Below are 72,089 nucleotides of genomic sequence, written 5' to 3' on the forward strand. Positions count from 1 at the left end.
CTTTCGCCACTATTCATGCTCCAGGTTATAGATCATGCATCTTCCCTTCTGCTGACTGGGGTAGTACTGTCTTCACTTGATTCTGTATTTGGGACAGAAGTGTAGAGAGTTTCATGCAGTAACACAACATCTCATCCTCACAGTGGCCAGTTATTTGGCTTCCCTTACATCTCGGGACAATTCCTGTGTTTGGGGCCTACCAAACAAAATCTCAAACGGTCTAAGATTAATTCTCCCTCTCCTCCTAGATCTCATACACATTAGCACAATTGGAAGTGCCTTTGTCCATGCCATCCCTAGTTCCTCACAGCATTTTGTCAATTTATTTTTTAAGGTAGAATTTTCTCTTTCCGCTGCCCTACCGCTCGTTTGGTGATAGGCACAGTGTTATCTCATGTTTATTCCCAAATACTCACTAATCTGCTGTCGGGCATTATGGGCAAATGGTGTCCCACTGTCACTACTAAGCATAGAGTGTAGGTTTGCTCGCTGAGTTGTACGTTTGATATCCAGACGTTTCATTACCTGGCATATGGAGGTTAGTGGGCTAGTGTAGGTTAGGTGGGCTTGGATCGGCGCAACATCGAGTGCCAAAGGGCTTGTACTGCGCTGTATTTTTCTATGTTCTATGTCCTAGGTTACATCATCAGTGATGAACTCCAAGTGAAGAGAAGCTGTTGTCTCCTGCTTTCTAGTTATATGTTTGTCCAGGATGGGGTTCCTGGGGTTTGTGGTGATGCCATTTCCTGGTCGTTTTCTGAGGGGTTGATAGATGCTATATATATATATATATATATATATATATATATATGTCTTTTTATGGCGTTGTGGTTGGAGTGCTAGGCCTCAAGGAATTCTCTGGCATGTCTTTCCTAACCTGTTCCAGGATAGATGTGTTGTCCCAGTCAAAATGGTGTTTAAATTTCATCCGTGTGAAGGGATACGAGGGAGAGAGGGTCGTATCGTTTTTGTGGCTAGCTGGTGTTCTGTATCCTGGTGGCTAACTTTCTTCCTGTTTGTCCTACGTAGTGTTTGCGTCAGTTCTTGCATGCCATTTTGTATAAGACGTTGGTTTTGTCCATGAGTTGTATTGGGTCTTTTAAATTTGTTAGTTTTGTTTGAGACTGTTGGTGGGATTCCGAGGGGTCTTAGTAGTCTGGCTGCCACTTCTGAGACTTCATTGATGTATGGAAAGGTCGATAGGGTTTCTGGCTGTGTTAGGTCTACTTGTCGTGGTTTGTTCCTGAGGAATCTGTGGACTGTATGTTTTAAGTATCCATTCTTCTTGAATGCGTTTTATAGGTGGTTCTCCTCTGTTTTACGAAGTTCGTCTGTGCTGAAATGTGTGGTGGTTCGTTGGAATAGTGTTCTGACACAGCTTCCTTTTTGCGTTTTGGGATGGCTGCTGGTGTAGTTAAGTGTTTGGTCAGTGTTCGTCGGTTTGCTGTATATGCAGACACACCAGAGAATTCCGAGAGGCCTCGCACTCCAATCACAACGCCATAAACAATCACATAGATCGATTTACCATCTGTCAACCCCTCAGAAAATGAATCGGAAATGACATCACCACAAACCCCAGGAACCCCATCCATGACAAACATACAAATAGAAAGCAGGAGTCAATATCTTCGCTTCTCTTGGAGGTCGCCACTGATGATGTTACCTAGCCAGGTAATGAAACGTGTGGATAACAAACGTACAGCTCAGCGAGCAAACTTACACCCTAAACCTCAACCGGAGCTATAAACGTTCACAAACCTTGGGACTACTAAGCCTCTCAGGGATGCTCCATCTCGGAATTATCTCAGTTAGGAAAGCTTTGGTTATGGCACTGGCATTCTGTTTTGCCGTGGGGAACGCTTGCACCCATTTGGAAAACATATCAACTATTACCAGACAATACCTTTTTCCTTTGCAGGGTGTTAGTTCGGTAAAATGCAGTTGTAAATGTTCAAATTGCTTTTGGGGTTTCGGAAGTGCTACATGACTCATCTGTATTCCCCTCCCCACATTATTGTGGCACAGATAACACATCGTTCACAATATTTCTGGAAGTAATGAGTAAATCCCTCAGTGTACCACTGTGCTGAAATTCTGTCATATCTCCCCTCTGTGGACACATGTTCCTTACCGTGTGTCAGTTTGGCATAGAATGGAAATAATGGTCGTGGTAGAAAAGGTTTAACATTGGGGCCACACCGTACCCCTTACCTCAAACTGCACTCTGCTTTTTCCCACTCAAATGTGTCTTCAAGCCTGGACTTCGACTGTGTCTCCCGTACGTCTGCTGTTGGGGGAAGGATTTTTGTCATTCCCATGTCAAACGTCTGCTGGGCTGCTGTCCTTGCCGCTGACTCTGCCCTTGCATTTCCTTGAGAAACGGAATCGTTATTTTTCGTGTGGGCATCATATTTACACAAAGCGATTGATTTAGGCAATAGGAACGCTTCCAAGATGTCAGAAATCTGATCATGGTGTGTGATGGGCTTTCCGGTGAATGTCAAGAAGTCCCTGTATTTCCACAGGGTTCCAACATCATGTGCATCTCCGAATGCGTATCTGCTATCGGTTAAATATTTGTTGTGTTTCCCTTAGCCAATTTACATGCCTCAGTCAAGGCTATCAGCTTCGCTGCTTGCGCTGGCAGTTAAGAAGTGAGTGATCCCGCTTTGAATACCTCACGGGTAGTTACTACCGCATGCCCAATAAAATTCTGGCCTATCTCCTTGCTCCTGAATGCTGACCCATCCACAAAAAAAACGCCATATTTAGATTCTGAAGTGGTGAATTCTGCAAGTCTTGTCTAGGCAGCACATTTCGTTAATTACAGCGATACAATCATGTGGGTCTCCGTCTCCTTCTCTAGTGAGAGGATTAGCAGCATTAAGGTCGTCACATCGTTTTATTGCAATATTAGGCTTCTCCAATAACATAGTATTGTATCTGAGTCAACGCGCTGCCGACGTATGTGCTGTCTTTTGCTCGGAAAGCAGTAAGGATACTGCATGTGCGATCAGTTTGGTTAAGTCGCCATAGCCGATTATATCCCTGGACACTGCAACAGCCTTTTCAGCTGCAACCACAGCTCGCAGACATTTACGCAATCCTGCCGCTACGAGGTCTAGCTTAGCCGAAAAATAAGCTGCAAGCCTGAATTTTCCTCCATGATCCTGCAACAACACAGATGTCATGCAGCCATGTTTCTCATCTACCGTTTGACAGAAGGCTTGTTTGGATTCGGAATCCCCAGTGTAGGTGTACTTTGAAACGTCTTTTTCAATTCAATTCGGCCGCTGGGATCCATTGCAACGGACCTTCGTTCTGCTACCCTTTTCCATTGGCCATTTCACTTCAGGGCGCCTCAAGATTTGTGTAATTTGGGATAAACGTTCTTCAGTAGGAGCGTATGTCCCAAAAGGATAGCAATTGTCTCTTCATGTGAGGCCTTGGAATTTGCTGAATTACTTGCACTAAAGAATGTATTTGCGAAATCCACGGCAGGGAACCATTTACTGTCCGGTCTAAATTGAACTAATACAGTATAGGGTTCGGGAACATTTGATGCGCGCGGGACAACACTGTTGTTGACTGCTTGTAGGTCTTGAACAAACCTGCTTTCCTCCGGTTCACTTGGAAGTTTTGCCTTTTTGATCAGAAAAACGTGAGTTCTCACCGGTGAGTTTACATAGGGGATTATCTCTCTAGCCTTTGGGAAGGATTGAAAGACTGGAGTAACTATGTCCATGGCCTCGGGTTTTAACGGATATTGTGCCCTGCAAGGACGATACTCCGACTTCGTGGTTACTCGTATTGGTTCACCGCCTCGTATAAGCCCCAAATCATGTTTGCCTTTTACGAATAATTCAGTAGGGACAGTTATTAATCTTGGGTCTGAGAATTTATCTTAGGGAAACGCCAGGCCAGCCTTCTAGGCTCTTCAGGGCTCGCGGGGGTTACCTCGACTGTTCCATTGCCTGAGTTGGACAAATTAATTTCTTCCTATATGTCCGCACATCTGCATTGAACCACATACCCACATCGTCCCAAAACACCCAACATTTCGTTCTTTATGCCTTCAGTACCCGTGGCCCCAAATCCTGCCAACAGTCACAGTACACCTTCGCCAGTGACAAGCGAGGAGCGTAGCCTTCCACATCAAAAATATAGAGTTTACTTGCCGTCACAGGTACTTGACATAAGTTCACACTGACTGCACATCTGCCATCCCTTCAATAAAATTCGCACAATAACAATTGACCTGGTTTAACCAATCTCCTGAACCAATACTTCTCTTATGGTTCCTCAGGGCCATCGTGGTGTATGTGTGCTGTGCGGTGCAGCATATTCCCGCAAAGAAAATCGGTGTTAATAGGATTAACATGGTTACCTGCTTCCAGGGCGAGTGAATTGCTCAATGAACTCATTGCTCTCTGGCTCAATCGCCACTCATAGACATACACCAGGGCTCGTGGGTTGTATTTTGCAGTTTACACTTGTGAATCTTCCCTTTGAATTATCTGCAAGCCCGTCGGAGTACTGAGCAAATACAACCCCAGTCTCACTATGAGATCCCGAGCCATCAAATGTAAAGGACAGAATTCCGCTAACAAGATTGAGAATTAGAATGTATACACATTACTGATTTCACACAATATGGGTGCGGTAAAACTCTTTCATATCACGACGCCTGATGCCTCCATTGAGTTCAGGAACATTCCACTCATCTTTATTGGCGTCACTTCTCTGAACTGTCTTGATTTGAGGAGTGAATGTGCTGGCCAGGTATCTACCAAAAAGGTAACTGGTGTACCTTCCACATATAACATAGAGGTAGGCATCGACATATACATATCATTTTTATATTGAACATATTGTCCACACTTCGCAATCTCATGTTCAATATAGAGTTGGGACACATCTCAGTGCCCGTTAGGTTAGTAGAAGAGATTAGCATAAGGGATTCTTCGTTGCCAAGTACAAAGGAAAGAGGGTTACCTGTACCTTGCGGCCTGCCCACCTCGACCTCAGTCGTCCCCTGTCAGTCACCATGCTGTCCAGCCTCCAGGACCGATTGAGGCTGTCTGTGCGGGCACTGTCTCGACCAGTGGTCATTGCTCCGCAAACAAAGCACCAGCCAGATCTATCTCTGCAAGCGCACTTCCGCGATCCCTTCCTCTTTTGCGAACTCCACCTGTGCCTCTCTCTTTTCCCGCAGTTCCTCACTCCAACGGCTGAACGATCATTTGAATCATAATGAGCTTAGGTTTATTTGATTGCTGTTCCATCTTTAATTTCCGGTTATGGTTCTCTTGAGCCAGCAATTTTTCAGCATGCATCACGTATTGTTCTATCTAATTCAGCTTTCCCGTGTCCCGGGTAATACACGGATATTGTTACCTATTTTGTTGTTTCGTACTTCATTCCATTGATGAAGCTGCTCCTCAGGTGTGCCTCATACGGTGTGATCTCTGCCGTCGTTATGTCCTTGGGTGGTATCAGTCCACAGTAAACGTTATCGACTTTCGTGAGGTGCTTAAGGTACTGGGACATTGTCTCGACTTCTTTAGGGATTCTTGCTTCAATTGATTGTGGGTACGATATGCTATTGGTGATTCAGCAGACCCTGAGGCGGCGACCATTGACTTGGAATCTTCGCGAAGTGGATCTCATAGAGGGGCTGTAGCTCTTCGAGGGCACCCATTAAGGTCAGGATCTGAGCCAGTCTTAAGACACTGTACAGCTTCATTAAGTTGTTTTCCGTGTGTGTGTGTGCATGTGCGCTGGTGTTTGTACCTGTACTTGATGTATCTTTTATTCGAGATTTTCTTTCCCTGAAATCAGGCTCAGCCTTCATCATTTTATAAGCACTCCAATTCACAGGTTCTATTTTACCCTTCCGTTTCTCCTTCTCTCTCTCCTCCAACGGTGACCTCAACATTTGCAACTGCATGTTACTAAAATTTCCTTCCTCCAGAAAAACATATTCCTTGATTTACATTTTTAACTGCTTTACAGAAACTGGGCCATAATTATTTACCATATATTGTATTTTTTCTTGACCATTCCGAGTTGTCTGTCGACCCTCTTTTTGTTCGCTCTTGCTGGAGCCGATTTTCATGGATATTGGAAAAGTGTTCATCTCTCTCTGTCTATCTCTCTGTCTGTATATCTGTCTATCTCTCTCTCTCTCACACGATACCATAATCTTCTCTTTGCCAATATAACTTGCTTTTACCTCCGGAGGTCCCCTCTCATTGGGCGCTACCGCCTCATTGCCTTGGTTTTCACAAACCAAGAACCCACGTAACCGGTACAGCTTTGGCGACTCCAACGCTGCCCATGGTGGCTCCAAGTCTCAAACCACCGTTAATCTTGCTGTCCCTTAAACTCTCTAGAGACGGCAATCCTTTCCCTTGAATTTTACTCGAATACCGCGCGAGAGTTCACTGGCGCCTCTTCCTGGTTCATTTATTCTCTTCAAACGAGTCTCTATGTCGGATTACTTTAGCCACAACTCTTACCCCGACCCGATTCGATTCAGAACGCGACTCTGGGGCGATCCACTTATCCCCAGTCCTCTCACGCAAAGGGGCCAATTCAGCACTCGAGATGAAGTGAAAGACCTTCAAGGCAGTGGCGCGTACACCTTCTGGGAATCTTCAAAATCTTACCCAGTCGCAGGGTCCCAGGCTAGCCCCCTAGTTTACTGCCGTGGAATTTCAATCGACTCGACGCAAATGCTCCCAAGAGCAAAGAAAAAATTTATTTTTGAAATTTGCAGAGTGGACCCGACACATTTGCAAGACGCCTCATACAAAGGACGCCTGACGGTTTTCACATATTCCCTTTATACTATATATCGCCTTGCTTTATCACACCTCAAGCCAGGAACCTGGATCAGTCGAGTTCCTTTCCACACATGGAGTTGCTTTTTCTAATTAATTGACTGCTGATATAATAGATTATTGGCCTTGAGAGTCAGCTGTAAATTAGTTTGAACTTTACATTTTCTCTGTCTTTTTGCAAAGTTAGGACTATAGTTCTTTGTTTCAACCATGGTTTCACAGATTTCCCAATAAATGATAATTTTCCATTCCAGGGGTTCAGGCTGACAGTGACTCAATAAGTGTGATGGAGTGAGGATGATAGTGACACAATGAGGGTGAGGTGTCAGCGTGATAGTGACGCAGACTGTGTGAGTGGATCAGGCCGATAGTTGCGCAGTGAGGGGGGTCAGAGTGATAGTGATGCAGTAAGTCTGAGGGATCAGACCGATAGTGACGCAGTAAGTGTGAGGTGGTCAGGCGATAGTGAAGCACTTCGTGTGAGGGGTCAGTGTGACAGTGACGCAGTAAGAGTGAGTGGTCAGGCTGATAGTGACGCAGTAATTGGAAGGAGATCAGGCTGATAGTGATGCAGTAAGCGTTACTGTGTCAGGCTGATCCTGACGCATAAAGTGGGAGGGGACAGGGTGATAGTGATGCAGTAAGTGAGATGGGGTCAGGCAGAGACTGACGCAGTGAGGGTGAGACAGTCAGGGTGATAGTGAGGGAGTAAGTGTGTGCGTTCAGGCTGGTAGTGACACAGTAAGTTGAGAGCGTCAGGCTAATAGTGGCCAATAAAAGTGAGGTGTTAGTGGAATAGTGACATAGTAAGTGTGAGGTGTCAGTCTGATAGTGAAGCAGAAAGTGTGTGGGGGTCAGGCTAATAGAGATGCAGCAAGTGTGATGGGGTCAGGCAGATAGTGTCACAGTATGTGTGAGGCGTCAGGCTGATAGTGATGCAGTAAGTGTCCGTGAGTCAGAGTGATCCTAATGCAGGAAGTGAGAGGGGACAGGATGATAGTGACGCAGTGAGTGTGAGGGGGTCAGCGTAATGGTAACGGAATAAGTGTGAGTGTTCAGGCTGATAATGATGCAGTAGGTTGAGGACGTCAGGCTAATACTGGCCAGTAAATGTTAAGTGACAGGGTGATAGTGATGAAGGAAATGTGAGGAGTCAGACTGATGGACACGGTGAAATTGTGAGGGGTCAGGCTGATAGTGATGCTGGACGTGTGCGAGTGTCAGGCTGATAGTGACGCAGTAAGTGTGTTGGGAGCAGAGTGACAGGAACGCAATAAGTGTGAGCGGCTCTGGATGATAGTGACATGTCAGTATGAGGGGGAGGATGGTAGTGATGCAGTGAGTGTGAGATGTCAGGATGGCAGTGAAGCAGACTGTGTGAATGTGTCATTTGTGATGGTGACAGGGTGACAGTGACGCAGATGCTTTCAGGGGGTCAGGTTGTAGTGATGAAGTAATTGTGAGGGGTCAGGGTGATAGTGACGCAGTGAGTGTGAAATGTCAGTGTGATAGTGACGCAGAACATTTGAGGGGCCAGGCTTATAGTGACGCAGTATGGGCAAGGGGTCAGGGTAACAATGATGTAGATGCTCTCACAGGGCCAGGTTGTAGTAAAGCTGTAAGTGTGAGTGTCTCAGGCTGATAGTGATGAAGTAAATGCGTTGTGGTAAGGTGGATAGGGATGCAGTAAGAGTGCAGGGGTAGTGCTAAAGTGACGCAGTAAATGTGAAGCTGATAGTGACGCATTAGTTTGAGGGGATCAGGCTGATCTTGACGCAGTAAGTGTGACGTTGTCAGCATGATAGTTACGCTGTAAGTGTATGGGGGCACAATGATCTTGACGCAGTAAGATTGGGGAGTCAGGGTGATAGTGACGCAGTAAGCATGAGTGGGTAAGTCTGATTGTGACGCAGTATATGTGAGGGAGTCAGCCTTGTAGTGGCGCAGTATGTGTGAGATGGTCAGGCTGATATTGATGCAGTTAGTGTGTTGGGGTCAAAGTGTTAGTGACGCAATAGGTGTAAGTGGCTCAGGATAATAGTGACACAGTGGGTGTGAGATACCAGTGTGATAGTGACGCAGTAAGTGTAAGGGATCAGGATGACAGTGACACTAAGTGTAAGGCCCTCAGTGTGATAGTGCCGCAGCAAGTGTGGGGTGTCAGGGTGTAAATGACGTCGTAAGTGAGAGAGGGGCATTGCGATAGTGAAGCAGTAAGTGTGAGGTTGTCAGGCTGATAGTGACACAGTCAATGTGACGGAGCAGTGTTTTAGCGACAAGATAAGAGTGAGGCGTCAGTCTGATAATGACACAATAAATGTGATGGAGTCCGGCTGATAGTGACACAGAACGTGTGAGGGGTCAGACTGATAGTGACACAATAAGTGTAAGGATTCAGGGTGATAGTAACATGGGAAGTGTGAGGGCGTGATTGAAAGTGACGCAATAAGTGTGTGGCGGTTAGGCTCATGGTGACGCAGTAAAACTAAGGCCGGCAAGGTGAAAATGGCAAAGATTGTGTGAGTTGGTCAGGGTGATAGTGACGCAGTAAACGTGAGGATGTCAGGGTGAGAGTGACGCATGAAATGAGAGAGGATTAGAGTGAGAGCGACGCAGTAAGTATAAAGGGGTCAGGCTGATAGTGACACAGTCAGTGTGAGGGGGAGAGTTTTAGTTAAACAATCAGTGCGAGGCGTCAGACTGAAACTGATACAAAAAGTATGAGTGGGTCAGGGTGATAGTGACACAGTACGTCTGAGGGGTCAGGCTGATAGTGACACAGTCAGTGTGATGGGGCAGAGTTTTAGTAACATGGTAAGTGTGAGGCTTCAGTCTGATACTGACACAAAAAGTGTGATGGAGGCAGGCTGATAGTGACGCAGTAGGTTTTAGGAGTGAAGGTGATATTAACATAGGAAGTGCGAGGGCGTCACTGATAGTGACGCAATATTTGTGTGGCTGTCAGGTTGATAGTGACGCAGTAAAAATGAGGATGTCACGGTGAAACTGGTGGAGTAAGTGTGAGGATGGCAGATGGACAGTGATGCAATAAGTGCGAGGGGTTCACGCTGATATTGAGGCATGCAAGTGTGAGGGGCCAGGTTGATAGTGACGCTGTGTGCCGGCGGGTCTGGCTGATAACGACGCAGAAAATGTGAGTGTCTCAGTGTGACAGTGACGCATTACGTGTGAGGGGGTCAGGGTGATAATGGCAGAGAAAGTGTGAGGTGGTCAGGTTGATAGTGATGCTGTAATTGTGAGCTTGGTCAGCGTGATAATGAGGGGCTCAGGCTGATAGCGACACAGCAATTGTGAGGGGATCAGGGTAGTAGTGACGCAAAACGTGTGTGCGGGTCAGGCTAATAGTGATGCTGTACGTGTGAGGTGTCAGGCCGATAGTGACGCAGTAAAGGTGAGAGCATTGGTGTGCTAGTGACGCAGTAAGTGTGAGCCGCTCAGGATGATAGTGACGCCATAAGTGTGAGGTTTCAGGTAGACACCAATGCGGTAAGTGTGACGTGTTCAAGGTGACAGTGACACAGACACTTTGAAGGTGTCAGATTGAGAGTGACATAGGAAATGTGAGGGGACAGTTTGATAGTGACACAGTAAGTGTAAGGGGTCAGGCTGATAATGATATACTAATTGTGATGGAGTCAGGATAATAGTGGTGCAGTGAGTATGAGTTGTCAGGGTGATAGTGATATACACGGTGTGAGTGGGAGAGAGTTATAGTGATGCATCAAGTATGAGGACGTCAGAGTGATAGTGTGCAGGGTGTGGTTGAAGGTGACGCATGAAGAGTGAAAGGTTCAGGGTGATCCGGACGCACTAAGTTTTGGGGGGTCAAGGTGATGGTGATGCTGTAAGTATGAGTGGGTCAGTCTGATAGTGACATAGTACATTTGAAGGGATCAGGCTGGTAGTGATGCAGTAAGCGTGAGGGGGTCAGGCTGATATTGATGCACTAAGTGAGAGAGTGTCAAGGTGATGGTGACGCATCAAGTCTGAGCAGGTGAGAGAGAGAGTGACGCCGTTAGTGAGTGGGGTTTCGCTGATAGGGATGCAGTAGGTGCGCATGTGTCAGGGTGTGAGTGATGCAGGAAGTATGAGGGTGCCAGAGGGATAGTGACGCATTAAGTATGAGGCGGTCAGAGTGATTGTGACGCAGTAATTCTGAGGGAATCAGAGAGATACCAACGCAGAAAGCATGAGGGGGGTCAGGCTGTTAGTGACGCTGTCAGTGTGAGTGCCTCAGCCTAATAATGATGAAATAAATTTGAGAGAGTAATGCTGATTGTAAGGTGATAAGTGTGAGTGAGTCAGGCAGGTAGTGACGCTGTAAGTGTGAGTGTTGAAGCTCATAGTGAAGCAGTAGTTGTGAGGTGGTCAGTGTGATTGTGACGCAGTAAATGTGAGAGGGTCAAGGTGATAGTGAAATAGTAAGTTTGAGGAGGCAGTGTTGCAGTGACACGGTAAGTGTGAGCCGTCAGTCTGATACTTACATAATAAGTGTGATGGATTCAGGCTGATAGTGACACAGTAAGTGTAAGGAGTCAGGGTGATAGTAACATAGGAAGTGTAAGGGCATGACCGATAGTGACAAAGTAAGTGCTTGGCAGTCAGTCTGATAGTGACGCAGTCAAAATGAGCGTCTCGAAGTGAAAGTGGCGCAGTAAATGTGAGGGCGCCAGATGGATAGTGATGCAGTAAGTTTGAGGGGTTCACGCTGATATTAAGGTGGTAAGTGTGAGGGGTCAGGTCTATAGTGATGCAGTAAGTGTCGGCTGGTCAGGCCGATAGTGATGCATTCAAAGACCAAATATCCAAGGCTCACTGTAGTGCTGAATAGTGAGACTTCTCAAGGCTAAGACAAAAATCAATAGTTTTCATCCTGGTCATAAATCACAATGCTTCATTTTAATATTGTCCTCTCCTGATTCTAGATTCACCAATGAGGGAACAAAATTTAATTGCACCACCTTGTTTATCTCTTCAAATATTTTGCAACTCTCAATGAGATTACCTCTCTTGTTTTGAAACTGTTAAGAAAAGGCGGGATTTGCCCAAATTCAATTCAGAGGACTAACGTTCATCCATGATATCAAGGCTAATCACCATTCGTGGTATTCCTCATATGGCATTAGTATCTTTCCTAAATTGAGGATTATAATTCCTCATACTGTAGTCCAAGTGCGGTCGAACTGAGCCACCATACATTGGAAATAATGCTTCGTTCTCGTGCCCTGAAATCCTTCTGCAGCTCTCACAACAGACTTCTACAACTGCTACTAGACTTCAATGACTTATTAAAAACTTCTCCAAGATGCATTTCTAAAAATCTGTACATAAGACTTTCTACTTCATACCTTCGACAAATAATCTCCACACATTTCCTTCCTGACAAGTATGATAAAGTCAAATCATTGCTATTTATTAGATCATGAGGGACATGGATAGGTTGACTCGTCACGGTGTTTTCCGGCAGGTGAGGAAGTCAAAATTTAGAAAACATCGGTTTTAAATTAGTGGGTAAGGATTTAAAAGGGATGTCAGGGGCAACTTTTTCAGACGTGTCCAAAATGAGATGCCAGAGAAATTGGTGGAGTCTGATGCAACTGTAACATTGAATGGCATCTGGATGGATATATGAGTAACAAGTTTTAGAGGGATGTGAGCCAAATGTTGGCAAATGGGACCTATTAACTTAGGATATCTGTCACCATGGTCAAGTTGGAAAGAAGGGCCACTTTCCGTGTTGTATTGTTCAATGACTTGATGACTCGAGAACAACCGCAAAAACTTTGCAAATAATTCCGTCAAGACGATTTCAAGTTCCAAATCTTCGGTTAATCTTCCTCTCTTGTGCTCACAAGTTCATTACCTGATGTCAGAACTTACAGATAAGTTGCTGGATCCATTTCTGTAAATTGGTTCTGCATTCTTTCTAATTTCGATTTTTTTTTTACTAATGTAGCTAGTGTTTATGGACTTAGCATCAATTTTTCTAATACCATATTTCGATGAATATTAAAACACAATAGCATATCTAATTTGGCACCAGATGATGAGCAATTGAGTCAAAATCGATCGGACGCAGTGAGACAATGATCCTCTCTTCGTGGTGTACATCCGTGATTCTATAATTCGACGAAGAATCATTCCCACAACTTCAGCTGTGTCAGAATCTAGTTTGCGGTGAAAGCCTGTCAATCTGCTAAGGTAACGTTCGTCTGGGTCTCTGCAAAGGATTTGGCGAAATTTTGGGTCTTGACAATTTGTTCTTCCAACAAATGAATTCAGTTGTTTTACTGTGAAAATTGCCATCCTTGCTGCAGCTGTGATGGCCGAGAGGTTAAGGCGTTGGATTTGAAATCCAATGGGGTCTTCCTGCACAGCTACGAATCCTGTTCACAGCGTTGAATCTTTTAAAAGTCATTAATTCCTTTGCAGGATTTGGATTTCGTGGAGCTTGAGCTTTGCATTCAATCGAAAGTAAATTTTCAACTGTGAAGAATCCGAAGTAATTTCAAGACTGACCCAGTCATCTAATTGAATAAATTATATGTCGAGACACAAAAAGCCACCAACTTCCAACACGAATCAGTTTCAACACATTTGTCGAACTGTCGTGAAATTTGGATGTTCGGGGTGTGGAATTCAGCAAAACAAGAAGCAATGCAATACACTTAGCTGCAGGTGATGAATTTTTTTTTAGGATCAGTTGAAAGTCAAGCTGAGAAAGTTCAACCTAATTTACAGCTGACTCTCAAGGCCAATAATCTATTATATCAGCAGTCAACGAATTAGAAAAAAGCAACTCCATGTGTGGAAAGGAACTCGACTGATCCAGGTTCCTGGCCTGCGATGTGAAAAGGCAAGGCGATATCAGCGGAGTAGAATTTTCTGGAAATATTAGAAATGGAATGTTAACGGTCTTCTGCTGTCCACATTCGTAAGAAACTGTGCATTAAGAACTGAAATTGAAAATTAACGATGAAAATCAGACTTAGCCCTCTGCTTGTGGTGTAGCATTGTTCAGAACAATAGGTTGTTGTTGAGGCTAAAATTGACCAAAATAATCGATGGGGAACTTATCCACGGGCTTCGTTGGAGCAGTTGGTGTGGAGAGCTCAGCTTGAAGAACCAAATGCCAATTATTCATCCTGGCTGTCTGAATTGCTTAGTTAAACATACTCCCAGTTTAATGAAAAAACCTTTGCTGTCAGAGTTAGATGTTTCCATGTCAGCATGTTCCGATATGCGAAGACACTCCATGGAGTAGATGTGACTTAAATTTTGACTCTAACGTCAGAGATGTTGGCACATTGCTGCACCAAAACAGCACTACCATTGGTATCAAATCAAACTGAACAAAGGACTAGTCACTTAGACATTTCCTGTCTGCAGACTCTGCCAATGGACCGTTCAGGCCCGATGTAGGAATAGGGCGTGGTGACATCTGTTCGCAAGTGGATCACTTCATTCTTGCTCACGATCCATAAACCGTAATTCATTTTGAACTTCTTCGCCATCAGCATGATAAGTGTTACATAATACACAGGTTTGCTTCTCGAAAGAAAGAGCGAAATCTTATCCAATGCAGACGCAAATTCAAGTTGTCCCTGGTGGACCAGAAGACAGATGTCGCGAAACAAAGTGAATACAGAAAACAATCAATATTTTCTGGGAGTCAAAAAGATGTACTGGAAGAACAGAAACATATATTTGGAACTAAAGTCACATACCACTTCCACAGACTAAATGTTCTTGAACCGTTATCTTAAGTTGACCTTCATGTCCACCATTGCTGCAAAAATTATCTTAACAACTGAGAACTTTGTGTTCTTTGATATTCTCTCCTTCATGTTTCTCTTGATTTTGAAACTAAAACCGAGCAATTGTAATGCACCCTATTTCACTTGCAAAGATCAGAAGAAGATCAATTTATAAGAGAACAGAAATAAAGCTACGTCTGTCTTGCGAGAGAAAACACAGTTACCATTTCGACTCCAAAAAGTCTTCTTCAGAAGTCTGCGCAATGAACTCGAAATAGTAGACCGAAAATGAAAAAAAGAAGCCAAAATACCGCGAATACACCACCCGCAAGTGCATCAAGTCCTACTTGAATATGCCGGATTACTAGCATCAACATCAGTGGAGAATGGAACAAAACTCATTCTGCAGTTGTTTGACGTAGTTTGTAAAGTCAGAAATATGATTCGGTAAAAAGCGCGATGAAAGCGGGATATAGGAACTCTGAAAAAAGCAAGTGCGTGCTTTGCTTTGAAGAAAGTTGGCAGTGATGAAAATGGAAATTAACTACAGTAAGGGGGCTTAATTAATACTCAGCATCGTTGCAACACACAGGGTCGCAATTCTTTTTGTTAGGTTTCTGTTCTACCATTTTATAATCACGACTGCTGTCGGGTTTGGTATCCATTCCAAGCTTCGGTGACAGCCTGATGGAAGTTTGCACATTTGCCCAATTTCTTTGTGGTTGCTCTGGTTTTCTGCCACATTCTAAACATTTGCAGGTTATTTGGAATCGCCATTAAACGCACACGGTGACAGAGGCAGTGATGTCTCTGTAATAGGAGTGTCTGGATAGGACGTACTTCAGAGGATTTTTGTGAACTTAAATAGACAGTGTAGGGTTAATCTGCTGTTTCCTGGGTGAGCTACATGGCCAGAGATGGGTCAGCGTCTTCTTCCCTGAGGGAGATACGTTGACAGAGTTGGGTTAGTTGCTCTTACCTGTGTCAGTCACGCAGATACAGTAGGGTCAGTCTGCCCTTCCCTGGGCGAATTTCTTTCACAGAGTGGTAACAGTCTGCTCTTCCCTGCTGAGTGAAATAGAAAGAGCGGGGTCAGTATTCGCCTCCCTCGATAATTTATGTTGACAGTCTGGCTTCCGTCTGGTCCTCCCTGGCGAGTTACATTGGTAGAGTGGGTTTAGTGTTCGTTCATTGGGTGAGTGCCATAGACAGAATGGGATCAGTCTGCTCTTCCCTGAGGGAATTATATTTATAGAGTGGGGTCAGACTGCTCTTCAGAGAATGACTTATATTGACAGTGTGGGATCAGTCTGCTGAGTTACACTGAGAGTGTGGGGTCAGTCTGCCCTTCCCTGGATGAGTAACACTGACTGAGTGGCGTCAGTTTGCTCTTCCCTGGGTGAGTTACATTGACAAGGTGGCGTCAGGAGTGGCGTCTTTGAGGAGTTGACAAAAGTAACTCGTCCCCTACATCTTTGAGATAATTAGGGATGGGCAGTGAATCTTATCTCATTGTCCCAGAAGTGCATTTCTAATAATTGCATTTACTAATTCGACTGCAAGCGGTCGGGAATAATTTGAGGACAGGTGCAGGATAGAATAATTAAAGTCAAATGCACTGATGCCGAGGAGACATGACACAAGATGTGAGTGTGGAGCTGATGGTGCAAGGCTCAGTGTCAGTGCTATTTATTTCTCACTGTTCGCAATGACTCACACACCACTGCTGTCAATCACAACAATGAGCCTGTTCATCTTGGTTTGAAAATCCCTGCGTGTGTATTAACGTGGTTAATGAGACGCGAGAGGAGATGAACATATCCTCTTTATTCTGTCAGTTTAAACAGATGAAAATATCTGTTGGATGCCAATGCAAGAGGATACTGTCTTTTTCTGTGCCTTTTCAGTGGGGCATGCTCAGCATTGAAATGTCTGTTTTTGCACAAGCAGAGTTTGATTGCCATTCATACTGAGCAACGCTAATACAGAAAACGCGTTTTCGAATTCCTGTGGTCAAGTGGTTCAGACATTGCACATATGGACGAGAAATCTGGCTTTTAACGTGGCGCTGTGGCTTAGCTGGTGAAAGCATCTCCCATCACACTGGTGCCTGCTCATTGTATTGAAAGCTCGTTATTTCTCACAAGTATTGTGTTGCTGATCGAGAAACTCAGTGTCCTGTTTGAATTGATTTATATTCTGATTTCGAGTTCCGTCTTCATTCTCCAGATTTAAGTCCAGTAGTGTATGTTGCTCTTTTTACTACTATTTTAACTTGGAGATTCTTCCCGCAGTTCCACAAGCACTTCTGCTTCTCATCCTCTTATTCTCATTCCTTCATTCCCAGATTTGTGGAAATTAAGTGGTGAGGCAGGAGACACTGCAGCATTCCCGGGGAATGTTGTGGTAATGGCACTGACACCACGACATGATCACCCTCATTCTCTGCTGTCACCATTCATTGGTTGGACACTAACAGTAAATGCATCCTTCAGCTATCATGTAAATATTTTCTTTTTCTGTTGGATAAGGAATTCAACTTTAACTTCGAAAGAGTCTTTAGATTTTGAGGAAGAAATGTCTCCTTGCCTCAGGTCGAAGTGACAGACGCATTATCCAGAGAATGTGAGACTACTTCGACCGACTCCAACCAGGAGTCAGAAAGCCTCTCAGCAGTTCGAATCTCAAACTGTCTCTGAATGTCAGGCTTTTCAAGAGCAGAAATGGGAAATGAGGGATATGGACAGCCAGAGACTCGGAGAATGTGAACAAGACCCAGGAGGATACAGAGACAAATATAGAAAGAACAAAGACACATTTTGAGGCAGACACTAAAAGAAACAATTCTCCATTCGACGTGACTGCTAAATAACGAAAGCAAAAGGAAATGTTGCCATTAAAACATAGCCTTCCACCAGCTCAGGAAAATGAAAGTAGCATGACAGCTGATTAAGTCCTTTTAAATTGCAAATTCGACGTTTGTAAGCTCAAGAGTGATTTTGATAAATATCCTGATTCGACAGGTAAGATTATCATTTTCCCAACAGTATAATCTAGAAATCTATAACTAACCTGTTTCATGTCCATCTAAAAAAAACTCTGTTTCACTCCACAGACGTTGCCAGGTGTAGTGGGTTTCTCTATCAATTCTCGTTTTTAGTTCAGCTTTCCAAAACCTGCATTTTTTGATTTTTGATAACCTGGCACAAAACCAAGCATTACCAGATTCGGACCAGTGGTCAGATATACTGCTACCACGATATATTTGGAAATAAAACGTTCATTCCCTGTCCGAAAATAGAACTAATGCCATGGCAGTTCTAGTTCCAAATCCTACCTACGTCATTACACTGAATGAAGACAGACGCTCTTGCACTTATTCTCAATGGCTTTTCCCTTTCATTTCTGATCAGTTTCACTGCAGATTGTTTTCTACTCGTCTTCAAGTTTTGCAGAATGGGAAAGCCCATTTGGCCCATGGTGAAGTCTGGTTTAAAGACATTCGTCTATTCCATTCCCAGTTTCTAGCTTTGGTCCATAACCTTCTGTGCTCTGATGTTTCCAGTGCAAATGGCAGTGAGGTTCTCACTTTGATCTTAGATGACACAACAATGAGATTGAAGTTTGACATAGTCACACTGTGTTATTACTCACGTCGTGTCTCCCACAGAAAGAGACACACAGACACATTCCCCGAGAGTGGCAGAGTTCTCAGAATTTGACCAGCTCCTTGTGCTTCACTTCAGCTGTCCGCTCCAACATGCAAGCTCAACCGCCAAAAGGCAGCTTTTGGTTAAACCAAAGCCAGTTTTACAGACAATGAGAGACGTTGATCTGAGCTAGAATTTGAAGTGGGCTAAAGAAACTGTAAATTCGAAAACCCAAACCCTTCCGTTCCTAACAGACAACAGGAATGGACTAGCACGCTGCATCATCATGATTTTAAATGCGAACCGATAATCCCCTAACTCGATGTCAGGCGTGTTACCAATTCTGTCACTGACCCAAAGACCATGTTTGGCTGTGACAGTTTGTCTCTAGGTAATGTAAACGTCCACATCAGGGAAACAGCATTCACAAGGTGAAAAATCAGCAAACATAATCACCGTAACTGTTTCACTTGGAATTCCCCACTCTGTGAACCATTTCATTTCACTGTACTTTCATATTTGAAGTTTTTTACATTCCAGAGCCTGAACTAATTCAGCGAGAAACCACTGGTCATTTCGAGCCCGTCATCTGAAATGAGGCGAGTTGAACGATGCCTTTCTTGCTGCCAAAACATCAGCACAGCTCAAAACGAGCTCGTGTTTGCATCAGTCTTTACTTAACTTGCTGCAGTGTATCTGCTGAACAACATCAGATTATCACAGCGTTGACTTCTTCACATTGAAACCAAGGGTGATAATATGAACCGACTTGGAAACTTGGAGAGAGATACACTGCTGACGAAGACGATTATGACGTGAAGAGCAGGCACTAGAGTTTGTACAGGTCCCAGAGGCTACTGCAGTATCAATGGACATCCCTGCATACGAGTCTGATTTTGCATTGCCCAGAACAGGCTTTCATTCCCAGTCAGGAGATGTAGATTTAATTCTCTTCTTGTGAATTATCCGAATGAAAACTAAATCCTGGCTGCACCCAGAACACACACACGGATCCTGCCAGAACAATTCAGAGATCGATCAGCATCTGTCTAGAAGGACAATGGCACCAAATACAAGCGAAAGCTATCACAGCAATTACCGCTCCAAGGTTCTCGCGTTTCTCAGTTGAAAATATTTCGCTGTTCCTTCAATGTCACGACGTCTAAACCCTTGCCTCATGGCATCATGCCTGTACCCCGCTACTGAGGACATCCAGGGTTATGCGGAGAAACTCAAAATCTCAATCTCTCGAGTAATTAGGGATTGACGGTGCATCCCATCACATTGAGCAATGGCTTTATCCCAGTAATACGTTTCCTAAAGCTGCAGTTTCTAAGGGAACACTTGCAAGCTGTCGGGAATAAGTTGAGAAGTGGAACGGACGAGAGGAAAATGTGAAAGGCAATGATGACTGGGAGGCATGAGACAGCAAGTGAGTGAGGAGCTGGTGTTGCAACGTTCAATGTCAGTGTCAGTATTTACTGACCACTATTCACTCTGACTCACACACCACTCCTTAACAATTCACCACAATGAGCCCATTCCTCTTAGTGTGAGTTTACCTTTGCGGATATTAATGCAGTTAAAGGTGCCCAAGAGGATGGATGGATCCGCGTTATCCTGTCAGTTTAAACAGTCTAAGTTATCAGTTTACAACAAAAGCAATAAGAGATTGCCTCTTCCTGTGCATTTTCAGTGGAGAATATCCAGCTTTGAACTCTTCTGCATAACCAGAGGCTGTTTTAAATTTACACCGAGTAACTGTGAAACACACAAAAAATGAGTCCGAGTTCCTGTGTTTGAATAGTCAAGTAAATGCACGCATAGTTTTGAATCGTTGAGCTTGGGCAGTCCCTCAGCCTTAGTTAATGAAAGTTCCTGTGAATAAACAGCCGAATATGGGATCAAATCCTGACATCTCACTGTTTATAGGTCTTTCATGAAAAACAGAGTTCCCGACTTCACCTGTGGGAATTCAAATCAATGACTGGATCGAGGTTATAGTTTAAAGACAGTTCCTTCGACACCTCTGCCACACTGCCACACAAAGCCCCGCAACCACGTTTTTCATGATTTGTGTTTCAGCATCGCCTCACTTCAGGCACTTACGCACATGCACTTTCAATGGCGAACTTTCCGTAAGTTTGATAATATTTATGAGGATGTTGCAAGGCATACAGTGTTTGGACTGCCGCGTAAAGCTGAACAGGATGTGAAAATTTTCCCTGGAGCTTGAGGGCTGAGAGATGGGCTTACAGAGGTTTATATCAATATGAAGGAGACGGTAGACTAAATGGTCAATGACTATTTCTTCCCAAGGCAGGCAAGTTCAAAACAAGGGAACAATGTTTTAAGGGGAGAGTGGTAAAATTTAAAAGGGATCTGAAGGACATTGTTTTTTTTCACTCAGAAAGGTTTGTGTGTTTGGAATGAATTGTCAGATTTAGTGGTGGATTCTGGTATACTCTCAACATTTCAAAGGCATATGGATCTGTATACAGACAGGAAAGTTGAAAAAGAATAAACTTGAAAATTTGGCAAATAGAGCGTTTGTTTACGGGCTCAGCCCCTCTGAGATGCTGCAGTGGCGAACACCAGTTTGAATAGGCACTCATCACTTGGTCTGTGCATTGGGCTAGTTTTCCAGAAGATGGTTAGATTAGCTTCCCTACAGTATGGAAACAGGCCCTTCAGCGCAACGAGTCCACACCGACCCTCCAAAGATGAACCCACCCAGACCAATTTCCCTCGAACTAATGCACCGATCATTATGGGCAAATTAGCATGTCAAATTCACCTGCCCTGCACATCTTTGGAGTGTGGGAAGAAACCCACGCAGACGCAGAGAGAATGTGCAAACTACGCACAGGAATCAAACGTGGAACACTTGTGCTGTGAGGCAGCAGTGCTAACCACTGAGCCGCGGTGCCGCCCTAAAAGGGGATGGAGAACGCAGCTAGCAACCCCGCAATCTCTCGCATGCAAAGCGAGTACTCTCCCATTTGAGATAATTCCCACAGGCTGCTTCGGTTAAAACCAGCAACGAATCAATTTTTTCTGGTATTAGGCTGCCAATGACCATTTTTCTTGACACATTCCCAACTTTTCAGTGGGAGATTTTGGCTGCGGAAAATACCTCACAAATCATGTTGCCCGCGCAACTCTCCAGCGAAACCAAAAACTGACAACTTATGAACAGAAGCAGAACTGACAAAGAGAACCTATTTTCAGACACACGGACTCATGAATGCTGTCTGTTAGGCAGAGCGAGTCGTCTGAGTCATGAGCTGCTCACACAAATTAAGCGAGACAATTCCAAATGGTGCTTTCAACGTACTGGCGCCTTAGTGCACCAATACTTCCAGGAAAGTGCTCAAGTTACATGAATCAGAACTGACTAACAATGAACCATGAAACATGAAGATTACCAATTACAGTCACGATTAGATGAGGTTAACAATTGGGCTGATGTCTCCACCAGGTCGAGAGGACCAATCACCAGCCTCTCTCATCAGGACAGAAATTATGGAAATTAGGGAAAAGTAACCAAGTTTCATATCGCAATTTCCCTCCTTTTCGCAACAACAACAGAAAACTGCGAGCAGATTCAATGTAGAACCTAATTTCACATCAACAGGGAAATAAATATCTCCATTCACTTTCAGAGAAACGGTGAAAACTGCAAATTGTCTGGAATATGAATGATTGGCGCAGCCTGTTTTTGAGTTGCATATTATGCTGGTGGCCTTTCGAGCTGGAGAGGAACGTGACAACTACAGCAGAAGGGGAAAACATGGGCACTGACATGTTGGTTGTTTTCTGCTGTGCCACATCAGAGCCGGGTTAGAAGAAATGACTGTTTTTTTTTCTGTTCAATTTTAACAAAACTCATCCCTGCAATACGTTGCCAGCTTAATCCTTTAGCACACGTGGCCGAGCAGGGATGCAAACACAAGCCTTCTTAAGAACTGGAATCTGAAATCAGAGTCTCAGGTTGCTCAGCCACGCGAGCACACAGGCCAAAACCAGAAACCCAAGAGCATGTAGCTGATGATACCCTGCAGCATACTCACAGCAACTGCACCAGATCTGCAGAATAAGCGGTGGAAAGGAATGGCTCTATCTGAGCGGTAGTGCTTGTCGTTCTCATCAGCAAATCTGGCTTTGAATTTGCGAGCCCATACCTGCTACCATGCTGAAACGGAATGCAATTCCGATTAGTCGCTGTGTGAAACTTTGCTCATTTTCTCTCTTCAGATAAAGTGATCACTGGAGATGATGAATTCTGCTCCTGCCAGAAACGCTGACTCTCCTGCATCTCGGATGAACTGAAAAACTGATTTAGTACAGGAATCCGAGAATGGCAGAACACGTAGCAAGATTATTCGAAACCCAGAGCCAATAAGAGTTCCAACTTTCCTTTTCTTTCTCTATAATAGTGCATTATCCAGCAGAGCCATGAGCAACTGCCACCTGGCTGCAAGCTGAGTTGGAAACCTATGTGGCAATCAAGGACATGCGACTCACTTATTGTCGGTATATCAAACACTTCTCACTTTGAGGTGTACAAAAATTAGTTTCTATACATATTCAGGGAAGGTCAAAGACGATCTGAAATGTCAAAGAGGTGGTCACTGTTCGTGATTGCTCTTTGTTCGAGTTGTGAAAAGGTTTCCCGCTTTAGTCGCATTCACGTTTCTTGTTGATGACTGAATCAGACAGAAGGTGTTTCACCAGAGCTGCACTTGACTTGCATTCCTCTCCCTCGCTGTCATACTTTCCTGGAACTCTGTGAGAACAAGAAAACAAAATACATAATGCCTCATTCGGCAGCCTGTCTGTGATTTCCAAATTTTCAGTTACAATATGGCTTAGACTTCAGGCCACACGGTAATATTAGTAACAGTATGAGAACAAGAGTCGATAGTTCATCTGTGCCTGTAAATCTTTTCATTTCTGTGGTTGACTGAATGAACTGTATCCGTGCCTGCTGCTTCGAAACTCGAATATGTGAACTGCTCCAAACTATGATTGAGGATTTCTGGTTTTGGTTGACACACGTTGAGAAACGCCAGACAGCGTTCAAATGAAGCTTTCAGAGCACATTTTCGGATGCATTTGACAGAGACTAACATCATGAATGCAGTGTTCGCTGTGACAGAAGGAAATGAATGCTCTCCTTGTTACTGATCCAGGCCACCTTCGCATGTCAAGCAAATGCGGTACTGTTGTTACAAAAAGGATCAGTGCCCGGTAACTGTATCCTTAAAGAGGACATGATTGAAAAAATAAAATATACCATGTTGAAATATCCAGGAAATATTGGCTAAAAAGGCGCAGACAATTTTCCCTGCAGCGCCAAGACAGAGGAACATATGTAACGGCACTCTTAAACAGGATGGCCAGCAGTGATATAGACATCGCCACATATGAAGGACCACTGCGAATAGAAATTTGAAAATGAAATTCACGCATCAGGTATTCGGAATTATATTCTTTTCACCGCTACAGTAGTATTTGGCGAGTAAATTCAAAACAAGGTTTGCTGATGAGAATGCAATAAAACCCCATCGATCATGATATGAAACTGAGATTGATGACACGTAGACACGGTGTAACAGCTGCCAACACATGTGGAGGGTTTTGGGACGGATGAGGACCCACTCTGGGAAAAAGACTGGATCCTAAGACTAGGGATTAAGTGTTCAGGTAGAGGACTGGAGAATGGGGTTAAGAACGATATTAGCCAAGATCGAATGATGAAGCAGATTAGATATTCTGAAAGCGCTAACCGCTCCTATGTCTTCCAATCTCTGGCCATCTGGTATCTAAGGAAATAGAAACAGAGTTGTTTGTTCAGTTGGAATTCCTGGGCAAAGTGAGAGATAGAACAAGCATGATACAATTTTAGAGACTGGGAAAATGTTTGGAGAGGAAGCAATAAAAGTGAAGCTGAATATAAAGTTTGAAGTCAGGATATATTCAATAAATAGGAAGTTTGTAGAAAGGCAGAGGGACATGAAGATTGAAAAAGATGTGTCACCAGTCCCGAAATCTCATTCGGTTTTCATTTTCAAGATGCGACCGGACCTGTTGATTCTGAAACAGAAGATGGGAGTGATCCTGGACCAATCCGCTCTCTCATGTTCTGGGAATATTTGACTTACCCGTTCGATCAGATCAGGTCTGTCCCACACTGAAACCTCAGAATCCTTCCCCACCCCCACCCTCGTTACTGGCAATAAACTGTTCATTACATAAACTTACATGAGCACACAACAAGGACAATTGCAAAATGTACAGGGAGACCTCCGTTCCGTTCCATCAGCACATTCTAAATCAGTTAATTTTTGTTCACGACCCATGAGATATTAATCCGTCTCTGTCAGATCACTAACAAATGGCCATTCGCGTTCTGTGTCTTTGAACACTTTGGTTGGTGCACGGATGAAGTGGAATCTCACGTTTTGAATTGGATGTAATTCATAGCATTTTCAGCTCCACTGATAAAGTTGTATCTAGCGCTTCCAGTAAAGTGCAGACCGCTTTCACACATGTGATCAAAGCAGGAGGACATATGTGTCAGCGAAAACAACAAGAATGCTCCACCAGCGTTGGCTTGCAATTCTGCATGTGGAACGAAGCGCTGGAACTCTGTGAAACAGTGAAAACGACTATTATGGGGCTTGGACGCACGACTCTCTGATTAAACAACTCACATTGCACCGAACTGAGATATCCAGGCTTGGGACACGATGCATTAGTTTGCTATTTCATTCTGAGCATGATTCACCTGGCACAGCAATTTGCAAAGATCCAGCTCATTCCTCCCAATCACAAATAACATAATTCATATCTTTCACTTTTGTTATTTCTTCAAAACATTACAATCTATTTAACACTTGTCACGGCATTTAAGATTCAACCCGAATATTTTCATATGAAGTGATTTCCAGTCACTCTGGCAGACAGTAAATCAGTCGGAAAATTACCGAAAGAAACCCAACCATTTCTGTATACGGTGTTGGGAATTTCCCATCTGCTGACAAGACAGAGTCCTCACAGCAACATTTTCTTTGTTCTTCCTGCCTAAAACGTTTACCACTTCTTATTTTCAAGACAGGAGTTTTGTTTATAACACGTTCCAAGAATAGGAACAACCTTCCAATCTCCTGAAGCCGTTTCCAATTTAAAATGGAAGTTTTGCTCCTTTCCCACGGGAAGAGCAGTTAGTGAGGAAGGAGTTTCCACGAGCTGTGTCCCAGGGTTTGGCAGGAAGCCCTGATTGAAGCTGCAGTGGCCGCTTTCAGTTGGCATCGGGGGGTTGGAGAAGGTGGTGTCGTATTCTGCTGCGTGTAAACGTCTTGCTCCCTGTGGACTCGGGGTGAATCATGGATGAGTTTTCAGAACAACATTGCCTTCCAGCCTCTGGCCATCTGCAATCTAAGGAAAGAGAAACAGAGTTATTTGTTCAGTTCGAAGTTCTGGGCAATGTGAAAGATGGAACAGTTCTGATACAAAATTGGAGACTGGGAAAATGGTTGGAGAGGAAGTAATAAAAGAGAAACTGAATATAAAGTTGGAAGTCAGGAGACATTCAATAAAAAAAGGAAGAGTGTGCAAAAACAGGTGGAGACAGACATGGAAAAGAAGTGTCACTAGTCCAGAAGTCTTAAATCGATTTTTATTTCCAAGATGCCACCAGACCTGCTGAGATTTTCCAGTAATTTCATTTGTTGGTTTAGAAACAGAAGGTGGCAGTGATCCTGGACCAAACATCTCTCCCGCGTTCTGGGGATATTTGACTTACTGTGTTTATGTCCCACACTGAAACCTCACGATCCTGCCGCACCTCCACCCTCGTTGCTGACAATATATTGTACATTACGTTAAACACAAGAAGAACAATTGCAAAATGTTGAGGGAGAGTTCCCTTCTGTTTCCATCAGAACAATCTGAATCACTGAAAATTGGTTCAGGACATGTGACATTGGTCCGTCTCTGTCAGACCCCTAGCAAGTGGCCATTCGCTTTCCGTGCCTTTGAACACTTTGGGTGGTGCACGGTTGGTTTGGAACCTCAATTTTGAAACGGACATCATTCATTGTATTTTCGGCTGCACTGATAAAGTTGTCTCTGGCGCCTCCAGTAAAATGGAAACAGTGTTCACTCAGAAACCGACGTGTGATCAAAAGCAGGCGGACAGATGTGTCAATGAAAGCAGCAAGAACATTCCCCTGCGAAGTGTTGCAATACTACGCGTGGAACGAAAAGCCGGAATTGTATTAAGCAGTGAAAGCGCCCATTGTGAGGCTTGCACCCACTACCCTCATATTAAGCATCTCACACTGCACCGACTGAGCTAACCAAGCACGGTGCACTGTGGATTAGTTTGCTATTATATTGCGAGCATAATTCATCAGCAATTTGTTAGGATCCAGTTCATTCCTCCTAATCACAAAAATATCATTCACACCTTTCACTTCAGTTATTCCTTCAAAGCATTACAATCGATTCAGCACTTGTCCCGGGATTTAAGGTTCAACCTTAATAATTTACCCGTAATATTTTTACCCTCACCTTTATATCGCTGATGTGATTTCCAATCACTCTGACAGACAGTCAATCAGTCGGGAAATTACCTAAGGAAACCCAATCATTCCCGTTTACGTGTTGGGCATTTCCCATCTGCTGACGAGACAGAGTCGTCTCAATCAACACTTTCTTTGTTCTTTCTACCTAAAACCTTTACCACTTATTATTGTCAAGTCAGGAGTTTTATTTATAACACGTTCGAAGAACTGGATCAACATTCCAATGCCCTGAAGCCCTTTCCAATTTAAAGTGAAAGTTTTGCTCCTTTCACACGGAAAGAGCTGTTACTAAGGAAGGAGTTTCCACGAGTTTCCCATGGCTTGGCAGAAAGTCGCTGATTGAAGCTGCAGAGGCCGCTTTCTCTTGGCATCGGGAGCTTGGAGAAAGTGATGTCGTATTCTGCTGCGTGTAAACATCTCACTCCCTGTGGACTTGGGGTGAATCATGGATGCGTTTTACCGGTTACAATGTCAATATATGGTCGGGGTAAATAGTTGTGCTGAAATATTTGAGGCTTATTCCCTGGGTGGGCTCGAATCACCAACATTTCATCCAACTGCGCTGACCATTTGAGATACAGAAAATGGCAACGCAGATATCCTAAAGCAAAGTTATCGACGGGATATGAGGATACGTCGGACAGCAGGAACTTGCGTTGTTTTCAGAGACGGCCGCTGATTTTATCACCGAGAGGGTAAGCAGACTGAGGAGCTGCAAACACTCAAATTAAAAGGCATCCACACATGCGCAGTTCTCTGACATACATCTCCACATAGTAGCGCACTTCTGATGCTGGTATTTGAAGCCACGATTCGATAGAAACTGAAGCTTAAAAATCCAGCATATTCGACCGCTCGACCACGCTACCACACAAAATCCAAAACTCAGATTTGTTATGACTAGTGTTTCAGCATCGATTCACTTCAGACACTTACAACTCGCAAATTTTGTAACGAAATTGGCGTAATTTAAGAAGGAAGACTAATAAAAATGTACAGACAAAGAACAGGCCCTTCATCCAATCAAGCCTGAGCCGATCCAAATCTACTGTTTAAACCTGTCACCCAATTCCTAAGCATCTGTATCCCTCTGCTCCCCACCTACTCATGCATCTATCCAGACGGATCTTAAATGCATCTACCATGATTACCTCTCCAGTCTCTGCTGGGAACGCATTCCAGACACCCACCACCCGCTGTGCCAAGTAGTTGCCGCGTGTATCCCTCTTCAACATTTCACCTCTCACCTTGAAAGCGTGACCTCTCGGTAGTTAATCCTTCAACCTGGGAAATAAAACTTTTCTCTATCGACGCTGTTTGTACCCTTCATGATTTTGTAAATCTCAAAACGTTCCCCCTCAAACTCCTTTTTTCGAATGAAAACAAACCTAATCTACGCAACCTCTCTTCCTAGATTGCAACTTCCATACGAGGCAACATCCGCTTAAACCTTTTACACGCCCTCTCCAAAGCGTCCACATCCTTTTGGTAATGTGGCGACGAGAAATTTACACAGTATTCTAAGTGTGGCCAGACCAATGTATTGTTCGATTTTAACATGACTTGCCAGCCATTCTATTCAATACCCCATCCAATGAAGCCAAGCATACTAAATGCCTGCTTGACGACTCTATCCACCTGTGCAGCAACCTTAAGTGTATAATGGGCCTGTACTCACAGATCTCTCTGTCCATCAACTTTTTTTTCCCAAAGCTCTTCCGTTCATTGTATAACCCCATCTAGAATTAGACTAACCGAAATGTCTCACCTCACATTTGTCTGTTTTGAACTCCAGCTGCCACTTTTACGCCCAATTTCCAGTATATCAATATCCTCCTGTATTCTTTAACGGTCACTTATACTTTCTGCTAGTCCAGAAATCTTCGTGTCATCTGCAAACTTTCTGATCATTCCAACAGTGCTCTCTTCCAGATCATTTATGTATATCACAAACAAAAGTGGCCACAACACTGACCCCTGTGGAGCACTACTGCTCATCTTTCTCCATTTCCCGAAACTCATTCAACTGCCACTCTATGTCTCCTATTGCTCAACTAATTCTTTATCCACTTGTCTAGAACACCCTGCACACCATGTTACTTTACGTTCTGTATTTGGTTACCTTATCTAACTCCCTACTATAGTGCATGTATGTGACATCAACAGCCTTTCCTTCATCTATCAACTTGGGCACTTCCCCGAAAAACTCTATGCCTCTCACTGATATGCACATTATTTTGTAAATATGAATAATCCTATCCCTCAGTACCTTCTCCAGCAACTTTCCCAACACTGATGTTAGGCCCATTGTTCTGTAGTTATCCGGAATATCCCTATATACTTCTTGTACAGGGGACAATATGAGCAACTTTCCAGTCAGCCAGAACCTCACCTGTGCTGAAGGATGCCACGAAGATATCTGTCAGGGCCCCAACTATTTCCTCTCTCACCTCACTCAGGAACCAGGGATAGATCCCATCCGTTCCTGGGGATTTGTCCACATTAATTACCACTAGCCTGCCCAACACAGCTTCCCTACTTCTGTCAACATGATCCAGACTAATCAAATGTCTTATTCTAGACTCAGCATTCACCATGTTCCTCTCCTCAGTGACCACTGATGCAAAATAATCATTCAGAATCATACCCAATCTCTCAGATTCGACATACAGCCTTCGTTCATTTTCCTTTAGTGGACCAATCCTTTCTCTGGTTACCCGTTTGCTTCTTATATATGAATAATAGGCTTTAGGATTCTCCTCAATTGTGCTCGCGTGAAGTTGTTTCATGACCCCTTTTAACCCCCTTCATTCCTCGTTTAAGACTTGTCCTACTCTTCTCATGTTCCTCCAGGGACCATTATGTTCTTAGCTGCCGAGGCGTTATGTATGCTTGCCTTTTCCTCTTGGTGAGTCGTACAATTGTCCTGTCATCAACAGTTCACGAATATTGCCTTTCGAATCCTTTGCCTTCAACGGGACATGCCTATCCTGCACTATATTTAACCTATCTTTGAAAGCCTGCCACATATGAAATGTGGACCTTCCTACAAATAGCTGTTTCCAATCCACATTTCCGACCTCCTGCATAATTTTGATGTAATTAGCTTTGGCACAGTTTAGTACTCTTTCCTCAGGACCACTCTCATCTTTGTCAATGAGTATTCTAAAATTTACAGAATATTGGACACTTCTCAAAGAAATCACCCACAGCAACTGCTAGCACCAGCCCTGTCTTATTCCCCAATATCAGTTCCAATGTAGCCTATTGCCTCGTCGGACTATTGATATACCACTCCAGAAAACTCACCTGGAGGCTTCTTACAAATTGTATCCCATCCAGACCTCTGACGCTCAGAGTATCCCGGTCAATGTTGGGAAAACGGAAATCTCCAATAAACACTAAATTATTGCCTCTACGTCTTTCCATGATCTGTTTAACTATTTTGTTCTTACACCTCACGCTCACTGCAATACAGCCCCAAAAATCTAATCTCACCCTTCTTATTTCATTGCTCCATCCATAGTGTCTCACGACCCAAGCCCAACATGGTGTCCTCCTTTCGCACAGCCATGATATCATCCCGGACCAGCAATGCAACTCCTTCCCCTTTTTTCCCTCCCTTTCCCGTCTGAAGCGTCTATATCCTCGAACATTTGGTTGCCATACATGCCCTTCCTTCAACTAAATCTCTGTGATCGCAACAACGTCATATTCCCAGGCACCAACCTAAGCCCTAAGTTCATCTGTCTATTCTCCATGCATTAAAGTAGATGCATTTCAGGCCACCAGTTCTTTTGCATTCATCTGCTCTCTGCTTACTCTTCCCATTATTAATGCTATCTTCCTGATTCTTAGCATTTCCAGTTTCCACCTCACTGCCGACTTGCTTAATGGTGTGGTTCGCAGCCCTCTTCCACATTAGTATAAAACCTCCCCAACAGCAGTAGCAAAAACTCCCGAAAGGACATTCGTTCCTGTCTGGTTCAGATGTAGATCGTTAATTTTCTTATAGTCCCACATTCCCCAAAACTGGTCGCAAAATCCAACAAGTCTGAAACCCGCCCTGCAGCACCATTCCTAAAGTCACGAGTTCATCGTGCCTTTTTTTATTCAATTCTATGCTGGCAGTCACATGGCACCGGCAGTAATCCCGAGATTACTACCTTTGAGGTCCTCCTCTTTAATTTCTCTCCTCGCTCCCTGAATTATCCCTACAGGTCCTCATAAGTTGGATCGCGGGATTTGTTTCCATGCCCGACAACTCTGAGATTCTCCAGCCACCGGAAACGGTTTGAATACACCACTTGCAAAATACGCATGATGTTTGTTACTCAGTCAGCGAGTTTGGCTATTTTGTTTGGAGGGTGGATGGGCCCAACCGATCCAGCGATGAAGGTTTTCCGGATATTTGCTGCCAATGACCATTCTTCTTGACACTTTCCCAAGTTCGCCATCAAGGATTTTGGCTGAAGAAAAATACCTCACATTTCACATTACCCACTTTGCTCTCCAGCGAATCCAAAAACTGACAGCTCTTAACGTGGAACAGAATCAAAACTGAAAAGGCGGTACCATGATCAGACACACCGAAGCTTAAGTGCTGTTTGTGAGGCACTGTGAGTCGTCTCTGACATGAACCGCCTGCACAAGTAACAGCGAGGCAATTCGAAAACTACTTGAGATTTAGTTTATTGCCAAGTCCCAGAAAGTGCTCAAGTATCATATAAAAAAAAGAACAACATCGAACCATTAAAAGTGAACATTTCCAATTATATCCGTGATTAAATTAGGCCATCAATGCGCCGGTGCCCCCATCTGATCGACAGAGCCAATCACCTTTCTCCCTCACCAGGACAATAATGAAGGAAATGAAGGTATAGCAACGTTTCACATCGTGATTGCCCACCTTTTCGCCACAGCATCAAAAAACGGCGAACAGATTCAATGCAGGATCTTCGTTCGAAATAACCGTGAAGTGACTATGTCCATTCATTTTCAGAGTAAACGGGGAACAACACAAGTTGTCTGGAATATGAATAACCAACATAGACTACTTGGGTCCCAGATTCTACTGATGCACAGACTTTAATATGAAAAGGTACCTTGGGTGATTGCCCTACACCCAGAAATCTGGCTGCCTTCTGTTTGCCCTGTCACATTAAACTTGTGCTGCTCTAATCGAATTTGTAGTTCTTGCCATTGGTCCGTATTGCAACTAGGGATAGCTGGTCATGACAACTCGTGACTGCCACACAAATTCTTTGCCAAAATTGGATTGTCCCGCAACGAGATTCGCAGTGCACGAACTTCGCAGCGAGGATATGCCACACGGCGAGTTAAAAAGCACACTTCCATTTATTGAAGTAAGTTCCTGGGAACTTACAACCAGATTCCTCCTTACACTCGGAATTATGACAACACATAAACCAACAGCCTCTCTCAGAGACAAGTGACCAATGCCCATCTTGTGCCGGTCAAACATAGTTGACAAGATTGCACGCAGGGACTGCACAGAAAACTATAGAGGAGAAGAAGACAGACGACCATCGAGCTGCATTCATGCAGTTCTGTTACCCTGTAAACCCCATGTACAGCTGTTCCTTGTAGGTACACACAGGGCACTGAGTGTCTCCGACTCCGGGACTTGGAACTCGGATTATATGACCGTCTGCAGCACTGGTTACTTCCTTGTGTGAGGTAACTCCTGATGGAACATGTGTAAAACATGATAGCTCATTGAGAAATACATCCAAAATAGTACCCAAGAGACGTATTTCTGTTGTGTTTCAGGTCCAAGAATACTCAGATCAACAGCTCCCTTGCTTACCTCTGCTGGTCATGTTTGCAAAGAGATCTAGCAAATTACAAAGTGCGATTTTCCTTTCAATCAACATTTTTGACTCAGTTTGGCTGCAAATATCATTTCCTAACTTTGTGCTTTTCTTCTTTTACATTGGTGTCTCGCACCTTACAAATGACAGCAAAGGTATGAAAGGAGATGGAAGCATTTAGCCCATCAAGTCAGCGACAGCTTTCAATGAGATCATGGCTGATTTGGTTCATGCTCAACTCTGCTTTTTAGTCAGTACTCATGACCGAGTGGTTAAGGTGATAGGTTAAAAATCCATTCAGGTTTCCCCGCGTAGGTCCGAATCCAGCTGACTCCGCTATGAATGACTTGCTGCTGGGCGACTTTTCGCTCAAAGTTCAAAAAACCTATTTTGCAAACCAGGCCAGTAATTTAATTAGACTTTGGAACTCGAGTTCTTCATCAGAAATGTTCCATATTTAAAACATTATCTCTGTTTCTCTTTCCAGATACACTGCTCGACACATCGGGTTTCTGCAGCTGTTATTGAACGTCCTGAGCAGAAGTGCTGCTTTTCATTAGATTCCTTTAATCCCTGTCCACTGTTCTCTGACTCGGGTCAGTGGCAATACTTCCTCCTGCTTGTCAAAGTGCTCATTCCCACCGCTCCCTCTCCCATCATTACAAACAACGGCAGGAAATTGCCACTTAACCATCTTTGATCTAAAGTGGCACTCACCAGCCTCGGGAATCTCTCCACCAAACGGGACTTCTCATCACTGGACATGGTGCAGACCCGAGGTTTCCGAAGCTTTACTGTGAAAATATTGTCAATTGGCAGTTGGAAATTGTTAAGGAGCCAAACCAATCCAGGCACCAGCTTTGCAAATCTTGAGAAACTCTTTGGGAAGTGGAATCAGAATGCAGAAGGGTGAACTGTCAAACCGAGCAGAGGCCAGAATATTGACTCTGACGTTGTCGGGACAGGAACTGGTCTGAGACATTGAAATAATTCTCACCCTTGTACATGGGGAATAGAGACTTCATCTGGACTCTGCGACAATGAAAATCTCTGGAACACACAAGGCACTGAGAGGCAAAAAAGGAGATTATTCCTGATGGAGGTGAGCTGGTTCCCAGTGACATGGGTGTGTCTGACTTGGGGGTATCAGATTGTTAAAATGTCTCCATAATGAATGGTTCAGTCTTTCATTTGGAAAAGTAAAACTGATAGAGGACAATAGTCGTTCAGGGAATGGCACATTGAATTTGGAATTCAGTCACGGACTGCTTTAGGGGATCTTCGAATTTATTAGGTTGGAAGTTTCAGCGCATTCGACTGTTAACTGAAACGTCCTTGTGGAACAAAGTAAAGAATCTTTCCGTTGAATTAGCAGGATCTATATTGACTAATGGGGCCACAGCAGGCGGCAGGACGTGGTAACACGAAATAAAAATGCGCTGAGCTCAAACACAAGAAGCATGCTCTTTCGGTATGGTGGATCAACAATACAGCATTTTAAAGAAGTCTAAGCAACGATCCTTCAATGTACAAGACATGCAACGCCAGGATGTGACACCATACTAGTCTCGTTATTACCAGGAGCTTTAACTAATTCATCAACGGTGTCAGCGCAGAAGATGCTGTTCAAATCCATATGTGTATTTAATTAGCTGTTCAATCACAGTAACTTGGACATTTGTTACTTTATTAAAGTTGCTCCATAAGAATTTAAACTAACCTCTGCTGATACAGAAAAGAAACGTTCACACCTGGACATTCTCCAGTGCAAATGCACAGAAAGAGCCAATCTCGTATTGCGTTCATTTCAAACTGATATATTCATCTGTTTTAGCCGACAGGATAAAGAAGATACGTCCATCCTCTCGGGGCCCATTAACCACGTTAATATGCACAGAGGGAATACAACGCCAAGAGAACAGTATCATTGTGGTGAATTGATCAGCAATGTTGTGTAGGTCAGTGTAAACAGTGGCCAGTATTGGCTGACCCATTAACACCAACAGTGAGCCTTGCATCACCACTTCCTCTCTCACTTACAGCCTCACGCCCTCCAGTCATCATTGCCTTTCACTTTACGCAAACGCCCTGCTCCACTACTCCCTTCTCCCGATCGCTTGTGGGCGAACACGTAGAACCTGCAGATGTTCGAAACTCATTAGTGGCATACAGACGTCACTTAATGGCATTGGATTCACTGCCCATCCCTAATTACTCCAGTGATTGAGATGATGAGCTCCTGTACAGAAACTTGAGCGAACTTAACATAGAGGTACAGCCAAAATGCTGTTAGCGAGGGAGTTCCAGGATTTAGGAATAGCTAGATACTTCCAACTCAGAAAGGCGAGATCCCTGATAGGTGATTTGAGGTCACAGTTTTCTCTTGTTTCTGCTGCTATTGTCCTTAGAGATAGATGTAAACAATCACAGGGTTGATTCTGGCAAACAAAATAAAAACCCTGCATCTACTGTCGTTTGTAGAAGTGAGTTCCAAACCTCTCCCAAATATTGTGTGTAGAAGTGCTCACTAACATCTGTCCTGAATACTCTGAACCTCATTTTCAGACTCATTGCAGAATCCACAGCGAACTGAAACAGTTTATCACTTCATTTTAGTGTCTTGCATTACTTCTCTCAGGTCACCACTTAACATTCAAAGTTGTCCCAAAAACAGGCTTCATTTGTATATCAGAAACAGAAATGGCTCAGCATGTCTTACATCATCTGTGGGAGAGCAAGAGTTAATGTTTCACTTCCGTTGACCTGTTTTTGCAACTGGCTTGCCTGATTTCTTACCATACCTACAAACGGTATGAAACCGGAACGGGTGGCAGAACACAGAGATTAGGAAGTTCTGCATTTGCAGTGACATCGGGAGTCTCTATCACTGGAGAATTGTAAGCAGACTACTGCTCAGTGAACTGATATCGCACTTCCTGTGTCTAAATAAGGAAACCTGTCAGTGAATTGGAGACTTTATTGTTCAAAAGTTAAAACCAAAGAGCAGATCAGCAGCAGACTAAAACAAGTGAAATTGTCATAATGCCTTATAAGGAACGCCAATGAAGACCAGGATAGTGAGGATCACCTTCTCCACATGTTTGAATTGTTTGATGCAGTTTTCTGTGCGACGTTATCTCTCCCTTCAGGCAACTGACAAGCTCCTTGTTTGAAAATCTGAGTTGATGCATCACCAAAGGTGTTGCATTGTACTGTGTAAAAGCAGCTAGTGGAGACTGAGACTGTAGCATTGCTTACATTTTTTTGTTTGTTTTTTATTCAAGTTTCTGAGAAATGAAGAAGCTTAATAACAAGCTTAATCCCAGTTTTGGAGAAGAATTGCTCGTCAGTAAATGATAATCAGCTCACATGAAGATATTCCAGAATTGATATCAGATACCTAATTCAAACCCTGCAACGATAGATGCCATGAATTCTAAGTTGAAATTCTATGTCTAATGCCTTTAACCCATTACAACCTACCATGGAATATCCCTTCCGATTTGCCTCTACCCCTTAGGGAAGTAAAGCTGCTATTCTTATTTGCTCCAAGATACATGTGACTCCAGACGCACAGAAACTGGATTGGTTGTTGCAGGTCAGTTATCTAAACTCCAGGACCTCACGTCAGGAATTATTCAAGGTTCTGTTCGTTAATAAATGTCCAGAGTTCAGCCGCATTCTTAACTCCTCAACTCCTGAAGCATTCCATTTCACAATGCAGCAGACTTCTGGCAATGTGAAGGCCTGGGCAGACAAGTGAAATGAATTTCACACATCCTGATTAAGATAATCTAATCAACACCTCTGGAAATTCAATGGTGTTGCCATTACCTAGTCTTCAACGATCAACAATCTGGGAGTTACTATTAACCCCAAAATGAACTGTCCTCCCTACAAGAGCAGGCCAGATGGCAAGAAAACTTCCATCAGTCATGGGCTTTCTGACTTCAATCGCTTCTCTAATACCGAGAAGGCTCACGTCAAGTGTGTGATGGAATACTCCCTGATTGACTGAACAAATATATCGACAACATACCTCAATATGTTGGACAGCGCCATTATGAAGCATTCGTACAAAAGGATAATGCTGCCGACATTTAATAACTGAAATGAAAGCAGAAAGTGCTGGAGAAGTTCAGCAACCCTAACAGCATACTTGGAGAGAAAGACAGTTAACGTTTTGAGGCCAAAATGACTCTTCTTCAGAACAGTACTGAAGAGAGGACATGTAGGACAAGAAACATTACTTCTCTGACACTTTTCACAGTTGCTACCACGCCGGCTGAGTTCCATTCCATGGCAATTGAGTCAGTTCGATTGGCACTTTATGTATAATTTCAATCCATTCACCACTGTCGCAGCTTTTTGATTCATCAACAATTTCCATTTGACAGCACACTCGAACTCTAGTACTACTATCGTCCTAAAGACAAATGAAGTAAACGAATGGGAAAATCATTATCTGTATGTTCCCTTGCAAGCTACTATACATCACAATGGGATAGGTATTCCTTCAGTCAGTCCTTCACTGTCCCAGTGGATCAGAGGGTTGCTCTCCTCCCCCACTTCAAAACATCCAAATAGTTTAATGAATTGTTCAAATAAACTTTGTCAAACTCAATTGTTAGAAGGCCAACACTTACTGGGAGGTAAGAAAACCTTCACAAAAATGTAACGCTTAAGCTACAGAGTTGAGAGGAGCAGTTTGGAAATATGTATCCCTGTGTTCTTACAGCAGATTCATGTAATCAGACATTTGAGATCGGCTGAGTCAGCAACTTGCCATGAATAGAAATGTTGAATTTGGTGATGCATTTTCACTGGAAGTATTTTCCAGCCATGATTCTGTTTCAATTAAATTTGCATAGTCGTCAATTCGAATTGAAATGAACACTTGCCAGTTAACTTTGACACAGATAATTAGCGTGAATCCACCATTCACTATTTTACTAGCAAGCTGCTGAGTTGTACTATGCCTTACACTGTTCAAGTACTGACGCTATGAAATAGAATCATACCATTCCTACAGTGCGGAAACAGATTATTAGGCCCAACAAGTTCACACGCAACCTCTAAGGAGTATTCCACCCACAGCAATTTCCCTTCCCTACTACTTTGCACTGCTCCTGTCCAACACATTCTGGAGAACGAGGTACAATTTAGCATATCCAATTTATCTAACCTGCATATCTTTGGACTGGACTAGGAAACTGGAGTAACTCGAAGAAACCCACGCAGACACAGGGAGAATATGCAAACTCTAAACGGTCGCCTGAGGCTGGAATCGAATCCAGGTCCTTCATGCTGTAAGGCAGCAGTGCTCACCAACGAATCACGAAAGCTAACTTCAAACCTTAGTGGAGCCATTCTTCCGAATAAGCCTGATATCAAAGACATACACGTCTCCATAGCCATTTTGCAGCAAAAGGTAGACATAAGTAGATTCGACATACTCCAGCACGTGGCTGAAGGTGATCAGTTAAAGGATAGATGTTTTATCATCATTTATGAGCAGCTGACTAAGCTGCGCTACTTACAGGCTTCAGCCGGAAGTCCTCAATCAAATATGTTCTTCTTACCATTCGTCCTGCTAAGATTGCGGTATTTATCTTCATTTAGGCTATGTTATATATTTTCGGTTCCACCATTCTCCTGTTAGAAGGCATCCCCCGAGATTCTATTCAATGACTTTGCCTGTTTGAAGTTTGGAAAGTCTCTCAGATACTGCCAAAACCTCTTCAAGAGGCTTCCCCTCCCAGAATCAGCTCTTGCCTTCGAACTTCCCCTCATTGTCAGTCCTACGCCATAGAAACTAACCGGAGACAAATACATGTATGATGTCACCGAACAGGCCATCACCGTGCTTCACTCTCTCCCAGGGAGCAGCACGGCTCAGCGTTGGTGATCGATGCCTTGCAAATCACTTGGGATGATGGGAAGAGTGGTTGTCATCTACCTATCCACGATCAAAATGAACCTGAATCTGAGAAGTTACCATTCCAATCAGTTTGAAGTACATGCATTAAATGTAGATAAATGAGACTAATTCGACTGTCTATGATATAAATTAAGAAACACAAGATTTGATCTTAATGGTAAAAAACTGTGATTTCCGAAGCGTGAACACTGAATGCGCAACTTTAAATTGCATAAGTGCAGACTTCGAGGTGTAGCTCCTGTGTGAGAATTGGAATATCGTTTGCAGACATTCAAAACGACACCTGGAAACATTATTTATCTTTCGGACTGTCTGGAAAATCGCACGATCGCAATAATTTTCATAAAATCCCAATTGTGTGGAAGTAGGCCGTTCGGTCTATCAAGCCCAGACCAAAGCAGTGAAGATTATCCCAACAAAAACCACTTCCTAATCGATCCACTTCCAGTTTCTCACAGGGAAATAACCTGAAGTCCACATACCTGGACAAGTTGGGTATTTTTCCATTTGGCAATCCTACCGAAACTACACAGCTTTCATAATGTGGGAGGAAAACTCACGCACACATGGGAGGAGTACAAGCACCATACAGACATTCGACACAGGCTGGAATTGAACTGGGTCCCTGGCACCGTGTGGTAGAAGTGCAAAGCATGTTTATTCTTCCGTCAGCTCACTGGGTTCAAGATAAATGACATTTAAACAACTCAGGCAAAGCTTTGAAGCATATATCGTCCCTTGAAGTATGTTTTCCTTTGAAATTGAACCACATTCCAAAGTACATACATTGCAAAAGAACCGCTTGAACCTTAAGATTTCATCACGAACAACAACAAGTTCAGAATTACATGCGGCAACAGGAGCTTGAACTTGAACATAGTGTGGAGGGGAACGTGCGTGTGGTGGTGTTTCCGTGTACCTGCTGTGGAGGTTGCGGTTTTGGACTGCGATGGACCAATTCAGAAATCACACCAGGTTATAGATGCACATGTTTATTTGAAATAACAAGATTTCGGACCAGAGCCCTTTCGTTAGGTGAAGTGGGAGGGAATAACACAGAACACTCAATTTAAGGGAATAGAGATCAAGGGCAGACAGATCAAAATATCAGGCAAATTGTGGGAGCGGAGTGTCAAAGACTTAGTCTCTGCAAGTGAACAAGAGTATCAGACAGTGTGAGTAATGTGTCAATAACTGAGTGCCAACAGAATGGTTGACCTATGATCCAACAAAGTGAGGCAGAGGGATAATTACAAACCGTTAAAATAAAGTCGTACTGGAGACATATCAAGGCACTGGGATGACATGGAACAGAAACAGAAGCAACTGGAAAACCGCTCCACAACAAAAACACCAGAGGAAGGGACACCAGCTCCGAAACATTAACTTTCATGTTCCTCCACAGATGTCCCCAGACCAGCGAAGCACCTTCCCCCTTCGCCACGATGCCCCACTCCCGTTCCCCCACCCCATCCAGTAACCCTTGCCCTTGCTCCTGGTTTACAGCATCCCCAGTTCTTCTGATTTTTCTTTGGCTCGAGTTGCATGCTGCGAGTCTGACCCAAATTATCAGTTAGCCAATATTGAACAAAGTGATTAAGGTATAGAGACAATAACAACATGTCACGGGGATGGTGTGAAAACAGAACAACAAGGAAGATTTCACAGATACAGAACAGTGTGGTGGGTCACATGTGGTGTGACATGAACCGAATATCATGGTTGATGCCATCCCCACAACGAAGGCAGTTGGCGATCCAATTCTGTTTGGCGATTTTGCGTTGTTGTGTATCTCGAAAGCCGCCTTGGCCGACATTTAGTCGAAGATTGAAAACCAAATGTCCTTGATTGCTGAACTCTTCCCCGACTGGGTGTGAATAATCCTGTCTGGCAATTGTTATGCCGTTACCTTTCATCCATTGGCACACCATCTGCATGGTCTCGCCAATATACCATTACTGGGTATCTTGTGGTATCTTGTGGTATTATTGCCTGCTGAATATGTGACAAACAACATTGCCTGAGTCACATGAGTACCTGTCGTGTACGTGGTGGGTGGTGTACTAACGAGTGATGGTAGTGTCCATGTCTTGCAAAGGTTGTGAAGGCATGGTGCTGTGGTGTTGTGGTTAATGCTATGTGAAGGCTGAGTAGTTTACTGTAAACGGTCGTATGTTATAATTTTGCTGGGTGTTTGAAGGTGAGAATTGAAGCCATGGGGATGTTCTTAGTGAGATGGTCATCATCATCGGTGACATGCTGAATCCTGTGAAGAACGTGCTGAACTCCAGGAAAGTACTGACGATGAAAGATACTCTATTAGTCGCATCCTCTGTCTGTCTTCTGACGAGTTCGCAGCAGATTTTCGCTGTGGCACATCGGAATTGGTGGTCAATCAGTTCAACATGTACCCCATCATCATGAGGATATCCTTCAAAACCTTTAGGTGTCTGTCGCATTATTCCTCATCTGAGCGGTTCCTGTGCAGGTGAAGCGCTTCTCCTTACGGTATGGCTTCTTTAATATATTTAGGGTGGAAGCTGGAGAAGTGCAGTATCGTGTAGTTATCCTTGGGCTTGCGGTGGAGTGAGATGCTGAGGTGTTAGTTCTTAATTTTGGTTTGTGATGGTTTTGGTTGTATCATCCTTATAAATGGAATAGGCATTCAGTTAAAACCACGAACAGAAATACCAGAGAATATCAGCAGATTTTACAGCGTCTATTCAGAGAGAATCAGAGACAAATATTTCAAAACTTCATCAGAACTCGGTAATCTCCAACAGGCACTGCCAAACTGGTTAGTTTCGACAGCAGTTTCTGTCTTTGCTTCAGATTCCCAGAATCCACAGTTCTTTACATTAACCATTAAAGCAATGCAGAAACTTTTTTTATCGTTCGTCATACCAATGGTTTCTGTTTGGAAAACATTTACCTGGCCCCATTAGAAAAACGAAACGATGCTGCACATAAAAGTTTCGCTTTGGAGCAAAGATGGTTTTTCAGCAATTTCCTGCGGCAATTTATAATGATGGGAAAATTTGTGGTGGGGATTGGCTCTTCGACGAGCGAGGGGAAGTGTTGCCACTGACCAGAGTTAGTGAACGGAGGACTGCCGTAAAAGGAATCTATTCAAAAGCAGCACTTCTGCACAGTACATTCAAAGAATACTGCAAAATATCAATGGGTCTGGCAGTAAGTGTGAAAAGAGAAACGGAGATAATGTTTTAAGTGTGTTTCATTTTTGATTGATAACTTGAGTTTGTGAAGTCTAATCGACTGACTGGTCTTGTTGTTGAGACGAGATTTCTGAGCTGTGAGTGAAAACTCGTGCTGCATGACATCACTGAAAACGGAGCCAGCAGAATTCGAACCTGCGGAGGGAAGCCCCAATGGATTTCTAATCCATTACCTGTATCACGCGGCCATGACTACACGCGTGCAATGCTGTCTTAGTATGTCTTATGTAACGGGAAGTTCCAACCTGAAACACCAGGATTTGGCTTTTCCTGGTACCCCAGTATTTGCTGTCAGACTCTCTTGCTTTCGAAAGGAGGAGGATGCTGGGGTTCAAAGGAAAGCCAAATCCTGGTGTTTCAGGTTGGAACTTTCCATTACATAAGACATACTAAGACAGCATTGCGCGCATGTAGTCATGGCCGCATCAATTTGAATTGCACGCATATTGATGAGAGATAAAGTGAATAGGTAGGATCCATTTTCATGTGCAGAGAGTTGAATAAACACAGCACTGGATCGCGAAAGAAAAATGTCCTTGCATTAGGGCGGCACGGTGGCACAGTGGTTAACACTGCTGGCTGACAGCGCCAGAAACCCGCGTTCAATTGCCGCCTCAGGCGACTGACTGTGTGGAGTTTGCACGCTTTCCCCGTGTCTGCGTGTGTTTCCTCCGGGTGCTCCGGTTTCCTCCCACAGTCCAAAGATGTGCAGGTCATGTCAGGCGAATTGGCCACGCTAAATTGCTCGTAGTGTTAAGTAAGGGGTAAATGTAGGGGGATGGGTGGGTTGTGCTTTAGCACGGCGGTGTGGACTTGTTGGCCCGAAGGGCCTGTTTCCCCACTGTCAGTAATCTAATTTGTCTAGCCCTATTCACTGCCAGTAGAATTACGCTCATTGAAGTCTTCTTGAAAAGATCCACCACTGGCAAATCTGATGTGCAAATTAGGTCTACTATGTTTAATCAGAGGTCAAAATATGAAAATGTTTCAAATACACGGAATGGCACTGGAGAGTGCAGACCTACCTTCAGGGGCTTATTCTGCTCTGATGTACACCCGCGAGAAATTAGGACGAGAGTGCGTTCTCACAGATGAAGGGATCAAACATTTAAGAAAATAATAAGGAGGATATTCACTCTTTCAGAGGGTAGCAAATCTGTGGGTTTCCTAAGAACAGAGGGCTGTGAAGGCGAGGTGTATTCAAGGCTGTGATAGACAGACATGGAGCATCACGGAGATGAGGATAAAAACGGGTGTTGAGAATTAACCAAATCAGCCATGATCTCATTGAATGTTGTCGCAGACTTGATCGGCTAAATTGCTTCCATCTGCTCTCATATCTTTGCCGTCATTTGGAAGATACCGGACACCATTTTAAAAGAAGAAAAGCACAACTTTAGGGTGAGGTGGTTTCAGTCAAACTGAATCAAAATTATTTATTGAGCGAAAAATCACACTTGGCATGTTTCCAGATTTCTTTGCTAGCATGACTAGCAGAGTTGATCAAGGTCGTCTGATTGTACTTGGGCATGAAACAAACAAAGATTAGTGACATAATCTTCATTTTCTTTATGTCAAAAGTAATATCTTTCCTGATGGTCACAACAAAGGAGATGGTTTCCAAGAAAAGACAGAGACTAAGTCAGCTGTAAACTAATCGATGACCAACATATGGCTCGCGTTGTTCTCTGGGACAGATATGATTTATTGATTATTGTCATCCAACCTTTTTTTTTACCATTGAACCGTGAGTGGGAGATTGGAAACTAAGATCACCCGTAACTATTGCCATCTTTTATCACTCACATGTAGTATTTGTTTCTTGTACGGAGTGGTTACTGCGAGTGCACTTGTAAACTACACCTGCGGATGACTTCTTTCCTCACTGGTCCTCATTTCTACACAAACACGTTTTACATCCTTATCTCCTGAATCAAAGTAATATGCAACCAATTAATAAATGTCACTAATACCTTGGCATTTCACACGCCTCCGTTTGTCACCTTCCAATGTAAATTAATAATTTGCCGTGTTGCAATTGCACACAATAAGAGATAACAAAATACAGGGAGGTGTACCAGATTTGCAAACGCACGCTATCGAAGCTAAAACGCAGGTTTCTGCCCAGAATACGATCACGGAAGCATGCACCGAACCGTCAGGAAGCACACAATAAGTCCAGTTCCAGACGGCATGACAGGAACAGCACCAGAAAAACCACCAAATTCCTTCTCTCGGCTAATATTTTGGATGTACATCTCAATGAGCAATCGATTTTTACATATGTTCTAACAGTAGTTACAACACAAGGAATTAACCAGTGCTACAGACGGTACAAGCCCCTGAATCAGAAACACTCAATGCCCTACATACAACTACAAGAACATCTGCCCATGGCGTATACTGGCTGGCTGAAGTTCATGATTGCAGCTCGCTAGTTGTCCGACTGTTTCTCCGATATAATGTTTCGTGCAGTCCCTGCGTGGAATCTTGACAACCACATTTGTCCTGCACAAGATGGGCATTGGATATTGTTTTCTGGTGAGCTTTCCCTCAGCGAGGCTGTTGGTTTATGTGCTGTCCTAAATCCGTGTGTTCAGAGGAGTCTGGCTATCAATTTCCAGAAATTTATTTTATTAAAGGGAAGCATGGTGTTTCAATTGCTTTATGGCATATCCTAGTTGACAATTTAGTGTGCCAGACATCTGGGAATGCAGTTGTGGGATACATATTCTTGGCAAAGAGTTTGTGTGGCCGTCACTAATTGGCACGGCCAGCTGTCCCGAGTAGCTATACGTACAGACAGAAAGCATCCTCGAGAGCAGCACAACTGTAATAGAACATGGCAATCAGAAGGCAGCCAGAGAATTTCTAGAAGCAGGGCACCCATCCATGGATTCCATCAATAGACACATTGATCAGGATCCAATCTGCAACACCAACAACTGGACCCAGCGGCACTGAAACTAAATCAATTCCAACCGCCACAGGACAGTAGGCTTCACAACAGGCTCTGCAACCCTGAGGATGTTACCCAGAACTGTGAGGATCCCACTTCCCAGCACCGCAAAACATTCCAACAACATCTCCATGAAGCAGACGAGCTTCGCATCTTTCTGCTCCAAAGCACTCCGATTTTTCACAGCAGAGAATTGTACACTGAACTCCCGCGTGCAAGGTGAGGATGCCAAACCCAACACGATCAATAATGGCAGTGAGAACGAGGGCAACAATTTCCATTGTCATATGGACAGCCACAAACACTCTCCTTGAAAGGTACCTTTAAATATGAAAGTCTGTGCAGCAGTATAATCGGGGAACCAAGCAGCCTGCGCTGGGTATTTATATTTCAGACAATTTCCTTTGTTCACCGTTTTCACTGAAAGTGAATGGATATTACTATTTCATTGCTGATACGAAACCAGATTCTGCATTGTATCTGCTCGCCGTTTTTGTTGTTGCAGTGGCGAAAAGGTTGGCAATCGCGATGAGAAATGTTTTTTGTATTTCTCGCATTTCATTCATTACTGTCCTGGTGAAGGGGGCTGGTGATTGGTCCTCTCGATCAGATGGAGTCATCAGCGCATTGTTGACCTAATTTCATCACGAGTGCAATTGGTAAACTTCATTTTTCATGGATTATTGCTGTTCTGTTTTGTTTTATGTTTGTTGAGCACTTCCTGTGACTTGGCAATGCACTAAATCTCCAGTATGTCCTGAATTGTCTCGCTGCCGTTTCTCTGAGCAGTTCATGACGTAATCGGCTTGCACTGCAACAAAGGCAGCATGCATGCTTCGGTGTGTCTGACAATGGTCCACCCTTTCTGTTTTGCTTCTGTTCCACATGAAGAGTTGTCAGTTTCTGGATTCGTTGGAGAGCTGAGGGGGGTAACATTATACGTGCGGTATTATTCTTCAGCCAAACTCTTTGATGGCAAAGTTGGGAAGGTGCCAAACGAATGGTCATTGGCAGCAAAAGTCCGGAAAGACCCTCATCGCTTGGTCAACTCGTCCCATCCACCCTCCAGAAAGAAAGGCAAACGCGCTTACTGCCTAACAAACAGAGTGCATTTTTTTGCAAATGGTCCATTAAAACTGGTGTCAGCTGCGGGAGCACATCAACAAAGCCGAGCACGGAAAAATACCCTACTATCGAACATGTCCCTGCTGAACAGATAACCGAAATTAATTGAACCATATTTGCCAAAATGTGTTCCTAATCTCTCCGAACGCTTCCTGTCTATACACCCATTCGGGATGCCATTGCATTTGCCTTAAATGTGGCAAATCCTTCTGCACACACAAAAATGTCTGAGTGAACTCGCTGAGTTTCTGCATGACACCATGACCAAACTTTGGGCCAAAGTTGGAAACTGCGACTAGAATAGATGGCTCTCTGATTAGCCGCAATGCACAAAGGGCGGAATGGCCGTTCCCCACTTTGTAAATCTTCGAAGACAAGTTGAAAATAATCTGCAACGAAAATGTTCGTGTGAAGATTTACTTGTGAGGATTCGGTACTCTCAGCACCGTGGCCCGGATCGTATTCCCGCTCATGGAATGGTTGCATTGTTCAGCAAACGTATCGGTGTACCAGTACTTCTGCCGATTTTCCGATGCTGGAAGGTCCTTGGTTTTGTCCAAAACATTATGAAGGGTAACATAAAACGAATAGCTGCAGTAGCTGGAAATCTGAGCCAAAAACGAAACTTGTTTGCGGAACGCAGCAAGACTGGCAACAGAAACTGTTGCTGCCTGACCTGCTGTGCTTTTCCAGCATCACTCTGATCTAAAATTAGGTTTCCAGCATCTGTAGTCCTCACTTTTACATCGTTCCTTCAGTGTCGCTGGTTCCCAATGCAAGAACTCCATCTCTAGCGGTTTCATGTTTGTACCTCCACGCTGAGGATTTGAAGCGTGAAGAAAAGTAACTCACCCCGTCCATCTCTGGGGTAATTAGGGACTGAAAATGAATCGTGTCACATTGAAATATATCGAGATGCGACTTAATGTTTGTCTTTTATTGGGAACCATCTCTTTCATTGTAACCATCAGGAAAGAACATTTCGTTCGCCAGAAAAAGAAATGAATATGTCACTATTTGTTTGCTTCAGGTCCAAGAATACTCAGATCAATAGCTCCCTTGCTTACCTCTGCTGGTCATGTTCGCAAAGATATCTAGCAAATTACCAAGTGTGATTTTCCTTTCAATAAATAATTTTGACTCAGTTTGGCTGCAAATATCTTTTCCTACCTTTGTGCTTTTCTTCTTTTACATTGGTGTCTCGCACCTTACAAATGACAGCAAAGGTATGAAAGGAGATGGAAGCATTTAGCTCATCAAGTCAGCAAGAGCTTTCAATGAGATCACGGCTGATTTAGTCAATTCTCAACCCTCCTGTGCCGTCTGTAGTCATGGCCGAGTGGTTAAGGCGATGGATTAAAAATCCATTGGGGTTTTCCCACGTAGGTTCGAATCCTGCTGACTATGTAAGAATACTTTCCTGCTGGAATAATTTTCGCTCAAAGTTCCGAAAACCTATTTTGCAAACCAGGCCAGTAATTTGATTAGACTTGGGAAACTTGAGTTCTTCATCAGAATCGTTCCATATTTAAATCATTATCTCTGTTTCTCTTTCCAGATACACTGCTCGACACATCGGGTTTCTGCAGTTTTTATTGAACGTCCTAAGCAGAAGTGCTGCTTTTCATTAGATTCCTTTAATCCATGTCCTCTGTTCTCTGACTCGGGTCAGTGGCAACACTTCCTCCTGCTCGTCAAAGTGCTCATTCCCCACCGCTCCCTCTCCGGTCATTACAAACAACCGCAGGAAATTGCCACTTAACCAACTTTGTTCCAAAGTGAAACTCACCAGCCTCGGGAATCTCTCCACCAAACGGGACTTCTCATCCCTGGACATGGTGCAAGCCAGAGGATTGTGAAGAGATACTGTGAAAATATTTTCAGTTGGCAGTTGGAAAAATGTTTAAGAAGCAAACCATATAATTTAGGCTCCAGCTTTGGAAATCTTGAGAAACTCTTTGGGAAATGGAATCAGAGGAGGATGAAGAAGTGTGAACTTACCGACCGAGTCGAGGACGGGACATTGACTCTGATGTTATTGGGACAGGAACTGATCTGAGACATTGAAAGAATTCTCGCTCACGTTCGTGAGGAATGTAAACTTCATCTGGACTTTGGGACAATGAAAAACTCTGGAACACTCAAGAAAAAATACAAATATTGACTGGGATCACGACAGTACGAGTACTATAGATGGGTCAGTTTTTGTCCAGTGTGTGCAGGACGGCTTCCTGACACAGTATGTAGACATGCCTTCAAGGGACGAAGCCACTTTCGATTTAGTACTGGGTAACGAGCCTGGCTAGGTTTTAGATTCGGAAGTAGGTGAGCACTTTGGAGACAGCGATCACAATTCTCTCAGGTTTACTTTCGTGATTGAAAGGGATAGGTGTACTCCACGGAGCAAGAGGTTCAGCTGGTGGAAGGGAAATTACGATGTATCGAGGTAAGATTTAGGAAGCGTAGAATGTGGTAGGAAACTGCAGGGGGTGAGCACATTAAAATGTGGAGCTTATTCAAGGAAAAGCTCCTGTGTGTCCTAGATAAGTATGTACCTGTCAGGCAGGGAGGAAGATATAGAACGCGTGAGCCGTGGTTTACTAAGAAAGTGGAATCCCTGGTCAAGAAGACCAAGAAGTCTTATGTTAGGATAAAATGTGAAAACTCAGTTAGAGCGCTCGAGGGTTCCAACGATATCAGGAAAGACCTATAAAGAGAGCTGAGAAGAGCCAGGAGGAGACATGTGAAGTTGTTGGCAGATAGGTTCAGGGTTAACCCTAAGGCTTTCCATAGGTATGTTTGGAATGAAAGAATGACGAGAGTTAAATTTGGGACAATCAAGGATAATAGTGGGAAGTTGTGTGTGGAGTCAGAGGAGATCGGGGAAGCACTAAATAAATATTTTTCGACAGTATTCGCTATTGAAAATGAAAATGTTGGCGAGGAAGGTATAGAGATACTTGCGTCTAGACTAGAAGAGATTGAGGTTCACAAGGAAGAGATATTCGAAATACTGCAGAGTTCAAAGTTTGTGCGAAGATTTGTAGCTCGGGTGCTCGTTGTTGTGGTTCTGTTCGCCGAGCTGGAAATTATTGTTGCAAACGTTTCGTCCCCTGGCTAGGCGACATCATCAGTGCTAGGGAGCCTCCTGCGAAGCGCTTCTTTGATGTTTCCTCCGGTGTTTATAGTGGTCTGTCCCTGCCGCTTCCGGTTGTCAGTTTCAGCTGTCCGCTGTAGTGGTTGGTATATTGGGTCCAGGTCGATGTGTTTGTTGATGGAGTTTGTGGATGAATGCCATGCCTCTAGGAATTCCCTGGCAGTTCTCTGTCTGGCTTGCCCTATGATAGTAGTGTTGTCCCAGTCAAATTCATGTTGCTGGTTGCCTGCGTGTGTGGCTACTAAGGATAGCTGGTTGTGTCGTTTCGTGGCTCGTCGATGTTCATGTATGCGGATTGTTAGCTGTCTTCCTGTTTGTCCTATATAGTGTTTTGTGCAGTCCTTGCATGGTATTTTGTACACTACATTAGTTTTGCTCATGTTGGGTATCGGGTCCTTCGTTCTGGTGAGTTGTTGTCTGTGCGTGGTTGTTGGTTTGTGTGCCGTTATGAGTCCTAGGGGTCGCAGTCGTCTGGCTGTCAGTTCTGAGATGTTCCTGATGTATGGTAGTGTGGCTAGTCCTTTTGGTTGTGCTATGTCCTCGTTCCGTGGTCATTCTCTTAGGCATCTGTTGATGAAGTTGAGCGGGTCTCCGTTTTTGGCGAAAACCTTGTATAGGTGTTCCTCTTCTTCTTTTTTCAGTTCTGGTGTACTGCAGTGTGTTGTGGCCCTTTTGAATAGTGTCCTGATGCAGCTTCGTTTGTGTGTGTTGGGGTGGTTACTTTCATAGTTTAGGACTTCGTCTGTGTGTGTGGCTTTTCAGTATACCCTTGTAGTGAATTCTCCGTTCGGTGTTCTCTGTACCATCACGTCTCGGAATGGGAGTTGGCTATCCTTTTCTTCTTCTCTCGTGAATCGGATTCCTGTGAGTGTGGCGTTGATGATCCGGTGTGTTTTTTTCTATTTCCGTGTTTTTAAAGATTACGAACGTGTCATCGACATATCTGACACAGAGTTTGGGTTGAATTTGTGGTAGGACTGTTTGTTCTCACCTTTGCATAACTGCCTCTGCTATGAGTCCCGAGATTGGTGATCCCATGGGTGTTCCGTTGATTTGTTCGTAATTCTGGTTGTTGAATGTGAAGTGTGTTGTGAGGCACAAGTTCAGTAGTTTAAGACCCGATACCCAACATGAGCAAAACTAATGTAGTGTACAAAATACCATGCAAGGACTGCACAAAACACTATATAGGACAAACAGGAAGACAGCTAACAATCCGCATGCATGAACATCAACTAGCCACGAAACGACACGACCAGCTATCCTTAGTAGCCACACACGCAGACAACAAGCAACATGAATTCGACTGGGACAACACTACTATCATAGGGCAAGCCAGATATAGAACAGCCAGGGAATTCCTAGAGGCATGGCATTCATCCACAAACTCCATCAACAAACACATCGACCTGGACCCAATATACCAACCACTACAGCGGACAGCTGAAACTGACAAACGGAAGCGGCAGGGACAGACCATTATAAACACTGGACGAAACATCAAAGAAGCGCTTCGCAGGAGGCTCCCAAGCACTGATGATGCCCCCTAGCCAGGGGACGAAACGTTTGCAACAAAAACTTCCAGCTCGGCGAACAGAACCACAACATACTGCAGAGTGTGAAAATAGATAAGTCAGCTGGGCCGGATGGGATCTATCTGATGTTGTTTAGCAAAAGCACGACAGGAAGGTACAAATCAAGTTGATGCAACAACGGCTCGTTTTGAGCCGCTAATTTGCAGTGAAGTGGCGGCGCCAATAAAAGGTGTCACGCATCTCGTCTAATTCCACATCCTGAGCTCGAAATGACGCGAGGTCTCTCGCTGAGTATCTGCAGGGTCTTGTTTGGACGACACCATGACACTTTTTCACTGGAGTGGCTCATGACATCGCGTCGTGACTGTGAATAAAACGATGGAAACTTCCAGCAGAGAAGGAGGCGACCCTGAAGCAGGCAGCTGAGGACAAATGTTTCTCCTTTGCCAGTGAAAGGCACTGCTTCAAAAATTGGAAACTTCGAAGTGAAGCAATGTTGGTGATTATCTTCGGTGCTTGTTCACCTTTTTAATTCTGATTCCGTGAAAGTCCATGGCATTACATATCGACATTCTGCCAAGTGCAGGCTTGTCTCTTGGGCCAGTGGCGTAATGGATAACGCGTCTGACTTCGGATCAGAAGATTGTAGGTTCGAGTCCTACCTGGCTCGAGGGGACTGTTTTGCTTTAACCGTGGTATACGTTGACGCTCCCCTGTAAAGTTCTCTCGGGACATCGCCTCTGTGCTTCCGCATGTAAAGCTTGCATTTGTCCTATTGTCCATTTCAAATTCCAGCTCTCCACAACGGACACCTCCGTCAGTTTGGCGGTATCTTCTGGTGTGTCTCCCTCTGTGGGTGAAAATGAGCATGAGTTTCTCAAAAGAGTTACAATTCGTTATACTTCTGTCCCATTATTGTGCCATGTAAGAACATAGGATAACCTCATTGACATTTGACCTGGAAACATTAGAACACACGAGACTTTGGGCCAAAGTTCGAAACTGCGACTAGAATAGATGGCTCTCTGATTAGCCGCAATGCACACGGGCGGAATGGCCTTTTCCCACTTTGTAAATCTTCGAAGACAATTTGAAAAAAATCTGCAACGAAAATGTTCAGACAGGGTGTTTTATTTACACCAAGTACGATAGTATCTATCGCCTTGTTTTGTTATTTACTTGTGAGGATTCGGTATTCTCAGCACCGTGTCCCGGATCGTATTCCCGCTCATGGAATGGTTGTATTGTTCAGCAAACATATCGGTGTACCAGTACTTCTGCCGATTTTCCGTGCTGGCAGGTCATTGGTTTTGTCCAAAACATTATGAAGGTTAACATAAAACAAATAGCTGCAGGTGCTGGAAATCTGAGCCAAAAACGAAAATTGTTTGTGCAGCGGAGCATGACTGGCAACAGAAACGTCGACTCTCCTGCTCCTCGGATGCAGCCTGACCTGCTGTGCTTTTCCAGCATCACTCTGATCTAAAGTCAGGTTTCCAGCATCTGCAGTCCTCACTTTTGCCTAGTTTCTTCAGTGTCTCTGGTTCCCAATTCAAGAACTCCATCTCTAGCGGTTTCATGTTTGTACCTCCGTGCTGAGGAGTTGAAGAGTGAAGAAAAGTAACTTACCTCCTCCATCTCTGGGGTAATTAGGGACTGAAAATGAATCGTGTCACATTGAAATATATCTACATGCGAATTAATCTCTGTCTTTTATTGGGAACCATCTCTTTCATTGTAACCATCAGGAAAGATCATTTCGTTCGCCAGAAAAAGAAATGAATATTTCACTAAACTTTGTTTGCTTCAGGTCCGAGAATACTCAGATCAATAGCTCCTTTGCTTACTTCTGCTGGTCATGTTCGCAAAGAGATATGGCAAATTGCCAAGTGTGATTTTCCTTTCAATAAATAATTTTGACTCAGTTTGCCTGCAAATATCTTTTCCTACCTTTGTGCTTTTCTTCTTTTACATTGGTTTCTCGCACCTTACAAATGACAGCAAAGGTATGAAAGGAGATGGAAGCATTTCGCTCAAGTCAACGGTAGCTTTCAATGAGATCACGGCTGATTTGGTCAATGCTCAACCCACCTGAGCTGTCGGTAGTCATGGCCGAGTGGTTAAGGCGATGGATTAGAAATCCATTGGGGTTTCCCCACATAGGTCCGAATCCTGCTGACTACGTTGTGAATGCTTTCCTGCTGGTACAATTTTCGCTCAAAGTTCAGAAAAACTATTTTGTGAACCAGGCCGGTAATTTGATTAGACTTGGGAAACTCGAGTTCTTCATCAGAAATGTTCCATAGTTAAAACATTATCTCTGTTTCTCTTTCCAGATACACTGCTCGACACGTCCTGAGCAGAAGTGCTACTTTTCATTAGATTCCTTTAATCCCTGTCCACTGTTCTGTGACTCGGGTCACTGGCAACACTTCCTCCTGCTCGTCAAAGTGCTCATTCCCCACCGCTCCCTCTCCATCATTAGAAACAACCGCAGGAAATCGCCACTTAACCATTTTTGTTCCAAAGTGAAACTTATCAGCCTCGGGAATCTCTCCACCAAGCGGGACTTCTCATCCCTGGACATGGTGCAAGCCAGAGGATTGTGAAGAGATACTGTGAAAATATTGTCAGTTGGCAGTTGAAAAAATGTTTAGGAAGCAAACCATATAATTTAGGCTCCAGCTTTGGAAATCTTGAGAAACTCTTTGGGAAATGGAATCAGAGGAGAATGAAGAAGTGTGAACTTTCCGACCGAGTAGAGGACGGGACATTGACTCTGATGTTCTCGGGACAGGAACTGATCTGAGACATTGAAATCATTCTCGCTCACGTACGTGAGGAATGCAAACTTCATCTGGACTCTGGGACAATGAAAAACTCTGGAACACTCAAGACAATGATGTGTTTCTGTTCGCCGAGCTGGACGTTTTTGTTGGAAACGTTTCGTCCCCTGTCGAGGTGGCATCCTCCGTGCTTGGGATCCTCCTGTGAAGCGCTTATGTGGTGTTTCGTGTGGCATTTATAGTGGCCTGTCCTTGCCGCTTGCTGTTGTCAGTTTCAGCTCTCCGCTGCAGTGGCTGGTATATTGGGTCCAAGTGGATGTGTTTGTTGATGGAGTTTGTGGATGGGTGCCATGCTTCTGGGAATTCCCTGGCTGTTCTTTGTTTGGCTTGCCCTATAATAGTAGTGTTGTCCCACTCGAATTCATGTTGCTTGTCGTCTGTGTGTGTGGCGACTGCGCATAGTTGGTCGCTTCGTTTCGTGGCTAGTTGATGTTCCTGGATGCGGATCATTAGCTGTCTTCCTGTTTGTCCTATATAGTGTTTTGTGCAGTCCTTGCATGGGATTTTGTATACTACATTAGTTTTGCTCATGTTGGGTATCGGGTCCTTAGTTCTGGTAAGCTGTTGTCTGAGTGTGGCTGTTGGTTTGTGTGCTGTTAAGAGTCCTAGTGGTCGCAGTAGTCTGGCTGTCAGTTCGGAGATGTTCTTGATGTGTGGTAGTGTGGCTAGTCCTTTGGGTTGTGGCATGTCCTCTTTCCGTGGTCTATCCCTTAGGCATCTGTTGATAAAATTGCGAGGATATCCGTTTTCGGCGAATACCTTGTATAGGTGTTCCTCTTCCTCTTTTTGCAGTTCTGGTGTGCTGCAATGTGTTGTGCCCCTTTTGAATAGTGTCTTGATGCAGCTTCGTTTGTGTGTGTTGGGGTGGTTACTTTCATAGTTTAGGACTTCGTCTGTGTGTGTGGCTTTCCTGTGTACCTTTGTGGTGAATTCTCCGTTAGGTGTTCTCTGTACCATCATGTCTAGGAATGGGAGTTGGTTGCCCTTTTCTTCCTCTCTCGTGAATCGGATTCCTGTGAGTGTGGAGTTGATGATCCTGTGTGTTTTCTCAATTTCCGTGTTTTTAATGATTACAAAGGTGTCATCCACGTATCTGAACCAGTGTTTGGGTTGAATTTGCGGTAAGACTGCTCTAACCTTTGTATTACTGCTTCTGCTATGAGTTCCGACATCGGTGAGCCCAAGGGTGTTCCGTTGATTTGTTCGTATATCTGGTTGTTGAATGTGAAGTGTGTTGTGAGGCACAAGTCCCACGATTTAGGAAGATTAGGTAAGATTTAGGAAGCGTAGAATGGGGTAGGAAACTGCAGGGGGTGAGCACATTAAAATGTGGAGCTTATTCAAGGAAAAGCTCCTTTGTGTCCTAGATAAGTATGTACCTGTCAGGCAGGGAGGAAGATATAGAACGTGTGAGCCGTGGTTTACTAAGGAAGTGGAATCCCTGGTCAAGAAGAACAAGAAGTCTTATTATGTTAGGACAAAATGTGAAATACCAGTTAGAGCGCTCGAGGGTTCCAACGATATCAGGAAAGACCTATAAAGAGAGCTGAGAAGAGCCAGGAGGAGACATGTGAAGTTGTTGGCAGATAGGATCAGGGTTAACCCTAAGGTTTTCCATAGGTATGTCAGGATTAAAAGAATGACGAGAGTTAAATTTGGGACAATCAAGGATAATAATGGGAAGTTGTGTGTGGAGTCAGAGGAGATTGGGGAAGCGCTAAATAAATATTTTTCGACAGTGTTCGCGATAGAAAATGAAAATGTTGGCGAGGATGATACTGAGATACTTGCGTCCAGAGTACTAGAGATTGAGGTTCACAAGGATTAGGTGATAGAAATACTGCAGAGTGTGATAACAGACAAGTCCCCTGGGCTGGATGGGATCTGTCCTAGTATCCTCTGGGAAGCAAGGGAAGAGATTGATGAGCCTTTGGCATCGATCGTCAAATCATCGTTATCTACAGGAATAGTGCCTGTGGAATGGAGCATAGCATACGTTGTTCCCGTGTTCAAAAAGTGTCGTAGAGACAACCCTGGCAATTACAGACCAGTGAGTATCACTGCACTTGTTAGTAACGTGTTGGAAAAGGTTATTATAGATAGGCTTTATGACCATCTGGAAAAGAATAATCTGATCAGGGACAGTCAGCACGGTTTTGTGATGGGTCGGCCTTGCCTAACGAGTCTTATTGACTTTTTTTGACAAAGTGACCAAACAGGGAGATTACAGTAAACCGATTGATGTGGTGTATATGGGTTTCAGAACGTTGTTCGATAAGGTTCCCCACAATAGGCTATTATACAAAATGCGGTGGAATGGAATTGTGGGAGAGATTGCAGCTTTGATCAGGAATTGGCTTGCCAATAGAAAACAGTGTTGTAGTTAATGGAACATGTTCTTCTTGGTGTCCATGTACTGGCGGCGTACCACAAGGGTCGGTGTTAGGTCCACTGCTGTTACATGAGATCTAACCTTGCCAATCAGTCTCCCATGAGGAACATTGTTGAACGCCTTACTGAAGTCCATATAGACCACATTTACTGCTCTGCACTCATCAATCTTCTTTGTTACTTCTTCAAAAAAACTCAATCAAATTTGTGAGACATGATTTCCCACGCACAAAACCATGTTAACTGTCCCGAATCAGTCCATGCCTTTCCAAATACATGTACATTCTGTTCCTCAGGATTCGCTCCAACAATTGGAGTATTCTTGGCAGATGCAGTTTCATGTCGGGATTGAGTTTTTTGAAGAAGTAACAAAGAAGATTGATGAGGGCAGAGCAGTAAATGTGGTCTATATGGACTTCAGTAAGGCGTTCAACAATGTTCCCCATGGGAGACTGATTGGGAAGAATCAAAAGACACGCTACTATTAAAATCGATAGAAACACAAAAGATGTGCAGTGCAGAGGAGTCTCAGTGTTCTTATATATGAAACGAACAAAGGTTTTCACATATTTATTTCTTGCTGGCAAAAGAAAGCCTTTTCTGATGCTCACAATTAAAGAGATGGTTTCCAAGAAAATAGGAAAATTAAGTCACCAGTAGAGTAATCAATTTCCAAGATATCCCTCGTGATTTTTTATGGGACATGTGGGATTATTTGATTGTTGTTCTGCAAACGTTTTTCCAATGGAACCGAGAGTTTTAGATGGGAAGTTAAGATCACGCATGACTATTGCCATTTTTGTCACTCACACACAATATTTTTTCCTTGTACGATTTATTTCGCTTTGTGGTTACTGCAAGTGGGCTTGTAAACTACATATGCTTGTGAGTTCATGCCTCACTGTTCCTCAAATCCAGCCAAACAGACTTTACATCCTTACTTCCTGAATCAAGGTAATCTCTAACCATTGCATAAATGTCATTAAAACTTCGGTATTTCACACGCCTCTTAATATCATCTTACAATATTAATTGATCCTTTACTGTATTGCAGTTGCGCATAAGAAGAGAAAAATTGAATAGAGAATTGTGGACCTCCGCTTCACACACCCGTTATTGAAGCGGAAATGCAGATTACTGCCCATAATACGATCGTGGAAGCATGTGCCGAACCCTCAGGAATCACAGAATAAGTGTAGTGCCACAGGGCATGTCAGGGACAGCACCAGAAAGACAACGGAAATGCTGCTCTGAGCTCCTATTTTGGATATATTTCTTAATGAGCAATAGAGTGTCACATGTGTTCCATCAGGAGTTACCTCACACAAGGAAGTAACCAGTGCTGCAGACGGTCATATCATCCGAGTTCCAAGCCCTGGAATCAGAGACATTCAATATTCTGTGCATAACTGCAAGGAACAGCTGTCGGAGGCGTTTATAGTCCATGTGAAATTATGAATGCAGCTCTCTAGTTGTCAGCCTCTTTCTCCTTTGTCGTGTTTAGTCAACAAAATTATTTGATTGTATCAAGGAATGTATCAAGGAGAATGGTCATTGTCTGTAAATGTCTGGAAAACATTCCTCTCTATGTCATTTCAAAACATTACGCCTCAAGAAAAAATAAAATTCAAACGTGCTGACTTAGTAACAAACAGCATGCGTTTTTGCAATTGGTCTATTGAAACTGTTGTCAGGTACTGGAGTATCACAGAATTTCCGAGCACGGAAGCAAACCTTCCTATCCAACTTGCACCTGCTGAACAGATGACCGTAACTAATTTAAACATATTTGCCAATATTTGTCCCTTATCTATCCGAACACTTCCTGTCTGCATACCCATTTAGATGCCTTTGAAGTGTTGTGAGCGCACCAAACTCTGCCACTCAATGTGGCAACTTATTCCACACGCACAAAAATATCTGTATTAAAAACAAGTGTCGCTCACATCCCTTTCAAATTGTACTGCTCTCACATTAAACCTATGCTATCTCGCTTTAAACTCACGTGACTTCTGAAAAAGTGTAGATTGACTATGTCCTCTGCTCGTCTACCTCATGATTTTGTAAACTTTTCCAAGGACATCCCTCAGGCCTGAAGCTCCGAGGAAAACTGTCGAACAATATTCAGCTTCTCACTAATATCCACACCGTGCAAACCTTTCAAATCATTGTAAATATTTTTTTTTAATTATGCGAAGATATTCGTAGAGAGCGCCAGGGGAAATTGCCTGAAGTTAAGCGAGGCTGAAACATTAGTCTTGACAGGTTTGGCGCTTAGTTATCGTCAGGGAGCGTCGCCGAGTGGTTTAATGTAGGTAAAAACAATGAATGCAGATGCTGGAGACCAGATTCAGGATCAGTGGTGCTGAAGAGCGCAGCAGTTCAGGCAGCATCCGAGAAGCAGTAAATCGACGTTTCGGGTGAAACCCTGTATTCCTGATGAAGGGCCTTTGCCTGAAACGTCGATTTTACTGCTCTTCGGATGCTGCCTGAACTGCTGTGCTCTTCCAGCACCACTAATCCAGAGAGGTTTAATGTGCTGGGTTTAGGGTCCAGTCTCTATTGCGTCGTGGGTTTGAAACCCAACTTTGCAATAGAACAGCAGCAGGCAGCTTTTTATGACAGAACTACACAGGTCCTGATATTGTTTTATGGGTGTGTTTGTTACTCCTCGGGTCTCTCACTCTCTCTGCGATAAACACGGGTACATGAGCAACTGATTCTTGAAATAATGAGAACTACTGCTGTCCACATCCTCTCGAGCACTGTGTGTTTGGATGTGCACACGCACAATTTTGCTGCCAGTTGCTGTGTCTCAAATGGTCAGTGCATTTGGCTGAAATGTTGGTTCTCCTAGCCCAAAAAGAGCACAGAGCTGTACATCTCTATGACTCTAAGTATTGAGACCGACCATGTACTGACAATACAACCACGAGAACTCATCCATGATTGACCCTGAGTCCGCAGTGAGTGAAACGGTCACGTGCAGCAGAATGTGACCCCACTCTCGACAAGCCCCTGCTGCCACCAGAAAGGAGCCACTGCTGTTTCAATCAGCGGCTTCCTGCCCATACCTGGGACGCAGCTCAATGAAACTCCTTCCTCAGGAACGGCTGTTACCGTGTGAAAGGGTAAAAAATTCTAATTCAAATTGGAAATGGCTTCAGAAGATTGTTCCTGTTTTTAAAACATTTTATAATCAGAATTCCTGTCTCGAATTTAGAAGTGGTAAACTTTGTAGGCAGGTAGATCAAAGAAAGTGTTGATGGTGAGGACTCTGTCTCTTCAGCAGATGGGATTCCCTACACTCTAATCAGAAATGATTTGGTTTCCTGAGGTATTTTCCCGATTGATTTGCAGTCTGCCAGATTGTCTGGGAATCACTTCGGCGACATAAGGATCATGGTCGAAATATGAAAATATTAACAGAGAATCGTAAATCCCGGGTCAAGGCCTAAATGGATTGCAATGGTCTGAAGGAATAAATCTGAGAATTGAAAATACTTGAATAATGTTCGTTGCAATGGGGAGGAATGAACGAGATTTTTGAAAATTGCCGTGTCAGCTGAATTAAACTCAGTATGAAATGATAAATTAACCAACACCAATCCTGTCCTGGCTCGCTCAGTCGGTAGAGCTAGAGGCCTTTAATCTCAATGGCGTGGGGTCGAGACCCACGCAGGGCGCTGTTGTTTGTTAATATGTTTGCCGCTCTCCATTAATGTTACAAGAGCGAATTCGCTCACTGAGGCAGGTTTTGTTGACACATTTTTCCTCCGTTTTTGATCATCTCTTGGTTTCTGAGTGAAAACTGTCTCCACTGTTCTGCAAGTGCAAGAGGCAAGGTTATCAGTTCAGCCGAATATACTATAAACGATGTCCCTTCCAAAACGCGAGGTACCATTCCAAACGTGCCCCAACCAATATATCCAGAGACGTCGAATGCGAATGGCCACATGAGAGTGACAGCTGCGTGTCAAATGGTGCTGCAATAGAATTAACTGAATGTGAATGCTCTGATGGAAACCGAATGGAACTCTTCCTGAAATTTTCCTAATTCACTCGGTAAATGATGCTGTTGTGTACCGATATGGGTTTACATCATGAACAGCTTATTGTCAGTAACACGGGTGGGGGTGATGCAGGATCGTGAGGGTTCTGTGTGAGTCAGAAGTGATTTGTTCGAACAGGGAATTCAAACGTCCACAGAGCAGACATAGCTGAATGGTCCAGGTTCACACTACTCCCTTCTGTTTCAGTACCAACAAAAGAAATTGCGGCAAAATCTCAGCAAGTCTGGTAGAATCTTGGAATGGAAAACCGAGTTAAGTCTTCAAGACCAGTGACATTTATTTCTCCTTGTCCATCTCCGTCTACCTTTTTATTGAATATGTCCTGACTCCCAACTTTATACTCAGTTTCTCTTTTATTACTCCGTCTCCAAACATTCTCCCAGTCTCCAAATTTAATAGCAGAACTGTTTCATCTCTCACCTCGCCGAGTTATGAGAGGAGGACTTCGAAATGCACGATTAACTCTGTTTCTATTCTATGAAGTTTTGTTTCTCTTCTTGTGGCTAATCTGAATGAAAACCATTTTCTGCTTCCAGAGAGAGCACAGACCAGGTTCTGCCAGAAGGAATCCAGAAATTGATTGTATCCAACTGGAATCATAGAGTCATAGAGATGGACTGCAGGGAAACAGACCCTTCGTTCAAACCTGTCCATGCTGACCGGAAATCCCAATCCAATTTGGTCCGTCTTTCCAGCACATGGCCCATATCCCTCCAAACCCTTCCTACTCATATACCATTTAAAATGCCTCTTAAATGTTGCAATTGTACGAGCGTCCATCACATCCTCTGGCAGCCATGGCAACACATACACGAATAAATTGTCACTGCAAATCCACTCTAAGTATCTCGCCTTTCTGAGCTGAAACTATCTCGCTGTTCATTCAATGTCGCTATGTCTAATTCTTGGAACTCCCTCCCTATCGACATCATGGCTGTATCACTGTGTTGAGCACTTCGAGGACGATGTAAAGTAACTTACCATCTCAATCTCTTGAGTAATTATGGTTGGGCAGTGAAGCCTATCCCAAAGTGTGACGTGCATTCTTCAGAATTTCGTTTGAAAAAGCTGCAGTTTCCAACTGGAAACCCAAAAGTGATCCGGAACAAATGTAAAGTTTTGAAGGGAAAGTAGGATAACCTGAAAGTCAATGATGACTGGGATGAATGAGGCAGAAAGTGAGTGAGGAGCTGTTGGTACAAGGATGAATGTCAGTGCTAATGGTTTAGCCCTTACTGCCCACTGTTAACACCGACTCACACACCACTCCTGGTAAATTCACCACAATTACCCTGGTCTCTTGGTATGAGTTTCCCTCTGTGCATATTCACGCGGTAAATCGGCCCAGGGATGATGAACGCATTCTGTTTATCCTGTCAGGTTAAAGAGGTGAAGGCATCAGTTTGAAATCAAAGCAAGAAGAGATTGCCTCTTCCTGTACATTTTCATTGGAGAGTCACCAGCTGTGAACTTCTTTCCTGCACAAGCGGACGTTGATATAAATTCTCATCGAGCAGCTTTATTACAGAAAGGTGGTCCGATTAACTGTGATCAAATACTTCATTAAATGCCATTATTGATTTGAAGAACAGTGTCTGTGGTTTCGTCAGTTAAAGCATTTGGTAATAACTAGGGTTTAATGGTGTCAAATGCTGTCAAATGTTCTGTACATTGAAAGTTCATTGTTTAAACTTCTTGTAAAAGCCGTATTGTTTATCCAACATCGCGAAAGTGACGGCTCAGCATGCTTCTTGTGTTTGAGCTCAGACCGTTGTTATTTCGTGCTACCAAGCCCTACCGTCTGATGTGGACCCATTAATCTATGTTCTATCCTGCTAATTCAACGCAGAGTTCTTTTTACTCTGTTCGACAAGGATTTGTCTATCTCTTCTACTATTATTCTCCGTCCGTCTTTTCAAGTTTTTTGGGAATAATAAAGAGACGCAGGAGACACTGCAGACTTGCAGGACAATGCTGTAGTAATAACGCATCCAATGAGATAATGGCTCTCATTGTCTGCTGTCACCATTCATTGATTTTAGGCAAACAGCAATGGCATCATAGAAATCCTACAATTGTAGTGAAACTGCTTTTTTCTGGTCTATTATGAATACTATTTAGAATTGTAAAAGCTCATAACGTTTTGAGTGAACAAATGTTACCTGATCTCAGACCCAAGTAACACAGACATTACTTGGAGACTGTGAGCCCAGTTCTACACATTCTGGCCGAGGGGGCGGAGAAAGCCACGGAACAGCCTGCGATCTTAACACTTTTCCAAGAGTAGAAATGAAAAATGAGGGATATTGACAGACAGAGAGTGGGAGAATGGAGAAGAGAGTGAGGTGGTACAGAGAGACAAAGTGAGACAAACAGAAATTCTCCATTCACCATGGTGGCCCATCGACATAAAGGAGAAGAACAAGATAATGAAGGCCAGCCTTTCACCAACTCAGGGCAACAGCAACAGCATTACAGCCTATAAAGGAATTTTGCATTTTACAGATGACGTCTGTCAGCTAATGAGAGATTCTGGTAAGTATGCTGTATCGCGAAGTGAAATTGACAATTACCCCGGCAATAAAACAATAAAAAGCATAAGTAGCCTGAATCTGTGATATGATACATTAAATCTCTTTGTCTCCACAGATGCTGTCAGGCCTGCAGAGGTTCTCTGTCAATTCCTGTTGTTGATTCAGATTTCCTGGATTCGCACTTCTTTGTTTTATGCTAGTCTGAATCCTGTTTGTGACAATACTCGATTAATTGCCAGCTCCACACAACATTCTCTGCTTTGGGAAGGTTGTCAACAACATAAACGGTCAGAGGAAATCCCCCATTGCTCCAGCAGTGAGAGCACTGAGTCCTTAACAGTAGACTTCCACGGAAAGTGAAATATGGCGCTGTAAGTTTTCTCAATGAATCCACTTTTACTTTTTTTCATTTGTGATCATTTTAGCTGCACATCAGTTTCTTTTTTTCTTCCATTTCTGTCAGCTTGTAAAAGGCCTTTCCGCACATCTGCAGTGCGGGTCATTGGACATTCATCTTTTATATTCAAGGGGCCACTATTTCTTGGAGGACCTTCTGCACTGCATCTCGGGTGGGGTGGGTGCGAGGCTGTACCACTATATTCATCTGTCTATAGATATCGGAGAAGGGTCTATCTATTCCACACCACGAGGCTTCCTCATCACTCTTCTGAATCTTGGTTATTATTACCCTTGCCCATGGCACCTCCTTCTTTGATAACAGGAAACCGATATCCCGTGTCAGGTGTACCTGCAGCCATGGTGGATACTACTCAGTGCCAGTAACTGGGTACACAAGGATCTCTGCGTAAACATTTATTGCCTTATTTATAGTCGTCCTGGGAACCAAACGGGCATGGGTGGCATTTAAAGGTCAACTTAACGTCCTTGGTTAAGATTACGTCTGCGGTTGTATCCCAGACACCCCTGCCTTCACGACTCGTCCTGCCATGCAGGCCCATATTTCTATGAGTCTTCTAATCACTACTTACAATTATTTGGTGTTGTCCAATGTCTCCTCAAGGTCAGCTACACGTTTGCAATGGCTGGCGCGTATCAACGTGGCTCTTTCGGCGATCTTAACAGCTGTCTGTGTTGTCGGGAGCATTTGGAACGGTCCCAGTCAGCTCTTCGCCTTCCTGCTTTTGCTCCTGAAGTCTTTCACCACTATCCAGTCTTCAGGTTCTAGATTGTGCATCTTCCCTTCTGCTGGTTGGGGTAGTGCTGCCCTTCTTTTGATTCTGTATTTGAGACAGAAGTGTGGAGAGTTTTATACCGTAACATAACATCTCGTCCTCACAGTGGTCTGTTATCTGTCTTACAATCGGTCTTGGCCAATTGCTGTATTGGGCCACCTTCCAAACAAAATCTCAAACGTCCTAAGATTTACTCTTCCTCTCCTTCATATACATTAGCACAATTGGAAATGCCTTTGTCCATGTCACCTCTAGTTCCTCACAACATTTTGCCAATTTATTTTTAAGGGTAGAGTTCTCTCTTTCCACTGCCCCACCGCTCGCTGGGTGATAGGTACAATGTTGCCTCACCTTTATTTCCAAGTAATCACTGATCTGATGTAGGGCAATGTTTATAAATGGCTTTCCATTGTCGCTGCTTAGCCTTTCAGGGATGCACCATCTCGGAATTATTTCAGTTTGCAAAGCCTTGGCTACTGCATTGGCATCCTGTTTAGACGTGGGAGCACTTCTACCCCTTGGGAAAACATCAACTATTACCATACAATGCCTTTTCCCCTCGCTGGGTGTTAGTTCAATAAAATCCATCTGTAAATGTTCAAAGGGTCATTGGGATTGGGGGTGTTCTGCCTGATTCATTTGTATTCCCCTCCCCACATTATTAGTGGCACAGAAAACACATTATTCACTTTTTTTTAAATGAGTAATGAGTAAATCCCTTTCTGTACCAGCGTGCTGAAATATTGTCGAACATCCCCACTTTTGACACATGGTCCTTACCGTGTGTTACTTTGGCATAGAAAGGGAATAAAGATCGTGGCAGACAGGGATTACCATTGGGGCCACACTACACCCATTCCCTCATTCTGCACCCTGCCCTTGTCCATTCACGCTTCTCCTTCGTTGTGGCCTGCGACTGTAACTCCCATCAGTCTGCTTTGGATTACAAATATTTGAAATACACATGCCAAACTGATCACTTGGCGGCTGATTGGCTGCCGTCCTTGCCGCTGAGTCTACATTTTCATTGCCTTGAGAAATTGAATCATAATTCTTCCTGTGGGCTTCACATGGACACACAGTGATTGATTTAGGCAATCGGACTGCTTTCAGGAGGTCAGAGATCTGGCCATGTTATGTGATTGACTTTCCAGTGGAGGTCAAGAAGCCCTTGTATTTCCACAAGGATCCAAAATTATGTACAACCCCGAATGCATATCTGCTGTCGATGTAAATATTCACTGTTCTGCCTTCGGTCAATTTACATGCCTCAATCAAGGCAATCAGCTCTGCTGCTTGCGCTGATAGATGAGAAGGAAGTGATCCCGCTTTGACTACCTCGTGGGTAGTTGCTACAACATACCAGACATTGGCCAATCTCTTTGCTTCTGAATGCTGACCTATCCACAATAAAACGTCGTATCCAGATTCTAAATTGGTGAATCCTACACGTCTGGTCTCGGGCTTCCAACCTAAGAACTTCAAATGTTGTTCCACAAGTTGTAGTTTTGCGAGACTAGATGGCAGAGCATCGCAAGCCTACCTTTCTCACATTGTTTCTCTGTTGATGCTGCGATTAAGCATTCGCTTACATACTGCCGAAGCGCTGACCCCCCCACCCCCCCCCCCCAGTTAAAACAAGAGTCTCCAGACTCCTGTGTCGAGCCTCTTGAATTATGGTGGGGACTCACAGTAATCTTGAAAATGTCACGTGAAAGTATACTATTTGCCTTTGAATGGAAAAGTTAAGCAGAATTGACTGTCGGTGTGTAACAGTACACAAAACAATGCATTTGCTAAATCCACAATAGAGAGCCATTTACATCCGGTGGAATTTGAGCCAATATAATATAGGGGTTGGGAACATTTGGAGTGTGTGGATCAACAGCGTTCTTTATAACCTGCAGGTCATGAACAAACCTCCATTCCCCCGATTCACCTGGAATGTTTGCCTTTTTGAACGAAAAAAATGGGTGTTCTCACCAGTGATTATTCATCGGGGATTATCATTCCAGCCGATAAGAGAGATTCAAAGACTGGGGTAATTCTTTGCACAGCCTCGGGTTTTAACGGCTCTTTTGCTTTGCAAGGACGATACTCAGACTTCGGGGTTATTCGTAAGGGTTCGTATGAGCCCCACATCGTGTTTGCCTTTTGCCCTGAAAACAGTTGGGACCCTTCTTAATCTTGTGTCCGAGACATCTACCATAGGTAAACGCCAGACGACACTCCTGGTGGGGATTACCTGGACAGCCCTGTCTGCCTGAGTTAGCCGGTTTAGTATCTTCCTATACGTCCTTATAACTGCATTGAAGCAGATAACCACACCGACCCTGAAGTTACAATCTTTCGTTTTTTGTGCCTGTCATACCCATGGTCCCAAATTCTGACACCTGTCGCTGGATGCCTTCGCCAATGATCCGTGAGGAAAAGAGCCTTCCACAGCAAAAAAACAGGGTCTACTTACCGTCACAGATACTTAAAAAAGTTTAAAGTGACAGCACATCTGTGATCATTCCAATAAAATTCGCACAATAATAACTGATCTGGTTTAACCAATCTCCTGAACCAATCCTTCTCTTATGATTTGTCAGGACCATCGCGGTGTATGTGTTCTATGCAGTGCAGCATATCTCCAGCAAGAAAATCGGTGTTAATGGGATTAACATGGCTACTTGCTTTCTAGGTGAGTGAATCGCTCACGGAACCTATCGCTCTCTGACATGCATCAGGGGTCGTGATTCCTATTTTCCAGCCTGCACTGTTAAATCTTCTTTTTCTATTACCTGCAAGCCCGCCAGGGTACTGCGCAAATCCGACCCCAGTCTCACTATAAGATCCCGAGACATCAGATTTACAGAACAGGATTCCGATAACAGAAATGAGAATTGGAATGTTTCCCCATTACTAGTTTCGCACAATAGGGGTGCGGTAAATCTCTCTCGTGTCACGACTCCTGATGCACCCATTAAGTTCAGGAAGCTTCCGTTCATCTTTATTTGCATCGACTCTTTGAACTGCCTTGATTTATGAACTGAATATGTTGCCCTTGTATCTTCCAAAAAAGTAAGAGGTGCACCTTCCACATATAAGATAGATTTAAACATTGAATTATATGCATCATCGTTGTACTGAAAATATAGTTCACGCTTCGCAAACTTAGTGCTCAGTATAGAGGTGGGACATGTTTCAGTGCCCATAAGGTTAGTAGTAGAGATGAGCATAAGCGAGTATTTGTTGCCAAGCATAAAGCAAAGAGGTTTACCTGTAACTTTGGGGCTGCCCACCTCCACCTCAGCCTTCCTCCATTAGTCACCCTGCTGCCCAGCCTCCAGGGCCGATTGAGGCTGTCTGGGCGTGCACTGCCTCACTCACTGGTCCATTGCTCTGCAAACAAATTTACCTCTGCCAGCCCCTCTTTTCACGCACCACCTTCTTTCAACGGCTGGGCGACCATTTGCATCATAGTAAGCTGAGCTTTATGTGTTTGCTGTTCCATCTTTAATTTCCGTTTTTCCTTCTCTTGGGCCAGAAGGTTTTCAGCATGTAGCGCGTGGAATTCCATCAAATTCAGGTTTCCCGTGTCCCAGGGAATACATTGGCAAGACGTCTCATGTAATGGGTGCCTGATAGCTTTCACATATTCCCTTTAAAGAACAATTCGCTTCTTCTTAACACCACTTCAAGGTCAGTGGCCTGAAACATTTGAGTTCCTTTCCAGATATGGAGTTGTTTTTTTCTAATTCCTTCGCTGTTGATATGGTAGTTTGCTGGCCTTGTAAGTCTGCTATTAGTTCGGTTTAAATATACATAGATTCTCTTTCTGTCTGCATCATTTGCCCTCTGCAAAGCCAGGCCCTTACTTTTTTTGTTTCCCTGTGCTTTTATTGGTTTCAAAAGAAATGTTAATTTTCCATTGTAATGGACATCACATTATTTTCACAGGTCGGTGCAACATCGAGGGCCGAAGTGCCTGTACTGCACTGTAACGTTCTATGTTGTAAGATACATTTCCTGCTGATTTCCGCTGTCTCTCCTCACTGTGGAAACTTCTAGACACATCTTGCAGTGATTTTTCTGCACTTCATTCAATCCAGAAAACTGTCGTTCCTGCTGAGAATGTGATCTCTCTACAATGGAGAGAGGAAAACAGAGTCCATGACAAAGCTGAGATCACTTACGTTCTGTCCAGAATCAACAAAAATTACCCCGGTCTTCCAGTGTCCTATCACTTTAACATTGCATTGTGTACCCAATCCATCATACCAGTCTCTGGTCTGCTGTAGGTCTTCTTCAAGGCACAGTGCAAGCTGTAAGATCGGCAACTCATTTTCTACTGAAAGACCATGCAGATTTCAGGACCCAACATCGAGTTTCAATCATTTTGGATCCTGTCGGCCCTCTTCCACATTTTTCACCCACCCATACATCCCATCAGTTCCGAACACGAATCATTGGACTCGAAGCGTTCACTGTCCTTTCTCATCATAGAGGGACAAGAGCTGCTGATTTTGGTTAGACATTTTGGCATTTCTTCAAAGAACATTTCTTTTTCCGTTGTAATCGCAAGACTGCAGGAACCGTCTGACTGCAGGAGGAGAAGTTCACAGGAGATGAAAATAATGCCAAGGGCTGGACCATTCCCATTGTGAAGGTAGATGAGCTAAGCTGGGGCTGTGTAACTAAGCACAGAGAAGGCTGAGTGAGAAACTGATTAACATGCACATATTATGAAGAGGATAGATATGTATGACAAGGATGAGGCTTTTCGGGAAGGAATAATAACCAGTGACATGGATGAAAAGCAGGAGAAAAGCGGTTGAGAGGAGATTTAGGACGAACACTTTCACCCATGGAGTGTTGTTAATCTGGAATTTCTTAGCTGAACATGTGGTAATACTAAGTGTTATGTGGACATTTCAGCAATATGTAGCCGAACACTTGAAGATCCAGAGCACACGTGGATAAGGACCAGATTCTGGAAAGTGTGACGAGGTCAGACAGACGTGAGATGGGTGTCCTGAACGAAATCATTCTAAGGCAAACTTTTGTGCTGAAAACTGGGTGAGGCCGCGACTCTGTGGTGCAATGGAAACCGCGTTGAATTTCTACGCCTTTCTTAAGACTGCCATTCAAAAGTTGTGGATGCAAATCTCATCAGAGTCGAGTTTTAGTTTATGGTTTGAAAGGTGTTCAGACCAGACTCGGCTGCTCATCTGCAAAACCAATAACATTCATGCAAAAATCCAACTGTCTTGAAATGCAACATTTTCCTCTCAGCGATGAATAACTTCGATGTCTATTTATGGTAGAGATTGATAAATACGTGTTAGAGACTTAGCAACACGATGATATGGATACGCAGGAAAAAAGACATAAAAGTGCTGTGTGAGCTATGATGGTCCAGAATGGCGTGGCGGGGCAGGAGTGGTGTTAAGAATGGCCTACTTCTGTTCCTTTCTGCTTGGGTCTTTCCTGGCCCAGGTTTATAATCAATCACAATGAGAACAATGTGAATCTAAACCAATTAATATGTTCTGTCTCACCTACACTTCGCTGCCCTCCAAGCTGGAATAGATAGCTCCTGTTTCAGCTTTAGGTCAGACAGTGGAGGATTCTCACAAGTTCTCTATCAGGCTGAACATCCTTTCACATAGGTTTCAAAGTGGACACCTGGAGCAAGCGATTACATGGATGCTGGGGATTCAAGGACAGATTTCCCTTTTGCTGCGCTAGAATTCTGGTCAAGGTAATGAACGTGAATTTCTGATATTTTGAAACTTACTCTGGATTCTTGCGACTTTACTAATTAAACTAAAATTCAATTTGCCCTTGCATAACATGATTAATTTTTCACTATTTATAAAAAAAAACATGCGACGTGTCCTTGGATGTAGTAATGCAGAGGATTGTTGACGTTGTTAACAGTGTGGGTCATTGTGCCGTATGAACATTCCAAAGGATGCTGGTGAAGTACCAGTGAATCGAATTCTCTGACGAATTGATACCGATAGAAGGAAAATCCCAGTACAGTGGCGACATGACTTTGCCTGTGATCAACGCAGGAAGCCACGGTAAACGAATTCAATTATGCCTATTTTCACCACATTTTACTATGTCATTTTCCTGAACCTGATGCTCCATAATCGATGATCCATCATCAGTATAACATTCTCTGCGCTGTGTTTCATTTCAGATCTTCAGCAAAAAAGGAGTAATTGGTTTGAGGGGCCCAGTGGTAAGATCAGTAGCCATTGGTCATCAGTACACGGCAGCTCCAGTGGTGCAATTCGTCAGTTTGATGTAATTGCACGACAGACTGGAAGTGAGTCAGGTGCCGAAGTTGCACATTCGGTTCTCGTCAGGTGTTGGTTTTACTGATAGTGACCAGAGATGATTGCAACTTCAATCTGAAGAACAGTTCAAACACCGAATATTACACCGCAATAAAGTTCATTTTGGCCCTAACGTTGCACCGACCTGTGATACCAATCTGACTAGTATTTTACCATCATAATCCGCAAGTTTATACATTGACCATTCATTGACCTGAAAGTTGTTGAGTCTACGAGTGTTGAAGGCAAGGCGTTCAGCACCCTTACTCCTCACTGTTAAAGGAACCTACCTCGGTATCTATCACCCTCAATTTACATCGATGTGCCCTTGTGTCAAAATTATTATTTGAAGAAAAATGCCTTCACTGTCCACCTAATGGCAACTTCTGATCATCTTCTATGTCTCTCTAAATTCACCCCTCAAAATTCTTGTCGCTATCAAAAACCGCCTCAAGTCCCTCAACCTTTCCTCGGAAGACCATCTCTCCATAGAAGGCAACATCCTAGAAAATGTCCTCTGCACCCTTTCCAATGCTTTCACATCCATCGTATAATTTGGCGACCAGAAATGCACGCAACTCTACTAGTGCGGCCACACCAGTTTATTTCTGGAGCTGCAAAGTGATCATTTCGATCTGAAACTGAACCACTCTCCCAAGAAAACCTAACACACCGTACTCCTTGCAAACAAACCTGTCAACGTGGGTGGTAACTTTCCGAGTTTTATATACAAGGGGAACGAGATCGCTCTGCACATCTACACTTCCAAGAATATTACAATTAGCCAAGAACTCTTTATTCTTGTGTTCCTCCGAAGTAAATTATCGCACACTTTTCCACATTAAAATCCATTTGCCACTTCTGAGGTCAGCTCTGCAGATTATCCATGCCCCTCTGTAACCGTCAGCAGATATTGGCACTATTGACAACATCGTCGATCTTAATGTCATCTGCAAATTTACGGATCCATCATTCCATGCCCTAATCCCGGTCATTTATAAAAATGACAAACCAACAGCGGACACAAAAAGGAACCTTGTAGTACACTATCAGTTACTGAACTCCAGGATTGTCATTTCCCATGAACTGCCACACTCTGTCTTCTTTCAGCGAGCCAATTTCTGATCCAAACCGCTAAACCATCCTCGATCCCATGACTCTGTATTTCATGCAACAGCCGACAGTGCCTTACTGAAAACCATATCCACCACATCAACCACTTTACTCTCATCCACCTGTTTGCTCACCTTCTCAAAGACCTCAATGAGGTTTGTGAGGCACAACCTGATATTCATAAAATCGTACTCACTATCCTGAATCAACTTCTTCCTTTTTCGATGATCATAATTCCTATCTCTCATAATCTGTTCCAAAACGTTAGCTGCAAGAAAGCTAAGGATCACTGTTCTATAATTACTAGCATTGTCTCTACTCCCCTTCGTGAAGAAGGGGACAATATTTGCTAAACTCGGGTCTTCTAGCACTAATGACATAAACACTGACGAAATAAAGCTTATATTCAAAACGTTCTGCAATCTCCTCCCACGATTCGCAGTGAATCCTTGGGTACATCCCATCAAGTCCAGGGGACAAACCTATTTTTAGACTTCCATGAATTGCTAACAATTCCTCTTTATGAATGTCAATTTCTTTTATTCTAATAGGTTGCATCTCAATATTCACTTCGGCAACATTGTCTTTTTCATTTTTGATATGATAAAAAAATACATTCAGCGTCTCTGATATCCTTGGACCCCGCTGACAACTTCGTAATTCTGTTCTTGACAGGCCATAATCATATGCCAGACATTCTTTTATTCTTGAACTATCAATTGAAAGCTTCAGGATTCTTCCTGCCAGACCAAGACTTCTCATGCCTTCTCTTCGCTCGAAGTAGCTCTCTCTTTTGGCCCTTCCTGGTTAGCTTTTAATTCACAAGCGTCCTACGTCAGCCTTCATATCTCATGTTTACATACGCCTCCTTCTCCTTCTTCTCAAGAGATTCAACTTTTTCAGTAAACCCAGCTCCTTGTGTCGACCTCATCTTCCCTGCATGACGC

The 72,089-nt window shown here is 43.7% G+C and overlaps 3 non-coding genes across 3 annotated transcripts; all 3 read left to right on the top strand.

The window, feature by feature from the left end:
• Positions 1-13,185: 13,185 nt before the first annotated feature.
• On the top strand, positions 13,186-13,267 carry trnas-uga (transfer RNA serine (anticodon UGA)). Its single transcript has one exon. It is a non-coding gene; the product is annotated as a tRNA-Ser (tRNA).
• A 34,023-nt stretch (positions 13,268-47,290) lies between these two features.
• trnaf-aaa (transfer RNA phenylalanine (anticodon AAA)) lies at positions 47,291-47,372 on the top strand. Its single transcript has one exon. It is a non-coding gene; the product is annotated as a tRNA-Phe (tRNA).
• A 3,882-nt stretch (positions 47,373-51,254) lies between these two features.
• trnar-ucg (transfer RNA arginine (anticodon UCG)) lies at positions 51,255-51,327 on the top strand. Its single transcript has one exon. It is a non-coding gene; the product is annotated as a tRNA-Arg (tRNA).
• Positions 51,328-72,089: the final 20,762 nt, after the last annotated feature.

The sequence above is a fragment of the Chiloscyllium plagiosum genome, unplaced genomic scaffold (assembly GCF_037043375.1).
Source record: "Chiloscyllium plagiosum isolate Xiang-an unplaced genomic scaffold, Cpla_swu_hap1 HiC_scaffold_39, whole genome shotgun sequence".
NCBI classification, from domain to species: Eukaryota; Metazoa; Chordata; class Chondrichthyes; order Orectolobiformes; family Hemiscylliidae; genus Chiloscyllium; species Chiloscyllium plagiosum.